A 72,089-nucleotide genomic window follows, 5' to 3' on the forward strand; every position below is an offset into this window, starting at 1 on the left:
TGATAAAAATATAAATTAATAACAAAATTAAACATCCAAAATAAATTAATACAGGAGTCCTACAAGGCTACATGCCTCCGATGTTGCTCAGTGTATTATTATATTAATCATATAATTTCAGAATGGAGTAGCATAAACGATCAAGGAATTTACATTCAAAGTAACATGACATTTAACACAAAACTGATTATATGTAGGTGACTAGAGTGTAATATCTAAATCAGAGGATGATACAAAGTGGAATACTCATATTAAATAATATTCTAAAAGAATTTTGAATGAAAATTTGTTGTAAAAGATCTAAAATTATGGCCTTCAAAGGTCAAGAATCAGTAAGGTCCAAAATTGTAACCTAAGATAAAATATAACAAACTCTTTCACTTACCTGGGTTGCGACTTGCCATAGAAGGGGAAAAGGATATTCAAGGAAAAATTACGTTAGAGCATTTTCTCACCCTTGTCATTTACTAAACAGATAACACAATGTTGACGTCATTAATGAAAGAGCCAATCAGAGTCATTCACCTCGTGTCATCTCAGTAACCAGAGTGGCTATCTCTAGGCAGATAACACTGACGTGAACGAGGTTTACCATAGGCCTAATTTGGTGTTAAAATTATAGCATCTTGTTTGAGACTTAACATTGTAGAGGATATTCATCTACTAAGGACAGCTCAAGATGGATAAATATTCAGGCTGAAGTACAAGAAGACTCGGGAAAGACTTTTTCATTGAGGACGTTGAAAGATCATTTTCACAGATCTCTTACGATTCTTTCTGAAGTTTTACAGACATGAACATACGTCACCAAATACATCACATGATGTAAACATAGCATTAACCGTTCAGCAACTGCAAAAGTGTGAAAACTATTTTCTAAGATATTAAAGGTGTTAAATCAAGTTCTGAAACCAAACTAAGTTCAAAAATAGACTAGACTAAATGTATAATACACTTAATTTTCTAGTTAAAACAAATGGTAGCGAAATTTGAACAGTTACGAAACACAATGTAAAGAACTTTGTTGCAACAGAAATGAAATTTTTTAAGGAAACTGTAGGATCTACTTTGATCGAACAAGAGGAATGAAGATATTTTAAAAGATTTACGAGAAATTATATCAATATTAGAAAAGATTCAAAATTACAGAAACAATAATTGAAAACAGCATGTTCACCATATATACCGAATATTTTGCTTCAGTACCAATCTAAAAAAAAAAAAAAAGATGAGACAGACTGCTGAAAAATTAGCAGATTGCTTTCAACTAAAGGTCAAAACAAATCATTTACTTACTTATGGCTTTTAAGGAACCCGCAGGTTCATTGCCGTCCTCACATAAGTCTGCCATTGGTCCCTATCCTGAGCAAGATTAATCCAGTCCCTACCATCATACCCCACCTCTCTCAAATCCATTGTAATATTATCCTTCCATCTAAATCGGTCTCCCCAAAGGTTTTACTCCCTTCGTGAAGGAGAGTGGTGGTGGTGGTGGTGGTGGTGGTGGTGGTGGTGGTGGTGGTGGTGATGATGATGATGATTAAATTATAAGACAAAAAGTGAAGGAGGAAGATGCATTGGGTGAGTATTGGCAAAAGGAAAATAATGAAAATTACGCCATTTTGGAAATAGTGGTTGTTAATTATATTTCCAAGGCATGGGTTACAAACAACAATGTACATCATATAATCATCAACAAATTTCACATAGTTTGCTAATATTTGCTAACTGCAATATCTAAATCAATAAAACTGCAATATTAACAGTAAAGATAAGTACATACTATTACAATATTTCAGTTATTAACTTTTTAACTGGTAACAGATATTCAACAGTAACTTGTTAATTCTCATATTATTAGAAATGATGTAGATTAGGCAAGAACTATCCTTTGTTTAAATACTATTCACCTTAAAATCAAATAAAAATAGCCATTTCATTGTTTTCAACTGTTTAAAACATTCTAAAGTCATTATTGTTCCTTTTTAAATTCAAGAGTTTGTGTTTATTGCACTTCTCTTCATGTTTTCACTTGTATGTTATTCAGTGTCCTGAAACAAAATATATTTTATATATAACGTAATAACAAGTTAATGAGAAAAATTAACATCTAAGTAAGACATTAGTGTGTATTTGCTAGGTGAGTACTGCATACAATATGATTAAAGGACATAGGCCTATACATGTTATTTTACCAATAATAGCACTTCACATACACAGAGCATTCTACTTGAGAGACTGTACAAAGCGTATAGTTCAGTTTTGGAACCTGATTTTTTAAATATGGGAAGTAAGGAAGAGTTGCGAAGTTAACTGAATGGTGTTGAGAGGTACAATGGCATAGGACTATGTGGTTAGTCAGCAGTGTCTTGTTATTATTGTTTAGCTCAGATCAATTCAGATACCAGTTCTTAGTTCAAAGTTTATTTTGTGCATTCCAAGTTACAATTTTTTTTTATAGTTTGTATGTCATTTGTTTTTGAGAAACTAATAGTAATGCAAACGCTAGGAGAAATCGATAAAACGATGATATTACTTCATTCATTTCAAGGAAAAATTGTTCCAGGGCCGGGTATCAATCCCGGGACCCTTCGCTTAGCACGCAAATGCTCTACCGACTGAGCTATCCCAGGAACTATACACGACACCGTCACAATTTTCCCTTTTATATCCACACAACTCACATGAGCTGACAAGACGCCAGAACTCAACTGAGAGTGCACACAAATACTGTGTGACTTTAAATTGTGGCTTTCTGTTAATGTACCTCCAGTAACGAATGTAATATACAAATCTGGCTTTCAGGTAGTAGCTCCCTGTAAAGCAGGTTTGAATAATTTCAAGGAAAAATTATTCCGGGGCCGGGTATCGATCCTGGGACCCTTCGCTTAGCGCATATAATACATTTGTTACTTGAGGTACGTTAACAGAAAGCCACAATTTAAAGTCACACAGTATTTGTGTGCACTCACAGTTGAGTTCTGGCGTCTTGTCAGCTCATGTGAGTTGTGTGGATATAAAAGGGAAAATTGTGATGGTGTCGTGTATAGTTCCTGGGGTAGCTCAGTCGGTAGAGCATTCGCGCGCTAAGCGAAGGGTCCCGGGATCGATACCCGGCCCCGGAACAATTTTTCCTTGAAATTATTCAAACCTGCTTTACAGGGAGCTACTACTTGAAAGCCAGATTTGTATACTTCATTCATTGTAACAGAATTTAGCTAAAAGCAATAAATCACAGCTTTTCTCACTGCCCATGCTCCTGTGAAAAAGTATCTCAATAAAATGGGCTTGTTAGAGCAATTTAGACTGTAGATTCTGTGAGGAGACCTGAACAACCCATCACATTATATGTTCCTGAGATGCTTCGGCTCGCAAAAGATATCTTAGCTTTGGGACAGCATTCCTAGAACCAGAGGACCTCGAACTGACTTCCATAACTGGACTATATTTCTACTTAGGATTCAGGTTTATTGAATCAGTATTAATATAATTTAGACAGCAGAATAAGCCTAAGGCTGAGATGCATCTGGAGAAATGAAGGGTCTAATACAGTGGTCGTCAGCACTCGCTGAAATGTGCAATGGGTATGCGATGCTGTCCCATGTGCACTGTCATGCAACAGGGAGAGATAGAGAGCATACCCACTAGCAGCTACGAGAGCACTATGGTGCACTGTGTTTTCCGCAGGTAAGAGAGGCTAGCCCCAACATGCTCTGTGCTGACGACCTCTGGTCTAATATATTAAAACAATCATCAACTGCCACACACGAAAAGTTGGTGGCGATTTCATAACCAAGGGTCTGCCAGTTCTTGGATATACTTTGAGGGGAACTCCCACAGTACGACCAAAAAAAAGGAAGCCAATGCATTGGGGTAGCACGAGAACTTGTAAATAGTCAAAGTACACTCATCAATTTATTGTTGCATAACTATTTCATGCAGGAAGAACATTATTATTAGGCACAAGACAAAGCTTGTACAAAAGAAAATTAGAGTTAATGTTTTCTTTCTTAAAGGAGGGATTGTGGGGAACCCGGGGCACACCCTCTTAAATCTGGCCCTGCATTCGAGTACTTAGAAAGAATAGTTGAGTTGCTGTTCTCAATAAATCCCTAACATGTCACGTGACACACTATCTACTATCTACAAGTGCTATTCAATTTCTCTATAATATTTTATTACAAATTTTTGTTTACAACCTTACAGTTAGTGTTGGCAACTATTTTTTGTATCTATATCTATAGGCTATCCCACGCCGTGGCGTCGTGATCTAAGGCATCCTGCCTAGGACTTGCATTAGAATGCGCGCTGGTTCAAGTCCTCATGGGTGAAGAAATTTTCTAATGAAATTTCGGTCATTGTATGGGACTGGTGCCCACCCAGCATCGTGATGCACTTGGGGAGCTACGATAGGTAGCGAAATCCAGTTGCAAAAGCCAGCTATAATGGCTGGGGGGATCATTGTGCTAATCACACGATACCTCCATTCTGGTTGGATGATCGTCCACCTCTGCTTCGGCATATGAACATGTGGCCAGCAGCCGGCTGGTCGATCTGGGCCCTTCAAGGGCTGTGGCACTACGGATTATATCCATAGGCTATATTTATTTATCTATTGGCTGTGGAGATTAACCGTGTGCACAGTTTAAGGGAAGGTTTTGACACAAGTTTATTAACATTTACCTTATTAGCCTATTAGAAATGTACTGGTAGTGATCCAGCAAAAACGATGAGTACTGTAGTAGGTATTTCATACTGTGGAATTTCGACAGTAGAATTTAATGATATTAAGTAATAAATGACAATGATATTAGTCGAAAACGATGGTAATCAAAAATTACGTCCACACCTGTGGAGTAATGGTCAGCGCGTCTGTCCGCGAAATCAGGTGGCCCGGGTTCGATTCCCGGTCGGGGCAAGTTACCTGATTGAGGTTTTTTCCGGGGTTTTCCCTCAACCCAATCATGAGCAAATGCTGGGTAACTTTCGGTGTTAGACCCCGGACTCATTTCACCGGCATTATCACCTTCATCACATTCAGACGCTAAATAACCTTAGATGTTGATAAAGCGTCGTAAAATAACCTACTAAATAAATAATAAAAAATTACACTATAAAATGAATACTTACGTTATTATCAGAAATATAATCCCTATTAGATAGTGGACTCAGCTCTATTTCATAATCATCCATTTCAAATTCGCCATACATATCACTATCAGATATGCAGTCTTTACCAGAAGTCTTTGTTAAAAATTTGATGTTTGTCATCTGTCTGGTATACTTGAGAGTACAAGAAGAGGAAAGATCTAATAAATCTGATTCAACACGTGCAACCTGCGTGTTGTAATTTTCACCAATCTCTGAGAAATTTTCCACTGAATCTTCTATACAACCATTACTATTGGTTTCATCTGAATAAATATAGTCATTATTGTTTAACATATATTTTTCCCATTTAATTGGTTTTCCAGCATTCAACGAATATAATACATTTTCTTTATCATTCTTTGTATTATTTGACTTAAATTTCTCTAGTGGTTGTAAAAAGCATTCCACAGACGAATATGAATCTTGAGAAAAGAGATTTGTTGCATAGCTTTTCTGTTCATATTCGTGGTCTGAACATGAAATGGTATTGGAACATGATGACAATGAAGGTAATGATTGATTTGGACTTTCTTTGACTCTTGTTGTATTCAAATTAGGATCTGAATAAAATAGCAGCGGACTAAGAAACTCATTTCCATTTTCGTGATTTTCTTGAGGTAATTCAGTAATGGAAGTCAGAGTGGGTTTTACTGATGCTGAAAATTCATTATTATACATGAAACTCGCGTCATTGCCTTCCTTTTTTGAATCATCTGTAAATGAATTATTCAAACTACAATCTGTGTGTAATAATCTCTCAGACTGACATGCTTCTTGTGTAAAACTTTTACTTCTCATAGAATTGTCATCACAGTTATCTTTCCTATAGAGACGAGTAAATTGAGACTTTGCATATGGAGTGGAATAACTGTCTTGTGAGAAGTTTTCTGTTACATCTACCTTAAATCTTTTTAAGGAACTTGGTCCTTCTAGGGTAGCAGATAAGACGTCTAAATTAGTTGCATCTGAATGACATTGGCACTGAATCTCAGATTCTCTTCTAGTAGTAAAAAGGTTTTCTTCAGAACTGGAAATAAAAATAATTGAAAATGAAAAAGGAAGTTTACCGAGAGTTTTTCATATCCCTTCATAGTTTTACAGTACTGTAAGACCAATTTTTGGGATTTTTTATTTCAATCTATACGAGACAGGTGGACAAATGGTGGAACTCGGAATGTGGGGTCAGCATGACGTCGAACCTTGGTCTAAGACAATATAATAATAATAATTATAATGGTTTATTTTAACTGGCAGAGTTAAGGCCATTCGGCCTTCTCTTCCACTCAACCAGTATGATAGAAAATTACTACAATGCTATGAATATAACATAATTAATACAATACATAACGGTCAGTGCGCCTGGTCGCGAAACCAGGTGGCCTGGGTTCGAATCCCGGTCGGGGTTTTCCCTCAACCCAATACAAGCAAATGCTGTGTAACTTTCGGTGCTGGACCCCGGACTCATTTCACCGGCATTATCACATTCATCTCATTCAGACGCTAAATAACCTAGATGTTGATATAGCGTCGTAAAATAACCCATAAAAAAATACAATACAATATTACAATATAAGACAATATAATACATAATTAATATAATACAATGACAATTCTTTTTATCTTCACAACACCAATAAAATAATTATGTAATAATAATAATAGTCATTATATTGACAGCAGGTCCGCCGAGTTAGCTCTGTGGTAGCGTGTCTGCCTCCAGACTTGTCAGCCCAGGTTCGATTCCCGGCAGGGTCAGAAATTTTCATGTAACATTTCTATCTCAGGACTAGGAGAGATGGCAGTGCACAACTTCTAATCACTAATGCCTGGGTTAAATCCCAAATCTCTCCATAGTGCTTATGTCACTGTTGATAGTGATTCGTCCGTCAGATGGGGACGTTAAGCCTGGCAACCCTTGGTGCTATTCGAAAAAAGTAGGCTATGTGCCAGCACCGGGTTTCCCCTTCTCTCTTCCTCACCATCATCATTCTCACCCATTCCCTACTACACTTACACATACACTCACACTAGTACACGACATAATTCTTCACAGGTACACATCATGCAATGTGACCTGTCGAAGTGGTGTGCAACTTTAAAATGGGTCACAGTCCTGTCATCTATCACGCAAGTGTAGTGGGTAGGCATTAAATACACACACATTGACGGTAGACGAACTTGCATGTCTTACACAGGACTCCAACCCACAACTCTGACTTTAACAATTAAATTATCACAGTTGTGGTTAAATATGAAAGCATGCTTGTCTTACATTAGGACGAAATAACTGAAATGTAAGTATAAATATGTGTGTATTGCCATGATATGTGCACTAACTAAGGCTAGCTTTGGTGTTGTGTAGAAATCATGACCTTGGGTTCAAATCCTGCATACCATATGTATGTTTGTCTATTGTTAAATAGGGTCTTCCATTGTCTAAAGCGTCATGCTGTCCTCAAGTCAAAAATTCCACCATGTGTTCATCTAGTGTCAGGTCTCAAACATCCAAATTTGAGCTTTGGATGAAATTCTGTCAGAGTATGAATACTCCTTCCAGTTAAAAGGCACTAAGTCAGTTTTGACAACATGGACATTTTGATGGATTTCGTAATTCTCTCTGCATTTATTATAGGATGAAACATATCAATTATACTCCATGAGTGAAGCTTAAACACAACATAAATGTAACTTAACAGTTTTTATTATTGAGTAGAACAGTTTTCTTCAGTTATCTCAGTACTGAACAAAATGACTTAGTGCCTTTTAACAATGACCGATACATATAGGCCTATACACACCAGACATACTGGGTGAGTCTCATAATCCAAATTAGTAGTTAGGCAATTGTACATTTTACGATGAAAGAGTAATGGAATGGAGAAAAATTCTCTCCAGCACCGGGATTTGAACCTGGGTTTTCAGCTCTACGTGTTGATGCTTTATCCACTAAGCCACACCGGATACCCATCCCAGTGCCGGACAGAATCATCTCAATTTAAGTTCCAACTCTTGGGTTCCCTCTAGTGGCCGCCCTCTGCACTTCATCATAGATGTCTATGAACGTAGGACTGAAGTCCACACATGTGCTGAGGTGCACTCGTTATGAGTGACTAGTTGGCCGGGATCCAACGGAATAAGCGCCGTCTTAAATCACGAAGTGATTTATGCCAAGAGTTGGAATTTAAACTGAGACGATTCTGTCCAGCACCGGGATGGGTATCTGGTGTGGCTTAGTGGATAAAGCATCAGCACGTAGAGCTGAAGACCCGGGTTCAAATCCCAGTGCCGGAGAGAATTTTTCTCCGTTCCATTACTCTTTCTTCGTATAATGACGCAGAATATCTGCATGGAAATATCATATGTAATTACTTCAGTACATTAAAATAATATATAAATTGTACATTTTACAACATGATCCCAAAATTCAGCTATATCTTATTTATGCTCTGGCACAAGGAGTGTACGTAGAGGTGTTAACAGTGGGAAGAGCTAAGCTCTAAAATGAGGACAATATTCATTCATTCAAATTAAAAAATCTGATCAAATAAAGAGAGACGTTGAAGAAAAGAGAGAAACCATAGCGAGAAGTAGTGGAAGAGAATTGTTGGGAGGATCGTGACATGGAGGATGCTATCTCATCACGACCCCACAATCAGGGACATGGGTCTAGATAAAGACGAAGAAGCAAAATAGTAGTACCAGTAAGTGTAGATTGTCGTAGTAAATAAAGAAAATAAAATGAATAGAATATTTTAGTATCTAAACAGCACAATTCAGAATAACAAAAAGTCGAGGAGAGAAACAAAGATAACAATTTTGATCTAAGTTAAGCACAGACATAGCTGGAATGGAGGGGGGAGCTAGATCAAGTAAATAAATCAATAATATTTAACTAAAAGTTAAATAAATAATGTATGTGATGTGGGGAAGGTTAAGTTTGAACATAATTGGTTTTGGAATCCCAATATGGCATCACATACCACAACAGTATGCCTTTATTAAACTCTGCTCATATTTTAAGATCAACCTATACACTGAATAAAATTTTCCAATGTGTTTATTTTAGCATTCACTAACTCAAAAATTTAATTTCTGATATAAACTGAGAGGTTTTACTTTTATCTATAATTTAAGTCCACACCTGTGGGGTAACGGTTAGCGCGTCTGGCCGCGAAACCAGGTGGCCTGGGTTCGATTCCCAGTTGGGGCAAGTTACCTGATTGAGGTTTTTTCCGGGGTTTTCCCTCAACCCAATACGAGCAAATGCTGGTTAACTATTTGTACTGGACCCCAGACTCATTTCACCGGCATTATCATCTTCATCTCATTCATATGCTAAATAACCTCAGATGTTGATAAAGGATCGTAAAATAACATACTAAAATAAAAAATAAATCTATAATTTAAAACTATTTCTTGGCTTTTTGGCAAATTTTAAAATAATAATAAATGTAAGAGTAATAAACAAGTTCCTGAAAGAAGAAGAAGAAGAAGAAGAAGAAGAAGAAGAAGAAGAAGAAGAAGAAGAAGAACTTGACCCAGAGAAATTGTAGACTACGGTTATTTTGGGTGTTTAGCTATGGCTGGCAAGGATGATAGTGTGCGAACAATTTTAAGAAAAACATGTGAGAAAGCCATGTTTTTCCATTGTGCATCACACAAAATGAATCTTGTAGCGAACGACTTGAACAGTGTTTCACAAGTACGCAACACCATCTCCACCCCCAAGGGCATAATAAGGTTATTCAAAGAGTCAGTGTGGAGAAGAAAATACGTCCCAAACATTACTCTTCTGTGTGGCACACGATTCCCCCAACAATACAAAATACAGGTAGTGCAGTTTTCAACAAGCATTTTGTGAGCATTGTTGGAGGAATTATCATTAGAAGGAAACGGCAACACGACGAAACAGGCATTCCAGCTACATTCTGCTGCCACCATTCATTGTTGCTGTCTATTTGGTGGCCAAGTGGAAAGATCGAAATATGCAAGGATCAGCAGCAATCAGAGGTCAGCTGGCATTGAGAACAAACGTTGTAAACCTAAGTCAAGGCTATATAAATCTTTAATTTGGTTATAAAACTGAACGAATGTATTTAGCTAGGTTCTATAAAACAAAGAAAGATTTTATACTTAATAGTTTTTCAAATGCTAACCCATGTGATGAATCTCTTGAGGCTGCTTCAGAAATGACCATATTTAATGGCAAGCGTTTTCTTGGTTGTGCAAGCAAAGCAGTATCATTCCTAAGAGGAGTCAGTGTGCAGGATGGTGCTGTATCTGCTGCAGTTGCATAATTCTGAAACTGAGATTTTAAGATTCGAAATACAGTATATTAGTCCCAGCAACTTATTACTAAGGAGCGGATTCCTATGTAATTAAATATTATTTTTGCATGTGATAAAACACAATTAACAAAGTTAAAAACTCCGAACATGAAGTTTCAAGTTTAAAACCCGAACTTTATTTTACATAAACACACATATTTTCACAAAAAAATTATGTAAATACATATTTTCAGGAAATCTATTATAAACATATAAATCTTGGAGTTTTTTTTTTACTTAAATAATTTTTTACAATAACTTTTAAATATTTTAAAACTAAATCAATTATGTCACTCAGAAGTACGTTATCTTTTTAAGAATTCTCGGTTGCTTCGTGTTTCTAAGTGCTGTGTGGTGTAGCCGTGATCCATTTTTGTAATAGTATCGCCTCAAGTTCTGAGAACTGCTAGACAGCATATCAATGTTATTATTAGAGAATAAATTAACATGGACAAGGAGGAGAGATCTTGCAACACATAATTAGGAATGTTTATTGTTGCTAAAGAGAATTTCATTCAACTCTTTGTTTGTGAAACACAACAGATAAGACCTCGGGTATGAACATTATTTAATTTGAACAAATCTCTCGCCTCTCGCTCATGTCCATCAAGTAAGGCAATATATCTTGTTGTGATTCCCTGTTATCGGCTTCGTCAATCGATAGCCTTAAAGATATACTGAAAGATGGTTATTTAAAAAACGATTTGGCTTTCCTATTAGCAAATCTAAGCTTTTTGTGTGACACCATAAAAAAACTCGAAACATCCAAAAACCTGTTGTCTGAAACAAGGAGGTGCATGCCGTGAAAATTAAACTAGACTCGCTACCAGGTTCAGAGAAGTACAAGTACTAAGGGACAAATTCCAGAATATGTTTGGGAAAAACAGTGGATATAAAAAAAATGTGTAAAGTTGCTCAAGTATTGGAGGGTGTGCCTGTAGGTGAAATTGATGGTGTTTGTGTTTGTGACATTCCTCTCTTTAAATATGCACGTCTGACATCCTGTGATGGAGAATTTGGAAATGACCTTTGTTGTTCACTGCAATTCTCGGCCAACTACTAGCACTCAAGTGTGGTTGGTGAGTACCTAGTAACATTTTTTTTTCCAAGCTAAGTAAGGTATTTTTGTCACATTTAAAAATATATATATATTTTTTTTATTTTTAGCAAATATTTTCGTACTTTTTAGCACATAAAAAATAAATATATTTAAATTTTTTAGCACATAAAAATCCGCTCCCTACTTATTACAAACTAGTTGAAAATGACAGTTGTGCCAAACTTTGTTTGCATACAAGGCACATACAGAACAAAATAAAATTACAACTGAGCTCTATTCAAACAGGACGATGTACATATCATGTCATCACCACCACCACCACCACCACCACCACCATCATCACTATCATTGTAAACAGTCTGAGAATTATGTCTTTAGTCTGTTCCAACAAGTGTTGGTCATGCTGTCTTCTCTGCAACTTGGGTATCCAGAGAAGACCTACTTAAAAAATTTCCTCTTCTGAAAATTCCAGTAGCTTAAGTAATAATTAAGCATAGTGAATATTTTTAGTGTGTAAATAGAATGAATATTTTTGAATGTATTTATTCACACTGCAAATGGGTATATACCCGGTGGCAGTGGTAACTAATTACACTCAATAATGACAATTAATAATAAACACAACTAATAAAAAACAATAATTAATAATAATAATAATAATAATAATAATAATAATAATAATAATAATAATAATAATAAAATAATAATAACAAGGAGCATCCTAAATTAAATGAAGCATGGTCACTTAAAATAACATTTAAAGTAAATCTAATTTGTATCTTAACCCTAAGTTCGAACTAAGACCCACGAGTGTGACAGGTTCATACCTACACAAGTACCTTTCGGCACTACACTTATTTCGCTGTCAACTCAGTCACTGCACTGATTCTACCTGATTTCACTAACACTTCTAACCATTTCACTGTTCAAATACTTTGCACAGCCACTTCACTGACACCAACACACTTCACTTACACAATAGACTTCACTGACACTACACAGTTCACTGACACAACACACTTCCTCACTGATAGAACACTTCAAATAACAAGATATCAATTACACCCTTTAAATAGCTACTACCGTCTATTAGTAAAATCCTTAAGCCTTTATTATTTAATGTATGTAAAAACAATACAAGTGAATGACAAACTAACAGAAATATACAAAATAGTTTTTTCATATGTCGATATCTGTCTCCGGAAATTGTGAAAAGAATCTGACAACCTTATGCTAGTGACGACTCAAGATTTCACACTCGAGATCACTGCTCAGAACTGAGTGAACTCCACTGTTCTTACTAAAAATAAAACTGAAAGGAATTCTGCTCAGAATACAAATGAAGCACCAAATGTAGACTGTTGTGAAGAACTAATTTCCATTTCATTTTCCGTCTTCCTGATTTCGGAAGGGGATTGATCCCTCTCGTCCCTCCTCTGCCTACGGCCATTACAAGAATATATTAAGCAAAAGAGTTTACAACGGTTCAGACATGTAATAGGATGGTACCAGAGAGGTTACCAAGAAGAGCATTGGAAATGAGAATAGAGAATAAGAGAAAATTGGGAAGACCAAGAATGAGATGGTTGGACCAGCTTAAATGCAAGAGGAATGGAATGGACAACAGTGATGACTGAAAAATCTTGGAAGGATAGAGATGTCTGGAGGAGGCTAAGTCAGATGACCTTTATAAATGGAAACGTCCAATAGAGGAAAAGAAAGAGCGGTTTGTAGTACAGTAGTAGTATTTAGTAGGCCTATATGATAATTAGTGGTATGTAGTGAGCATCGATCAGACCATCTGTCTCCAATAGAGGTCCAGATACATATACATGACTAAATATACAGTATACAATAATTAAATTTTCAATGTTTTCTTATGACTGATATTATGTTGTCACCCTCTTTACACTCTAATGAGAAAGTATGTGCTCTGGACCTCTAATATGGGAAGATGGCGGCCTGGTCGATGCTTACTACATAATTACCTAAGTAATGTAATGACCATCTGATTAATATAATTGAACAGTTATATACAGTGCTGTAGTTGAAAAAAATTTTACTGCAACTCGGCTATTTAAGAAGTCCCAAATTGCTGCATCAGTCGTTTCCTATATTATTTATACTGGAACTGTGGGACCCTATATTATTTTTACTAGAACTGCGTTCCGGCTCAACTAAACACTGGATTACGAGATTTTAAAGCTAAAATTAATCACATCAGACTTACACTTTCACCTGAATGTCTAACTGCTGTGCCTGCTATTAAACAAGGCTGTAATGTTGTGCCATCATCTCTCATTTTTTGTCTTATACTTATTTACTCTTATTTATGCAAGCAAAATATTGTCTTTAACTATAGAGCTTACATATATTAAATTTATGAAATAATGAAAAATATTATGTAATTCATATTTAGAAAACTGTCCTGTGATAATGAAATATTTATCATTATTATTCACAGTAAGTTATAACTGGAAGATAAATTATTAATACTACATTAAGAATGTCACATATCATATTAAATTAATACACACAATAATAATACACGAAGATAGTAAAATCACACATGTTTGAATAGCCCGGTCAACTGCAGTGCTTTGTGAATGAGACAGTGCTCAGAGTAAATTTCCAGTATAGCCAACGTTTCACATTCAAATGTCTCAATTATAAGTATATTTCCTTGTTGGTGGTAAGTTGTAGATTGTTACGATTGATAACATGATCTTCAAATGCTCCAAACAGTCCAAACACAAGGAAACCGATGAACAGGCACAAAAAAAAATCGCTCAGAAAGTTCCTTGGAGGTTCGGAATAAATTGTGATAATAAGATGTAAATGTGCTTACGTTTGTGAAAATGATCTTTCTTCGTAATTTGTAGTAGTGGAATGCACGGAAAATATGTGGATTTCCATAGCTGATAATTTGAGAAATTTAAAGAAGAACGAGACCAAATCATTGGTTAAGATCACCGACTGTATGAACATCTGAGCGATGTTATTCGTGACTCGCTGAACGCATCAGGAAAACTTGTTGACATCAGAAAATCGTGTATTTTGATGAATGATTTCGAGTCCTCCTCTGATGTACCTAAAATGATTAACAAACAGTAATATATTTCTTAATGATAATTAATATAAAGCATTGTCTTTAAAAACTGTGACAATATTTGAAATGTAGTGTATCATATAATACGAAGTAATGAAGCGAAGAAAATCAAGAATGATTCTGTTAATGTTAGTGTGAATAGGCTATGGCATATTCGGTGGGTTTACTTTAAAAGTAGATTGTCATGTAATAGATAGACTTGTTAGTAGAAAGTAGAATTATCCCTTACAAAATTAGAAAATGTATGGATAATACCCACATTAAGATTGGTGGATTTAAAACTAAATTTTGGAGTTTCTCAGGATTTGTTTTCTATAGCAGTAGCATGAAATTAAGTAAAATTCAGTTTTTAAATTTGACTGCTTAGCATTTAAGATTTCATATTTCACCGACTGCTGTATGTGAGAAGAACGTTAATCAAGTTGTAGTACAAGGAGTAGCCCAATGAAAAATCTTCATTTAAACTGTAATAACCGAGTCATTTCCATGTGTTTGTAGAACTGTTGGCAAGATTTTTCTTCCTATATTTTCTTGTATAGGTAAATAATAAGAATAGTCTAAGAACGTACAAAAATAAGGAAATATGCTCTCTCTCTCTGTTATGTTTTGTACATTAAAACATAATACGTACAGAAAATCATTCCATGTATCGGTAAATGTCTAGTTCACGTGCACCTGTTTGAGATGTTTCTTTTATGGTATGCATGAAGGTCCAGGAAACATTTCGCAGAAACTCAGGAACTGATTTAAGACAATAATGAGTATATGTTTGAAAAGATTGGTTGAAGGATATCAGTTAAGATTATAGTCTCAGAGGAATAGTGCGTGAAAAGTGTGACCGAATGTTTTCCAATCGTCCACCCATAGGAAACTACAGGTGTCCGCGCACCGAAACAAACTGGGAAGGGACCTCTACAAAGTGTAATAAGTGCCTATAAAAATTTGAATTATGAGTGGTGTACGTAAACTGGACAGTTACACATGTATCTAAATGTAATTAATTACCTTTAAAATGTTTGTTTGCCAAAATTTCCAAGAGTTTCATTCACTACTTACTGCATAATGCGCTTGGGTTGTTCTTTGTGTTCAGGAATATGCGGTATAATTTATCGTGGAAGAGCCTGTGTATTGTTTCACTGTTTTTCGGTAGCTTAATATAGGCCTAAACTATTCTTTTTAAGATATTTAATAGATGTAATCTTTCTCACTTTTTCGAGAAAATAATCTACATTGAAGGAAGTGATCCTTATTCGTAAATGAATTATGATTACAGAAAATGCAAAACCTTTCCAATATACCAATAGTTGTAATTTATATATTATAATAGATTTTCTATAGCACGCAGCACTGAAGGTTTCTTTGACGAAATGAGAAAATGGTCTAATTTTGAGATGAATGGTAGTTTAGAATGTGAAGAATTCATGCATGACGTCAGTTGACTTCGAAACATATATTAGAAAATAGCTAAAAATTGGAAAGAATTTATCGGTGTAGGTAACCTAAAAATTATTATTGAACATGTGAAATAAAAAGGTAGAACACTTCAAAATGAACACGGAATGCACATTTCACTTCACTTGATATGTAGGTAGGCTATGCTAGGCATACGGAGCCCTAAACTAACCTAACCTTCTCCAGATTTGCATATACAAGCCATACCAAAAGCCTAAACTAACCTAACCTGTCACATATTCGTAGATGCAAGGCATGCAGAAGCCTAAATTAACCCGTCACAGATTTCCACACCGTAGAATTTAGAAAAATGCAAGTTGAAAGTTCAGTGTCATGTGCTATAGAAAAGTTATAATGTGTTCTGGTATTAGTATTAGGCATAGTATTAATAATTATTGATTTTTCAGTTTTGAGTATTTACTGGAACTGCATACTCAAACATTCTTACGTATAATACTTTGTAAAAAGGCAAAAATTTTTGTTCTCATTATCAATCATTCATTTTTAGGTGATTAAGGAAACTCGAAGACTGTTCTTTTTTTTATAAGCATAGCACTACTTTATAGCCCACGTCTTGTCTTCTTGACCAAAGATGAAGTAAAAATGTCTTCAATGGTTGATATTTAAGTGTCCTTGCTTTTACTGGCAAGATAGGAAGGTTTATATCTTGCTGATGAAAAATCTCCAGCTTATCACACAAAATAAGGTCGAGGTTATGTTGTACAGTAATGACTCTGAGAAGATAGCAGGTAAACTGACTGAGGAGACAGTGTTAGGTAAACTGCCACCAGTGTGGTCTAGGGATTAACAAATAGGACTTATGTCCTTTTGGGTGGTAGGGTTTCTTCCGAGGTTTTTCCAGTTGTAAAGCAAATGCCAGGTAATCTCATGGTGATTTGTCTGACATCACGCTATTCCACTCAGCACTTAATAACTGCATAGTTGGTGCAGTGTCGTTAAATAGCTGATTAAAAAATCTTCACTGCTTACTGTACTTCTTGATCATAGGTCATAACACATTTTTCTGCATTGCATTCATTAAATTACGGATTCGAAAATAGTGCATCACATATTTTTAATAATTTTTTATTCTATAACAGTACTATTTGCATAATATGTTGGCACATTTCTTAGGAACGCATTTTGTTATACTACTGGCCACTCTAATTTCGTGATTATCTTCAGATAGATAGCTTTAGTCATCCAATAGATCATATAAAAAATGTAGGACACGTCAAAACAAATACGTAACATATATAATTATATACTAAACTAGACATAAAAATACATTACAAGATGCACTAAAATAAAACATAAATCACACTAAAAGACATATAAATTCATACAGTGAGCAATAGTTTTATGGTAACCTGAACAAAAAATAGTTACATTAACTAGCAGAAATAATTACTAGTCCTGGTTATAAATTACAGTATTTCATATATAGAAATATGTCAGTAACATCTAATTATATAAGAACTGATCTATAGAGTAAAAGATATGTTTCAATAGAAGTGATCTTACTTGTTTCTTGAATCTGTGTTTACTTGCCCTTGAACATTATCATAAGGCAACAGAATATCAGTCTTTTGCAGATGTGGTCATAGTCCAACAATCCCACATAAACCTCTCCATAAATAGGAATTCCTTTTGGCATAATTTCTATAAACAAATGTCCTTTTAAGTCCCACTGTATTGTCATACATTTTATTTTATTTATTTATGATATGATATATTTGGTCACAGCACTTCTTTACATGTAATGGTGTACCTCACCATTAACATATTACAGTAACACATTATTTTCAGTACACGTCTACACAAATACTCCCAATTAACTATGTACCTTTTTTATTACTTGTTCTATCTTCCCTTCAATATTTCTCCTACATTTCATTTGCTATTCTCTATTTGTTCAGTAATCCTAATATATCTAATATTATATACACCTTTCAAACGCCCTTTTTCCTCTAACTACTATTCACTAAAATCTCAATTTCACTTTTTCTCTACAAATCATCATATTGAATTATTTGTCCTAATTGTTCTTTGACTTTTTCTCCTATCTTCCTCTTATATTCATTTACTTACTGTACCAACATTCAAATGTTAGTACTAATTTCATGCTGTCACTTGTTCACTTCTCTTAACCCATTTTCACTCATTCCTATTTGCGCTCACTTTCACTTTCTCACTATTCCACTTACACCTAATCCTTTCTCACTATTCTCACTTCCTATAAATACTTATATTTATCTCTACACATCTGCTTATACACTTTCTCTCTCCCCTATACTTCTCGATCATTTACAATTTCACTTTACTTGCCCTTTTTGATCACATCCACATTTTTTTAAACATATCAAATATCTCTGCCATATCCTCAGCTGTTGCAGGTTCTGACCTTTCTTTACTGTTCGTCTCTGTCTTATTTCTATCTCTGTCTTTCTTTCTATTTTATTTATTTATTTATTTATTTTTTAATCATATGATGTCACTCTATTGATTGAAGTTGGATTGAAGATTTGGCTAATTTGAAGACAGATTTCATGAAACACAATTTGGGGACTATGACTTCCTTCTCACAGCTATGACAAAGTTCCTCAAAGAATCTCAGGTTCCAAGTTTTACCATGTTGAGGTATATATATATATATATATATATATATATATATATATATATATATATATATATATATACTTCTTCTGGAAATATGAGGTTCAATGTGAGAGAGAGAGACAGACTTTTTGCTCCTAATGGATGTACCTACATATTTTCAAATAAAAAGCTACAGAATAAAAGTTGTGGTACACTAAAAACATGCCAATGAGATTTTCCATGCTTTCTTGACTTTGGCACTTAAGAAGATGGTGTGATGAGCACCATGCTCAGACTGCCTTTTATTCCCAGGAAAGATATCTAGTTCTTAATTTTATACGAAGCTGAGTGAAGCCATTTCGAAAGCTATGACGAGATGAAAAATAATATTTTTTTGTAAAAGAAATTACGAAATACTATTTTAGTGACCCTCATATTACACAAGTTAGAGTTCAAAATAATTTCAACTATATTATATAAGGAAAGTCTCTGCTGATTGTTTCATGTTAATTAGTAACCTTTGTATATCGACATCTTCCATGGAATTCATCAAAAATAATTTGTAACTCAAGTTCTAGAATACACTGCTATAAGCATTGCCTTTCCAAACTGGAGACCTGGATTCATACAGCAGTAAGTTTAAAGTGAAAATTAATTGTGAACAAGTATGGTACAGAGACTGATTTTTGGGGTTACACCCATTTCCCTTGTCATTCTTTCATTAATTCTGTACCATATTGTTATTGTCATACATTATGAGTGGCCTGTCTTGCTGATTAATGTTTTAATATACTCTTTGGAATATAACAACAAATTTATACAGTAGGGGGCGGATGTTGATGACCTAAAAATGGCTGAAAAATTACCAATAAAATGTCCTTACATTTATATAAAAATGATCCAAATTTTTTTTAAATTGACCTTAAAAGTTAATAAATTGAAGTCTGGGACTGCATAAGGACATGTAATAAACACAAAAGAGTGGATGGTTTTTAAAAGAAATCAAAATTATTCTTTTGTTTCTGTTTTTTTTTTTTTGTATTAAAAAGATTCTCAGTTAATACAAATTCACAGATTGCCATGGTTGTGTACCATAACACAGAATAAGGTACAATTTTTAAACTAAAGTAAAACTAACATTTATTCATAGCAACGAAGATAAAACTTACATAACAGATTTTATTTCCTCTTTTAGGTTCTGGCGGTCATATCATGCATGAAGATTCAAAATATGTAAAAAAAAAAAAAAAAAAAAAAAAAAATTCCGCTTTAGGATGATCTTAAACTGCGTGTGCCATTGTTGTTTTGGTAGGTTATTTTACGACGCTGTATCAACATCTTAGATTATTTAGCGTCGGAATGAGATGGTGATAATACCAGTGAAATGAATCCAGGGTCCAGCACCAATAGCTACCCAGCATTTGTTCATATTGAGTTGAGGGAAAACCCCAGGAAAAAAACTCAACCGGGATTCGAACCCGGGCCCACCTGGTTTCGCAGCCAGATACGCTAACCGTTACTCCACAGGTGTGGGCCATTGTTTGTAGTGGGATAAAATATAACTTCATTGATGGATTCAATAATTATTTCCTTTTGAATATAAACTGTATCAGATATTGCATGTACAACATATTATTGCCAAATATTATGTAATACATTAATGTTTGTATAAATTTTTATGATGATCCATTTTCAATTAACATATTTTAGAAAATATATTTTCATTCTTATTTTGTTTCTCCCTCAACCCACCTTGTTCCTGACTCTCGATATAAAACGAAATTTTGAACAATCCATATGCTGGGTTTTTATGTGCTTTTGGGCCGTGAGATAGTAGGGTGCAGTGAACTCTATATTTCCAGGTAAAATCTACCCCGGCCAAATTGTTTGTTATTATTTTATCGGGTCAGTGTGATCACTGAATGAATGTCAGTTTCCTTAGCAAAGAAAAATATTTAGCAGTGGAAAAGCAGTAACTATGATTTGTATGTAAAATTTCTGGAAAATAAAATGAAGTTTTTAAAAATACTGTAAGAATCAATAAGATTTGGAGAAAACTATTTTTAATATGCCCAAAAATGAAAAAATATGAAGTATCAGACAAAAATTACAAAAGAATGCAATATAAAAAATTACATATTTTGTTTTGTTACACCAAGTGAATTTCTGTGTTAAATGGCATTGTTTTAAAGTTATAAGAAAAATAATGATTTCATCAACATCTGCCTCCTACTAATAGCAGATTTATATCTGAACAGTCATATGAATAGAAAGAGTTTAGATGAAAGGGAACAGTAATGCCAGTAGTTCTTTATATCTTGGCAGTTTCCTTCAAATATTGGTTTTGTGGAAGTTGTAGGGATTATTGCAATATAAAACCGATTTTCCAACATACGTGACATGTCATCTAATAATGATGCTAATAGGAGATATGACAAATTATAATTCGAAGACAGTTACTACCATTTGAATAATTTCAAGGAAAAATTGTTCCGGGGCCGGGTATCAATCCCGGGACCCTTCGCTTAGCGCGCGAACGCTCTCCGACTGAGCTACCCCAGGAAATATACACGACACTGTCACAATTTTTCCTTTTATATCCGCACAACTCACATGAGCTGACAAGATGCCAGAACTCAACTGCGAGTGCACACAAATACTGTGTGACTTTAAATTGTGGCTTTCTGTTAATGTACCTCCAGTAACGAATGTATTATACAAATCTGGCTTTTCCTTGAAATTATTCAAACCTGCTTTACAGGGAGCTACTACCTGAAAGCCAGATTTGTATAGTTACTACCATTGCTGCCACCATTCTCATAATCTTAACATCTACCAAGAATCAGGCTAATGCTTTCCTTGACTTCTCTATCTTTTTCTCTTACATATTTTTTTTTTTTTTTTTTTTTTTAACTTGGCAATTCTTCTATTAGAAAAACACATCATGGTAGTCAGATTTACTTTTGAAGTTGTTTATTAATTATTTTACATATCTGATGGAGGAGAACAAATATATCCTTAGCTCGGCATGTTTTGGAAGAGAAGTAAGACCATAGACTCAAGTCATAAATTTACCACAGACAAAGGACTTTCTATCATTCTAATAAGCCTGTAGATATCTCTGCATTCGAATCCCGGTCGGGGCAAGTTACCTGGTTGAGGTTTTTTCCGGGGTTTTCCCTCAACCCAATACGAGCAAATGCTGGGTAACTTTCGGTGCTGGACCCCCGAATCATTTCACCGGCATTATCACCTTCATTTCATTCAGATGCAAAATAACCTAGATGTTGGTACAGCGTCGTAAAATAACCCAATAAAATAAAAATATCTCTGCAGGATAACATCTCGAGACTGTATAGATCTCTGACAGACAGAGCAAGAAACAAAATTTAAGAAATGGGCCTTCAAGGCCTGCAGCATTTAAGATCTGAGTAAGGAGATTGCACTTAAAATGATTTAGAGTAAAAAATCCACCATTGAGTGTTGGTGAAGTAATTGTTAATGTGTCTCTCCCGCTAATAATTTTTGTGAAGATGCCCTTCTATAGTGCGTATGCTTGCCTGGGCATTTTGTTTACAAGGATGATTGGGCTTTGCAGCCTCCAGATTTGATCATTTAAATCTCTCTTGACCTTTGCTAGCCTGATAATTTAGCTTAGAAGTATAGTGCTTTGTTATGTGAAAAGCTACTTCAACAATTTTTAAATTCGTTTCAGTGTGTGCGAGTTACATTTGAGATTGGGCATGAAGCATCTATTCGAACCAAACGGACTCCAGAAGGTTTTACGCATGACTGGGAAGTGTATGTGCGAGGATCTGATAATACTGAAATCAATCACTTCGTAGAAAAAGTTGTATTTCATTTGCATGAGACGTTTCATAAACCAAAAAGAGGTAAGTTGATTTAATTGTAGCTTATGTAGATTCTGAAGTTCAGTATTACTATGTACAAAGTAAATTCTTTTCTGATATTTGATTAATTATCATCTACATTCCCTTTTATTAATTTCATCTCATTTTAAATGTGACCCTTATAATTCTCTATGTTGAAGAAAGTTTTTGACATACGAGGCTACTTAGAATTTTAAAGGCATGTTGGGTCCGATAAGTATAGTATCAATCAAGTAGTGTAAGTTCTTACAGTCAATTACTTAACAATATTACATACATTGAACCTTTATATTATTACATGAAGTAGTATTTAAAAGTTATGACAAACATTTTCACCAATATGAATAATTTCAAGGGAAAAATTGTTCCGGGGCCGGGTATCGATCCCGGGACCTCTGGTTGAACGTACCAGCGCTCTACCACTGAGCTACCCGGGAACTCCACCCGACACCGTCTCAACTTTTCCCTTATATCCACACAACTCGTGTGGGCTGACGAAACGCCAGAGACTCACATCGAGTGCACACAATCTCTGTGTGACTTGGAATTGTGGTTTTCTGTAGAATTGTGGTTTTCTGTAGAAAACCACAATTCCAAGTCACACAGATTGCGTGCACTCGATGTGGGTCTCTGGCGTTTCGTCAGCCCACATGAGTTGTGTGGATATAAGGGAAAAGTTGAGACGGTGTCGGGTGGAGTTCCCGGGTAGCTCAGTGGTAGAGCGCTGGTACGTTCAACCAGAGGTCCCGGGATCGATACCCGGCCCCGGAACAATTTTTCCCTTGAAATTATTCAAATCTGCTTTACAGGGAGCTTTACCTGAAAGACTAGATTTGCATAATTTTCACCAATAATTTGGCATCTTCAGGTCACATTAAAAGAACATAGAAACATAAAATGAACACTTAAGATATTCCAGTTAAACACATTCGTTAAAAATTAAAACTGGTATAATAGGCCATCTCAGCAATACGTCATTAAAATACATGTAGCAGGAAGATGATACCATGGTCAGTTAATACAATGTTATCAGCCTATCCCACGATTTCATGGTATCATCTTCGTGCTACGTGTATTTTAATGGCGTATTGCTCAGATAGCCTATTATACCAGTTTTAATTTTTAACGAATGTGTTTAACTGGAATATCTTAACCCAGATAAGCCCAAAAATTTTTTTGTGATAAAAATACAGTAGCACATTAGTTACTCTCAAAAATCGGTATATTTTCTAAAGCTAACAAATACTACCAACATTATCGCACAACTTATAAAATGTCCCTAACACCAACAATGACATAATATCCGAAGGCACTGCAACTGTCCTTAAAAAAGGGCGGTGGGAAAATCTGGGTTAAGTGTTCATTTTATGTTTCTATGTTCTTTTAATGTGACCTGAAGATGCCAAATTATTGGTGAAAACGTTTGTCATAACTCATAACTTTTAAACACTACTTCATGTAATAATATAAAGATTCAATGTATGTAATATTGTTAAGTAATTGACTGTAAGAACTTACACTACTTGATTGATACTACTTAAAGTTATTGTGACCAGTTGATTTTTCACGTCAGAGACCCAGGTTCATATCTCAACAAGTTAGAGAGGAATTTAAAGTAGCCAAATATGATGTTAGACAAAGTCCTCACAAGGTACTCCTGTTTCCTCCACCATATTTCACCATTTTTTAATGAGCCTCATCATCGCTTCATGATTTCTTGCCTTGCAAGCCAACACTATACCAGCTACTGCTCTCAAAAATTTAATTTCCGTAGTTTATATTCTTCTTTTATCCTTTTCTTTTATTGTCCAATTCTCGGAGCTAAATATCAACATTGGAGTTGCTAAGACTTTATAGAATTTCATTTGTGTACTACTTTGAGTTTTTTGTCTTAAAGATTTTCTAATAGTCCCACATATCCTTCCAAACTTGTTTAGTTTAATATCTATATCTTTACTGCAGTCTTGTGATGTATTGAAGCCTAAATAGTTAAAATTCGAAACCTGTTCAATTCATTTATCATTAATAACTAATTTTCGTCTAAGGAGTTTTCCCCTGAAAGGCCATAACCTTAGTTTTAGTATTTGAAATGTTTAAATTTTATTCAACCACATAACCACAGTCTACTATATACAGTCACGAAGCTTGAGTTTTGAGGGTGCTAGAAACAATAGACTGTGATGGTTCTATTTTGCATTGCCTGTAATGAGGCGATATTAGCGATCCTAGTGGTGAGCAACTATCTAATGTTTGCATATTTACTACGTATTGAGCTTCGCGACTGTATATACAAGACTGTGATATAACCTTTTGAAGATTGCGTGTTTATTTGTAGACTGTCTTCTAATATTCCAAATACAGGACTGCCTTATCATTGGAAAATAAAATTCTCCTTAAGATATTGTTATTATCTAAAGGTATGTCATTTGTAAAGTTATTTTCCCATTTATTTATGACTTCAATATAAATACGAAACAGAGCAGTCACATTTCTTTCCATTGTGTCACCTTGGTGTTGAGTTCTCAGTATTTTTTAACATGTATTTTAAATCCACTTTTACATTTCGTGTTCATTATGCTTCTTTTATAGTTGTGAAGGAGCCACCATATTCTGTTAAAGAATCAGGATATGCAGGTTTTAACCTGCCTATTGATATTTGCTTTCGGACGGATGAAGAACCCAAGAAAGTCAGATATAACTACGATTTAGACTTACAACCAAGTGGACCAACCATCAGTAAAGTTCAGCGAGAAAAATATATATTCCGCAATCCTGATGAAGAACTGAGACGTCGGCTGATACGTGGAGGAGGGGTATGTAAATACCTTATACTTACTTACTTACTGGCTTTTAAGGAACCTGGAGGTTCATTGCCGCCCTCACATAAGCCCGCCATCGGTCCCTATCCTGAGCAAGATTAATCCAGTCTCTACCATCATATCCCACCTCCCTCAAATCCATTTTAATATTATCTTCCCATCTATGTCTCGGCCTCCCTAAAGGTCTTTTTCCCCTCCGGCCTCCCAACTAACACTCTATATGCATTTCTGGATTCGCCCATACGTGCTACATGCCCTGCCCATCTCAAACATCTGGATTTAATGTTCCTAACTATGTCAGGTGAAGAATACAATGCGTGCAGTTCTGTGTTGTGTAACTTTCTCCATTCTCCTGTAACTTCATCCCTCTTAGCCCCAAATATTTTCCTAAGCACCTTATTCTCAAACACCCTTAACTTATGTTCCTCTCTCAAAGTGAGAGTCCAAGTTTCACAACCATACAGAATAATCGGTAATATAACTGTTTTATAAATTCTAACTTTCATATTTTTCGACAGCAGACTGGATGATAAAAGTTTCTCAACCGAATAATAACAGGCATTTCCCATATTTATTCTGTGTTTAATTTTCCCCGAGTATCATTTATATTTGTTACTGTTGCTCCAAGATATTTGAACTTCTCCATCTCTTCAAAAGATAAATTTCCAATTTTTATATTTCCATTTCGTACTATGTTCTAGTCACGAGACATAATCATATACTTTGTCTTTTCGGGATTTACTTCCAAACCTATCTCTTTACTTGGTTCCAGTAAAATTCCCGTGTTTTCCCTAATCGTTTGTGGATTTTCTCCTAACATATTCACGTCATCCGCATAGACAAGCAGCTGATGTAACCCGTTCAATTCCAAACCCTCTCTGTTATCCTGGACTTTCCTAATGGCATACTCTAGAGCAAAGTTAAAAAGTAAAAGTGATAGTGCATCTCCTTGCTTTAGCCCGCAGTGAATTGGAAAAGCATCAGATAGAAACTGACCTATGCGAACTCTGCTGTACATTTCACTGAGACACATTTTAATTAATCGAACTAGTTTCTTGGGAATACCAAATTCAATAAGAATATTATATAAAACGTCTCTCTTAACCGAGTCATATGCCTTTTTGAAATCTATAAATAACTGATGCACTGTACTCTTATACTGTAAATACCTTATAGTGAATTATTTGTTTAGTTTTTGCATAGACACTCATTATAAAGTGCTAGTAGTTACTGTACTTGTCTCAGGATCCAAAATACAAGCTTTTGAATCTAGTCAAGAGCATTGGAAATCTACGTAATAAAGACATGTGTGGTTTTCATTGAATGAAAAAGTAAAGCATATTTAGTGCATGTAGAAGATCTTTGTTTATGAATGAAGGTAACATTCTATGTTCAGGACTACATTATTTCTCTTTTAACTCTTGGTAGCAAGTGTTACCCTGATTATGAATGGGGAGACATCTGATGGAAAAGAATGGAAACATGTCACTTCATAATATCACTAAAACTAGCTAACTCCTGAGCTTCACAGTCCTCTGAGAACCTTAGCTTCCTTCATAATAGTTGCCCATGCCTCTCTATCTTCTCCTGTTTTTCTCCATCTTTTAACCTTCATTTCCCTCAGATCGTTTTCAACAGCATCTAACCATCTTGTTCTAGGCCTGCCCCTTCTTCTTATGCCCTCAATTTTTCCATTTAGGGCCTTCTTTACCAATCTATCCTCCTTCATTCTTATAACATGCCCTATCCATTGCAGTCTTTTTTTTCGTATATCGCCAACTATATCAATATCTTTGTATAACTTTTGTAACTCATAATTTGTTCTAATTCTCCATATGTCGTTTATTTTCAGAGATCCATAGATTTTTCTTAATATTTTCCATTCCCATGTATTTAACCGTAGCATGTCAGCTTGTGACATGGTCTATATCTCACTCTCATATATAACTACTGGTTTAATTACTGTTTTATAAATTTTAATTTTAACCTTTTTACTTACTGCTCTTGATTTAAACACGTTCCTTAACCCATAAAAGCATCTGTTTCCAGCCGCAATCCTATTTTTAATTTCTTCTCCAATTTCATTTTTAGATGTAATTAAGGTTCCAAGGTATTTAAAACTAGTTACTTTTCGAAACTCATATTTCTAAATTTTAATGGTTCTTGTCTTGTATTTTCTATGTTCTTATTAATCCTCATGTACATAATATCACTGGTCTAGAAATAATTGTATTATGATTCTGTCGACATACTGTTGTGAGGTGCACAGAGTGAAAATATTTTTGAATTAAGGAAAGACCAGTTGTGACGAGCAATTGTCTTGATAATGATCCACACTGGTTTAGCTTTGATAAGAGAACAGTAAAGTGATTCATAAAGGCTTACTGTAGTTTGAATGAATGCTGTTAGGAACAGTGAGTAGTGAATGAAAATTAGTATTTATTTTTTGTGAAATACATATATGTGTATACAGGGTGGCCCACAGAAAGTGTTACAAGCCATTGTCCTTTAAATGTCTCAATAAAACTAGTAAATTAATAGCTTTGCAATCATTACTTCTTCATTGTTTTTATTTAATAGTGTATCTTCGAAATTTCAAATGCCCATTACTTCTTAAGATTCTATTGTATTTTAGAAACTTTTTTTCTTTTCCTTCCACATTTTAAGTTCCTTAATTTACTTTTTAGAAAGACCAAAATATCCGACATTTGAAATTAAAATTATTCCCAGTGTTCTGTGAAGCAGGCACACTAAAAATTTTGAAAAATTCAGCTTTTAGTTTTATTGATCTGTTGAAGAGACATCGGCTTGTAATGTTGCAGCAGTTTGAGAGTCACACAGTATATATTTATATGTGGCATGTGTGTTTTTTGTGTGTGTGTTTTTTTTTAAATCATTCCGCATGCTCCATTACTGAGTAATACTACATGCGATTAATACACTTATATAAATCTTTATAATTCAACTTTCTTAAGTAAACCACACACCTTATACCAGTAAACTTTCACAGATAACATATTGTTGCTTATATCATATTTTGTTATTTCGACCAGTTAAAACCTTAGCACAGCCAGTATTAAGCTATGGTAGCGAAGCGTGGACTGTGAAGAATAAAGATGTCAGTAGAATAACAGCAAGTGAGATGAGGTTTATGAGAGGAACAGCTGGATATACTCGCTGGGATCATAAAAAAAATGAGGACCTAATGCAAGAACTTCAAATAGAACCCATTATGCATTTCATCAGCAAATATCAACTTCAGTGGAAGGGTCATCTCGAACGAATGAATCGATGCAGAATTCCAAAAGCACTGCTTCATTACCATCCATATGGCAAAAGATCTCTAGGCCGTCCAAAGAAGAGATGGACTGAAAATTCTAGTTTGAGACCGTAACAGGCCACTTGGCCTAATACTTGTTAGGAAGATGATGATGATGTTATTTCGACCACGTGTGTGTGTGTGTGCGTGTTTCCCCCCCCCACCCCCCGCATACAGCAGATAGATGCCAGGACTATGACCCATTTTCAAATTGGACACCACCTCAGCTGGCCACATTATCCATGATGTGTATCTGTGAAGAGTTATGTCGTGTACTAGGTTGATCATAGTAATTTGGAGGAAGGTTCTATTATCGTAATGGTAATGCAAGCTATTACTGTCATCAATAAAGTGGCAATCATATCCCCCCCCCCCAAAAAAAAGCAGAAATAAGAAATTGGTATTGAATATGCACAAAATGAAACAAAAGCAGAGTTACTCAGATGTGTACTTCCATATAAAAATGAAGAAAGATATAGTCCCGTCACTCTTATTTCCGGCAGCCAATCCCGTTGCAGGTCGGCTACATTTAAACGTCTGCGTCTTGTGAGTTGCTGATGATGACATTATGGATTTCCTTAGGCTCAATAAATACTTAATATAATCGCCCGCCATTTTGGCTCTTTCGTTGGCGTTCACAGAAAGCACACGAGGATGTTATTTGCCGCTCAATTATTTGCTGAATTACAGTGCATTTGATTTATTATCATAGGAGCTACGACATGATAATGTTTAACAGTGTGGCAAATAGATTCCTCCTCTGATAGCTCGGCAAGGAAAGAACAAAAATGGCGAACAGTACTACCTACCAAGACTTTATAGAGCCTTCGCTTCCTAAGACGTAAGCAAAGAGGAGGAGTCACGCCGGGAATATCAGTGTCGCGACTATAGATACTCTATTTTCGATTTATACACATTATACCTGTATATTGGCTAGTAACGCTATGCATAAAAGGTTGTAGGCCCGTGAGATTTTCAATTTTCTAACTGTATATTGGTACTGATACAGAGGGAAGGCTGTGGACTTTTACATTATGAACTCCTTTCAGAATAAAATGATTGAATTTTAAAGTAAAATAAAATGTATCTATTTCGAAATAACATTTTTTTTTTTTTTTTCGGAATATGTATGATAAGATCTTTCTTGTGTTAAATTTTAACGTACCTTGTTGACATGTTTCGACCTATTTTAGGTCAACTTCAGAACTGGTCGTTGTTGGTCTTGGCACCTCTTGTTTCCTGTGAATGCACCCTCACAGGAAACAAGAGGCGCCAAGTCCAACAACGACCCGTTCTGAAGATGACCCAAAATAGGTCGAAACATGTTAACAAGGTACGTTAAAATTTAACACAAGAAAGTTCTTATACATATTCCGAAGTGATACAGTGTTAAAAGTTGTGTAATCAAGATGTATACATTTTTTTTATTTCCGGCAAACTTCTTTGTTGTACTAGGACTCTGAGCTGGGATATGTGTTGCATAGCGAACTTAAGTCAAGTAGTTGCCATACTAACCATTAGAGCAAAGGTTCGTGGTTTCAAATTCGATGGAGAGCAATGGTTTTTATACGCAGTACAAACCCCAACATGGTTTATTTTAAAAGAGAAGTAAATTAAAGAATTTCGTGTTTAGATTTACAGCACGTAAAATAATCCCGTCCTGATTGAGAAGATTCAAGGGAAAATTCACTCACTTTTGGAATACCCAAATCAAAATTTTATTCATGTCTACAAAATCATTCTTACCCATCATGGGAGATAACAATTGTGGTTCTGTAGGTGCCCCCTGCTCAGTAATGGAATTCTTGACGTGCAGGACTGAGAGTTTTAGTTGACACTGTCTGGAGACATTGTAAAATTACCAAACGATCCTAAAAACAATCAACTAAAAAGTGTTACATTCCTTTTCTCAACAGTGTTCTATTGGAAATAAATGCAGTAATTGTATAATTTTTAGGTTGGTGTAGGCTCAGATGCTAGTATCCATTCTACCTCTGGAGAAAAGCCTAGTGCGACACCAGCCATTGCTGCTTCAACTGATGAAGTTTCGTCATCAAAATTATCAGCCCCACCACTTGTTGGAAAGCCTAAGCTGGGAGGAGATCCAGCTAAGAAGCACAAGATTAAGGTAATAAATAACTTTTAATGCTGAGTCATTAAATCTCGCTGTCACTTTTATATTTGAGACTAGCCGTACCCTTGCGCTCCGCTGCACATGTTAGAAATAAATATAAAGTAATTACATAATTAAAATAGGACGTTTGATCCAGGGAACAACTTTTACAACAGTGCAAGATAATCTGCTTCGCTCATTACCCAATTTTTTTTGCATTGCATTTATTGCATATATATTTTATGTATTTTAACACGATTCAATTGAGCATAGTTAAAATTTGAATTATAAAATAATGGATTGCTAAGCTAACGTACTATTACTGCATACTAAATCAATACACTCTCGTTATTCGTTAATTCTCTGAGATTAAAATGAGTGTACATAAATATTATTTTAAGAAATACAGAAAACGAATGTACAAAATAGCCTATCAAATTTTCTGTGCATAAGAAGCTATTTTAATCTTACCTGTCCTCGATTTACTCAGACGTTACTGTAATAACATTATAGCATTATGTCCATCTAGAGAAACTACACTTTTCAATGGTGAAATAATAATTAATTATACAAATTGGTTAATTTAGCTTCTGATATTACTTCATAAAAACACAGAAACATTCTCTGTAGGCTATGTTTAATAGCTTTCGATTGTTGATATCTAAGGCCCCTGTTTCGATTGTTGTCCAAGGCCCCTTATAGACGAAGTCATTTGTTCTTAATTCATTGCACCGTCTTAGATGGCGTTATTTTAATTTTAAAACTCATTTATCTCATTAAATATCAGTGCTATCAAAATTTTGTAAAGAATAAAACTTATCGGAAATCATTTTTAAAGAAACTTTTGTTATGTAACATTTTTCACAAGAATCAATAATAAACGAGATATTTCGATTTATTTAATTCAGTCCCCCTTATAACTCCCCTTTTAAATAAAGTATTTTGAATGCCATATAGCCTAAAATCTAAGTTACAACAAACTTAATTTATATTCCAATTTTCATATAAATCGGTTCAGCCATTATCGCGTGAAAAGGTAACAAACATACAAACAGACATAAAAACAAAAATTTCAAAAATGCGGTTTTCGGTTTCAGGATGGTTAATTATATATGTTAGGACGAATTATTTTTGGAAAATCGAAAATTACCAGAAAAATTTCGGCTACAGATTTATTATTAGTATAGATGTGTGGTGCAATTTACCTGAGAAAACGTTTATTTTAACACTATAAAAATGGATCCACCATTTTGATGTTTTGTAATGAACAAGAACAATAAGAAACAAAAAATTGAAAATAACAATTTTTTTTACATTGAATTCAAAACTTATGTGTAGATGGTAGAGAATGTTGACAATAAAATTTTTTTGGATATATTTCAAAATTTATACAGAGTGGAAGGGGACCGATGCACCAACATTTAAGAGGTGATTCTACATGTTAAATATAACAAAACTTTTATTACTCTTTTCTTTTGATGAAGTACCATTAAACAGAAAAAAAATAGTCTTTTCCGAATGTTTGGAATGGCTCAAGAGAAATGACTGATTGCTATATAGGCAGATAAGTGAAAATAATGTGAATAGTTAATGTCTTGAGTATTTTTTTTTGCAAATTAAACCGTTTATCTTTTTTTTTTTAAATTAAACTATTTAGCCATGAATTTAAATTGAATAATTGCGAAAATTATTAAAGTAAATCTTGCAATGCAGGGCACTGTTTCGTGTCACTGACTGAGTACGAGGGGAAGGTAAGGAGTGCACTCCGCGCTTGGTAGAGTAGTTGTTTGTACTGTTGGCTAATGCTTCATAGAAACATAACGATTTCCTCTAAACGGTGAATGTTACAGAAAAAACTTATTTAGATTTTTCACTACATGTTCTTGTTTCAAGGCAGACAAAAACTGTAGAAAAAGACGGAGATATTGAAAAGTGACAGATTAATTGTGAATGTTGTGGCTGTTATGCTATGTAAATTAAATTTAGTTTTCTTGTAAATTAAAAGAGAAAAAAAATGGAGGCATTACATTCTGACCAACCCGTGGGCTTAGGTATGGCAGACTGATAATTCCTGAATCGTAATTATGGTTGTATTCTGCTCTTCAAGAAACATCTTAATTCTTTATTCTTAATTGGCCCCCACACTTTTGTATTAATGACTATGTTACTACATGAATTTTTATTCTCTTGACATTTTAATTGAAAATAGTTGCATAATTTATTCACATTTGTACTAGAAGTGTAATAATATAATAGGATGAAAGAGTAATGGAACGGAGAAAAATTCTCTCTGGCGCCAGGATTTGAACCCGGGTTTTCAGCTCTACGTGCTGACGCTTTATTCACTAAGCCACACCGGATTCCACCCCGGCGTTGGACAGAATCTTCACACTTTTAAGTTCCAACTATGACGTAGTGCAGAGGGTGGCCACTAGAGGGAACCCAAGAGTTGGAACTTAAAACTGAGACGATTCTGTCCGACGCCGGGGTGGAATCCGGTGTAGCTTAGTGGATAAAGCATCAGCACATAGAGCTGAAAATCCGGGTTCAAATCCCGGCACCGGAGAGAATTTTTCTCCGTTCCATTACTCTTTCATCGTATGATGACACAGAATGTCTGCATGGAAATATCATATGTACTTCGGTACATTAAAATAATATATATATATATGATATGCGTAAATCACTTCGTGATTTAAGACGGCGCTTATTCCGTGAGATCCCGGACAACTAGTCACTCATCACGAGTGCACCTCAGCACATGTGTGGACTTCAGTCCTAGGTTCATAGATATCAATGATGTAGTGCTGAGGGCGGCCACTAGAGGGAACCCAAGAGTTGGAACTTACAACTGAGACGATTCTGTCCGACGCCGGGGTGGAATCCGGTGTGGCTTAGTGAATAAAGCGTCAGCACGTAGAGCTGAAAACCCGGGTTCAAATCCAGGCGCCGGAGAGAATTTTTCTCTGTTCCATTACTCTTTCATCGTATGATGATGCAGAATATCTGCATGGAAATATCATATGTACTTCGGTACATTAAAATAAAATAATATATATAATATAATAGGCGATAAGGATTGTAGGACTGATTATCTTTTCTGTTCTCTTTTTCATAGGAATATCGTTCTGAAGAACCACGTACAAGCAACTCTTTTCATGATTTATTTGGGCCACCAATCAAAACTACCAAAGTTTCACCAGATCCCAAAAAGCCGTCTCCATCACCCAAAGTGTCACCATTACCCAAACCTGCCAAACCCCCTGATAAGCCAAGCAATGATAAACAGGTAAGTGGCAGCATTAAACCTACGAAACACAGCGCACAAAAGGATTCGCGAGAAAGCAGCAGCTCAAAGGAAGAGAAGAAGGATCGAAATAAGGACCGTGACAAAGCTAAAGAAAAGAGTAAACACCCGTCAACACCACCAAAACGACCTGCTTCCCCGTCGAAAGCACCGGCTCCTGTTAAATCAACCAAAGAAGAACCCAAGAAAGTGCAAATTGAAGAACCTAAAGTTAAAAGTGATTCAAAATCATCAGGAGAATCTAGTAAAAGCGAGAAAAGGAAGAAAGAAAAGAAGAGCAGAGATGAGAAATCAAAAAAAGAAAGACATAAAGAGCACGATAGTAAAAGCAGTGATAAGACAGACAAGAGCGAAAAGACGTCAAAAGAAGGCAAAGATAAAGAGAAAGAGGCAGCTAGGAAAACAGAAAAGGATATAGTTAAGGAATCAGAAAAACCGAAAGAAAGAGAGAAAACTAGTAGTGATGGGGACAAAGAACGTACTAAACACAAACACAAAAAGAAAGAGAAAAGCAAGAGGGATGATAGTGGAAAGGAGAAAGACCGAGAAAAGGACAAAGGAGCAAAGAAAAGTTCATCAGATAGTAAAAAATCTAGTGAAACGAAGGATCGAGATAGAAATGGTGTAACATCTGACTCCAGCAAAAAACGTCCACGTAGTCCTTCTCGCAGCCCATCTCATCACAGTTTATCCCCCATTAAACCATCTCCTTCGCCAGAAAAAGTAGTACCTCCACCTCCAGTGAAGGATAAGCCTGTTAGACGACCTCTGACCCAACTCTTGGATGAATTGAATTCAAGCGATTCTAACCTGTCACCACTCTCAGCAGACGAAGATTCAATTGAACTTCCGACTCCCCAAATAAAACCACCGATACTTGTGGAGAACAGCAGTAAGGTAGAAAGTTCTGTTAAATCAGGTGCATCAAGTAAAAACATTGTAACTTCAAGTAGTAACAGTAAACTTGAATCTACCAAAAGTAAGCCTGACAGTGCAAATCAAGAGAGAAATAGTCTGAGCAAGGTAAGTAGTAGTAAAGAGAAGGATAAAAGTGTATCAAAGAAAAATAAAGAAAAGAAAGAATCTAGTGGTAATAGTGGAAAAGACGATAGTGGAAGCAAAGGTGACAAGGAGTCCAGTAAAAAGAGGAAACGTAAAAGTAGTGGCAAGGGAAAAGAGGAAGAAGCGAATGGAAGTGGGAGAGGAGACAATGTGACAAACCCAAAAGTACCAAAATTAGACCCTGATGTGAATAAAACAGATGAACAGGTGGGTCGGGTACCTAGTGAAGTGCCAGCACAAGTGGAGGTAAGTACAACTGCAGTTTCACCAAGTGAAGTTCAGTCTTCAGAAACTTTTGTTGTTCCTGCTGCTGCTGCTCCAGCCACTGCTGCCGCTGCTGCTGCCGCTTCTCCGACTGTTCCTGCTGCTACTGCCACAACTACTACAAGCCCTGTTGCACCACTGCAGTTCTCACCAGACTACGTTTCTCAGCTGAAAGATCTGCAGAGAAAAATAATGACATTGGAAGACAATGCAGAGTTGCAGCGTGTGGTGCAAGTAATAGCAGAAACGGGTCAATATGAAATTACAAAGAAAACATTTGACTTTGACTTGTGTGCTCTAGATCGCAGTACAGTAAAGAGATTGCAGGATTTCTTCACAACCTCATGACAAAAAAAGATCGAAATATTTTTAAAGAAACAAAAATAGAAACTGTAACATTATTACATTAGATTTGAAAACGGTGTATGTATTACCATTTTCAATCCTTGAATATCTGCTGTACATTTGGTGAAAAATTTCTCGTTAGATTTGCAGCAGAACTCATTGAACTGATTGTCACATAACCCAATCTGATAAATTAAAACTTCCATTAAAATAAACTTAATTTTACATTTTGAACCATCACCATTAGGCAGCAATTTACTGTTTTATATTTGGACCAAAATGTGAGCAGCCATAATATTACATCAGTGAAGTGACAATTATCATAATGTTAAAAGAAAATATTTTGAAATGTAAGACTTTGAGTTCTGAATTAAAAAAAAAATAAATAGAAAAGATAATCAAAGTTACATACGAATATTTATAAGAATAATGTATGAAACAGTTTTACAGTTTCTGATACTACAGAAATCATCCTACTTAAGTATGTTACTCTGTACATAATATAACCCAAAGTTTTATCTGTATAAGTCTGCCCATTGTTGCAGTGGTGTAGAAGTAAGCAGCAAATAAGTTTGTAAATTAATTTATACCTCGGATTTTTAGTAAATCATTGAATGTTGTTCAATTTTCTCGAGGTCTTCAGAAGCAATCTGTAATGTTGCTTGCTTGTTATTATTTGTAACTGTAAGTTTAGCAATGGCTTTGATTTCTGGAACATGTCTGAAGGCATTGATCGTACTTCCAAACCTTAGTGTAAAGTAAGGATATTGAAAAGCGTTGTATGATATTTGAGTAGATTCTGCACCTACTCTCTGTGAAAAGTTGCAATACTTATTTTATATTGCCATAATGTGTTATGGTACTTGAAAAGTATCATGTGATACATTCTTCTAAATAATGTTATTATTTAAATATTGAAATTGTAATGAAGTATATAATTAAGTGGTTTTTGTTATATATTGTTTTTGTTAAGTGATGTTTCTTTTATGTCAAGATCTCGTTATGAAGTCTGAGTTTGTATGGATGTTATGGGAATTTGCAACCAGACTTTATAAGAATTGCAGTGAAACTGGAGCAGTCAGAATGAATTCGTATGCAGTAATAGAAATATAATTAGATTAACTTTTGTTTTGAAAAGAAAATTATGCATGATTTATTATTATTCTTTATTTTACTTCTTTTTTTTTTTACAGTTCTTGTTCATTATATTTATTTTGATATCACTTCAATGTAAATCTTTCTTGTATATTTATATCAACACATATGAGGATAAGAAAGACATCATTTCTGAGGTCTGTAATGTATACTCACGGAAACATAAAGTGGCTGGCCATGTTTTTTGAACAGACTGCCAAACAGTACAGTCATCAGCATAAATTCAACATGTATATAAAGTACAATAATACAATAAAATTTATACTAATCTTGATGTTGTCATATACAAGAACATGCATTGTATGTCGAGAAGCTGCATTTATGTGTGTAAATGTTTGTTGATTGAAAAATAGATATTAGAGATAATATTAATATTTGCCAACCAACTTCGTTACACTCATTATATTCCATATCTTCTTCCTAGCTGAATGGTAGCGTGTTAGCCTGACGAGAAAATGTTCCATGTTCGATCCCCAGTTATGACTGATTATTATTATTATTATTATTATTATTATTATTGTAATGAATGAAGGTTAGGAATACAGACAAAATACCGGTATGTAAACGTTCGAGTTATTCTCATAAATTCAACAATAATTTACAGAGTCTGGCTAGAATTTGTTTTTCTTTAAATGAAACTATCATTCTGTTTCGTATTTTAACAACTGGAATTATTGCATAACATTATTATAAAGATGGAATATTAGATAATGGAAATTAGGATAAAATTTCTATAAAATGACTTACGTAAATTTAATTACTGAAATTTTTTTATTATTTTATGAACGAAATACAAAATATAAGTTATTAAAATTTTTTATGTTCATGGGGTTGTTGTTCAGTCATCTGTCTGAAGACAGGTTTGAACTTCGTAAGTGACACCAATAAGGTATCACTCATCAGGTAATTAAGTTGGGTGATCGTATTGTATTGTATTTATTAACATTCCATGGTATTCATGCGTTGCTTCACAGATAGAATATGGTACAAGTGAAAAAACTTAATACTACTATAAAGTCTTAATTTATAGTCACAGTCTAGTTGAAATGTATACTAATACAACACAAAGTTTTAGTATCAGTTTCATGAAGCATTGTTGAATTTCATGAATTCACCTACAGAATAGAAGGCGTGAGAAATTAGGTACTTCTTTAATTTGGCCCTAATGGGGTAAGGTGTCCAATTCCTTTCCCCTTCCATTGCGTAGATCGCTGACTAGTAATATATTACACTAATCAGATTTCAGATGCATACAAACAATTGTTCTTCCTCTGACACATATCATTAAGTGAGATGAACTGCCTGATAATAGATGTACATATTAGCCATAACCTCAATCAGAGGTAACCTCATGAGATTTGAATATCGAAAATGCACAGAGCAGACTGAGGAGTGAGTCACATTCATTGCCTTTCATCACCTTCTTATGAATTTGTCACGTTTTGTTACTTTTTCCAGTTACATTTCTACATCTTAGCAATTCATGGTTTAAAAATTTTATCTTTTTTTAACCCAATGAATCTAAGTGACTGGCTTGAAATAATGGACAGTGCAAAAGTAAAAGTGTATGTGATAAAAAATAAACTTTTGTGTGTGCGTGCGTGCGTGCGTGCGCTATAAACATTGAACAGAAAGGGTTCCAAGATATTTATAATCATTTGTAAACCACAAAGCATAAGCCAAATTTTGAGGGTAAATTTGTGAATGCGACTTGAAGCTCTTCATCTAAGGTGCAGTGATGCTGACACTGCAAACTCAAGCTCCACTGTCGCTATAGAGGTTCTCCACAGTATCACATACACTGCAACAGCTGCAGAACTGATACGGACAATGAAGGCAGTCAGCAGCAGTTATGCTACAGATTCATGCCAAAATATTGGTGATGTGTTCCATACTATGGACAGTAATGTTTTCCGGAACAGTTTTCACTCTCACGGATGCTCTATCACCTTATTTTTATGAGCGGATATTGGAAGAGGTCCAATCATAGTAACATACGAGGGATATTCATAAAGTAACTTCCGTTTATTTTTCACAAACCTGTGAATGACGTTACAGGATTGGGTTACAATACGTTTGAAAGTAAACACTCTAATTTATTTTTCCACATAGTTTCAGTCACATTGAGACACTTGTCGTAGCGTTTGACGAGCTTTGAAATTCTGCAATCGTAGAATTCGGCCGCCTGCGACTGAAGCCAACTTACGACGCTGGTTTTCAACTCTTCGTCATCGTCAAAGCACTTCGAGCCAAGCCACGTCTTCATGTGCATGAAGAGATGGTAATCGCTAGGCGCAAAATCTGGGCTACAGGGAGGATGATCCAATACTTTCCAGTTGAACTCTTGCAGTTTGGTCGCAGTACGACGCGCTGTATGCGGCCGGGCATTGTCATGCAGGAAAATCACCCCAGGGTTCAACATGTCACGACGTTTGTTTTGAATGGCCCTTTTCAAGTTTGTTAATGTGTTACAGTAACGCTCAGCATTAATTGTGGCATTCCTCTCAAAGAACTCCACTAGCAAAATTCCTTTTGTGTCCCAGAAGACAGTTGCCATGAGTTTCGTCGTGGAAAGTGTTTGGCGACACTTTGTGGGTTTCTTTTGGCGAGTATGGCCCCACTGCATTGATTGAAGCTTTGTTTCTGCATTCACATACCGCTCCCAAGTCTCATCTCCTGTCACAATCTGATCGAGAAAAGCATCACATTTTGTGCCTGGCGATGTGGCTTGGCTCGAAGCGCTTTGACGATGACGAAGAGTTGAAAACCAGCGTCGTAGGTTGGCATCAGTCGCAGGCGGCCGAATTCTATGATTGCGGAATTTCAAAGCTCGTCAAATGCTACGACAAGTGTCTCAATGTGACTGGAAACTATGTGGAAAAATAAATTAGAGTGTATACTTTCAAACGTATTGTAATCCAATTCTGTAACGTCATTCACAAGTTTGTAAAAAATAAACGGAAGTTACTTTATGAATAGCCCTCGTACCGCTATGATGAGACTACTACTGCTAAAGATGAAAAACAACCAATCACTTTTGATCAGAAAGCAAGCATGACGTGACTTCACAACCCCTTAGGTTTTTTTTCATCAGAAAAGCTTATTCAGACACATTTCACAAGAAAATAACTGAGGCAATTTCACTTGCAAACTTATCCCAAAGTAAACGTTTGATGCTTGGTTCTGATGGCCCTAATGTAAATAGATGAATCTTTAAATTTTTCAATAATGAGGTGAGAGGGATGCGGAATAAAGGATTCATCAATATTGGTACATGTAATATTCATATTATGCATAATGCCTACATGAAAGCACTGGATGGTTTGTGGAGTGATGCAGCTCACTCTTGGTCAATATCTATCATGACTTCAGTGGTTGACCTTCAAGATATGAAGAGTATGAAGAAATTCAAACAGAACTTAATCTTCCTCGTGAAAAGTTTCTAAAGTGTGTTACAACAAGGTGGCTTACATTAAGTCCAGCAGATATGAGATTACTTGAGCATTGGGATGCTGTTTGTTATTTTCTTAGTGTATCACTCTGGGAAAAAATCAAATGTCCTCCTTCAGACAAGATCATACAAAAAGATTGTGAGTTTTTTTTTAATAACCTACTGTGAAAGCAAGGCTGTATTTTCTGTTTCATCTGCTAAGCTATTTATATAATTTATTCATAAAACCATTTCAGAGTCGGGAACCATTTTTTCTTAAACTGTATAATGAAAGTGCTCGTGTACTCAGATTGTGATGGGAGAAATCCAGATGGTCTTTTCTTGTGAAAAAGGTAATTTCTCTGAACTGAACCATGAAGAAGTCTTTGTCTCAGGAAACCTTCTTTCTCAAATGAAGTAGTGGTCAGTGGAGAGGTTAAAGGGAAAATAGCAAAAGTACCAGAGGCAGACAAGATGTTCTTTTTGTGCCAGGCTCAAAAACACTGTGTAAACTGAGAAAAGCTGCCTCTCAAAAGCATCAGTGAAAGCATTTCGATTTTTGGATGCAGATGAAAGGAGAGCAGAAAGAACGTATTAACAGAGTATGTTAGAATAATGCCTTTCCATGTCCCTAAAGAAGTTCTACTTGATGCACGGAAGCTATTTCAGTTGGAAAAAGATGAAATTATCAGTGGCGTAGCGTCAATGTAAGCTAAAAAGCTCAGCTTCCCCAGTTAATAATAATTTCATAACAAACCTGCAGTTTATGAACAAAATTATTTATTAATTTGAATACAATTTATATTTAGCATTAAATATTGTGATGCGGCAGCTTAGGATGATTTGTGATGCAGCAGTAAACATGAAGCCTGCACACACCAGCTTCCAATCCCCTCATTCTTCTGTATACCCTACCCGCAGATTTTCCATCTCTTTCTAACAAAACTACCCTGGTCGCAAGGCTCGCAAGATGCTAGCTGTAACATTGAAAAGAATTTAGTTTCCGAGTTATCCCTTTCGTGAGTTGTGTTTAGTTGAAGTGTTAATGTGCATTGTGGCTGATATAATAAATAATGAGTGAAATAACTGTTGCTGACACTAATTTACTTGAATTTTTAGGACAATTCTATTATCAAGTCTGACCGAACAAAAGTGTGATCTAAAAAACAAATGACTGACTCCCTTGCTATCAATGAAGGACACAACCAAGACAGACGCATACTTACGTAATTACTAATACTGTCTTTATTGACCGTTAATATTGTGATTTCTCTTAATATGACAGAGAGTGAGCTAGTGTTAAATTATACTACTAGGTTCAAAAAGTTCCCGGAATTTGCTAGTATCATAGAAACAACGTACCTTAAACACTATTCTACAGCATTCCCTTCAAAATAGTTGCCTTCCGCAACAACACACTTTTGCCAACGCGTGTAGAGTTCCTGGAAGCAGGCCTGGAAGCCATTTGTGAAACCCGTCTTAGTGCTCTCGTCGCGTTTGCGATAACCTCCTCAGCATTGAATCTCCGTCCTTTCAGATGACTTTTGAGACGGGGAAACAGAAAGTAATCAGGTGGTGAGAGATCAGGAGAGTATGATAGGTGATCCAAAGCAGTTATGTTGTGCCTGGCAAGAAAATTCTTTACAATAATTGCGCGATGAGCAGTTGCATTGTCATGCATAAGGAACCAGTTGTTTTCTACCCACTTTTCTGGACGTTTCCTTCTCACTGCGTCCCGGAGGCGACGAAGGATTTCTACGTACAATTCTTTCGTTACAGTACGACCTTCTGGAATGAACTCATGGTGGATGAGACCCTGAGAGTCGAAGAAAACTTCCAACATAACTTTGCCTTTGGAAGTGTCCCTAGGAAATTTTTGCTTCCGAGGAGATATTTTCGATTTCCACTCAGATGACTGTCGTTTAGGGACTGGGTCGTACAAGTAGCACCAAGTTTCATCGCCAGCAATAATTTTGTTTAAGAAATCACCATCTTCATCAGCCATACTGATCATGTCCCCAGCAAGAGTCATTCTTGTTTCTTTCTGTCCTGCCGACAACATTTTCGGAACTAACTTCTGAGACACGTAATGCATGTTGAGATGCTTGTGAAGAACATTGTGTACACTTCCGACTGATATTCCGACCTCTGCTGCTATCTCTTTTATGGTTTTACGTCGGTTGTCCCTCACAACATTACTCACACGCTGAGCGATTGCTTCATTTGTTGCAGTTGTTGGTCGGCCGCTGCGTACATCATCTTTGATGCTATCGCGGCCACCAGAAAAGCATTTATGCCAGGCATACACTTCAGTTTTTTTCATTGCTGCTTCGCCATATGCTTCTTCCAATAATCTTAATGTCTCTGCAGGAGTTTTGTGTAACAAAACACAGAACTTGATGTTTGTACGTTGCTCTTGGACATAATTACAAAATGCGACGAACAAACAAAACACTATGACAAACAATTGCCTACAACTCAAAACCAACAATCGCCATTATCAACAAACTTTGAGGAAATGACATCATGAATGTTACCAACAAAACAAATGTATAATATTCTTTGTTATATATTTAATACGAAAAATGGTAGTAAAATTCCGGGAACTTTTTGAACCTAGTAATACATATAGGTGTCTATTTGTTAGAGATATGTGTAAACCATGAAATCATAATTTACTACATACTATTTGAGGTGATGCCTTATTGGTGTTACTTACGAGGTTCCAACCAATCTTCGGACTGCTGACTTGACATTGACTACTATTTACTTTAAGACTATATTTTTCCAATACATTACCTCATATGTACATGGAAGATAATTTGAGTTAGCTTCCCCTGCTCAAAATTTCATGCTACGCCACTGGAAATTATATTATTAAAAATGTGAGAATAGATGCATATTGGCATCATCGTAACTCCAGAAATGATCGTGCAGGTGACTATAAATTTCCACATATATCAGTAAAGTTATCAAATCAGCTTTAACTCTATGTCGTTAGAATGCAGATATAGAGCGGAGATTCTCTGTTTCGGAGTGAATTTTAAGTGAGGACAAGTCATCAATGACAGAAAGGTTTTAAATGCAGTTTTGACAGTTAAAGATGCTTTAAAATTATACCACAATTTCCCTCATCTTGTTCCTTTTACTGACACAGTAATTAAGTAGGCCTAAGGGTTGCTATCTCAAAAGAAATATTCAGCCTACATCGAAGAACATAAAAGGCAGAAAGTTGTGAATGAGGAAAAGGCAAAAGGACCTGTTAAAGGAATTACAGAGGATGGAAAAGACAATTGAAGTTAAAAAGTTGTTTAGAACATGTCAGTAAATTGTCATAATAAGACACAATATGATCAAAATATTATGACAATGATAAAGTAATTAATATTACGTGAAACTAAATACAAACTTACGCAAAAAAAAAAAATCAAGCAGTAAGCGGGAATCGAACATGGTAACTTTTGTTTCATAGAATATCATTGCATAAGGTGAAAATACAGTACTTGCAATCCTCAAAATTTTCGAAATTGAGTTTTTAGCATTGTTGAATTCACCTAAGTAATGTGCATCTACTTGCGAAGCCTCATAAACCACATTTTAATATTAATATCAGAAAAGTAAGCATTTCAATACCACATAAGCCTGCAAGGCAACAAAAGACAGTTTTTTTCATTCTCCTGTTTTTCTGTGGGATACAAGTATTTGTATCTTAAGCGGCAATATGGTAACTTTTGTTATGTAGATAGTGAAACATTGTACCATTGACCTACCACACACTTCGACAAAAAGCCTTTGCCAATGTCCTTTCTACGTATGCATAGTGAACATCACTGCATCCTAGAGAATTATTTGTTATTAAATTCGTGTATTTGGAAGTTTCATGAGTTATATCATTATTTAAATTAGAAACAGATAATGACAAAACAGGGTTAGGTTCATCCTAAAGATGCGTGAGGGAAAACAGTAAGTGGAATCATAAAGATAGTATGAAGCAAAATTTCGGTACAGCTGTACTGCATAGCAGCTATGAAGATGTCTTTAACACGTTGACTGCCACTTGACGCGTATATACGTCCCTGTACGTGCTGTGAGACGTATATACGCGTCAAGCGGCAGTCAACGTGTTAAGCCAGTGATTTTTTCTTTCCATGAGTGTACATAGCAGTTATATTGTACTTCAATTGAATATAATTTTTACAAGAAACTTAAGTTTTATTTGGAGAGTTGTTTCAGAATATTTACTTTTCTTAATAAGAAGTTTCTCCTGTCTTCATAAATGTGCCATATTGCTATCTTTCAATTTTATTCTCCATTATCATTATTCTATTCTTAGTGGCGCTAAATCTTTAATATTTCAGCAGCAAAATAAATTATTACTTGTACGAAATAAAAGAGAACATAAAGGCAATATTAAAGTCTAATAATTAATGATGATTATGATGATGATGGTCATCGTAATAATAATAATAGTAATGCTATAGTAAATATTTATAATTATGCAAATTCTAAATTGTAAGGCAAATGAATCAGATTTATTACCAGTAGAAGTTGGAAGTTTTAATGCATTTGGAGACTTAAAAGAGATTTGTTGGAATTTCTGTTGCAGAAAAGATTATCTCATGTCTTTCGTGGGAACATGGAAACTAAGATTGTTTATGAAAGAATCACAGATTGTATTACTTTTATGGACCTTGAATAAAAACAGGAACTTGACGCCTGGAATATAAACTATGACACTTCGATAAATCAGAATTTTTCTCATAAGTTTTCCTGGATTTACTGGGCAGATATCTATATGCACATAATGATATGATAATTCCTAATTTAGCTTAGTCAGTTGTAACAGAATTCCAGACTACAGATGCATACTTGAGTTTTGATCTCAAATGTAAAATATTCAAATTCAATTAGCCCTAGAAAAAAAAATAAATTATTATTGACCATGTAAGACCCCATTTTCTAATTTCTTGATTATGCACCATATTTTAAAATGAATGACCCATTTTAAATAATTATATTTAATAATGCAAATGGGTTACAGTTACAAAACAAATTACAGACTATTGAGTAAGTCCTTAAGTTTCATTTACCATAATTATAAATTCTCTATGTGTCGTTCACCTGCTGCACTGACAACATCAAGGTAATAGCTGAATTTTTCCCAAACACGTCTGAGAATGTCCTTTATCACAGAATTCACTGCAGCCCTGATTCGACGTCAGTGAGTAATGGTGGAACATAAACACATTCTTTTACATGTCCCCATAAGAAAAGGCAGTGTTTCAATTAGAAACCAACGAACTTCACTATGCCAATGTAGCGGTGCTCTGTCTTGCTGAAAAATGAAATCTTCAGACTCTTCAGTCATTTGTGGGATTAGCCAATTCTGCAGCATTTCAAGATAGGAATTTCCCGAAATAGTGTTTCTCTCGAAAAAAGAAAGGGCCATAAATCCTATGAATGGAAATAGTGCAAAAACTGTTAATTTTTGGCGAATCTCGCTCATGCTGTGCAATTTAATGTGGATGCTCAAGTCCCCATATGCGAACATTGTGACGCAAAACTTCATTGCTTGTAAGAGAATTTGACAAAAATGTGTATGTTTTCTTCTTTCATCTACACGAAGATCATGCACCAGTTGCAATCTGTTTGGCTTCATATCCAAACGTCGTCTTAACACATCCCAAACAGTCACATGAAGGATGATAAGTTCTCGGATAGCACGATTATTGGGCTTTTGTGGCCTTTGCTGAAAAGCCTCTTGAATTCAGTGCACATGCTTCTCTGGTCGCCCTAGACTCTTCCCCTTACATAAACACCCTGTTTCTCTAATTTGTTGTTACCAATGAAGATGTTCTTTGCCATTGATGGATTGATCCCGTAACATCGTCAAAATGCACATTGCACCATAATTACAGACTCAGTCTTGCTAAATTAGAGCACACAAAATGCTTTTTGTTGCATAGATGCCATCTTCTCAACAACTAATGGTAGCATTTGTTTGGGCATTAGTAGTGGAATCTAGCGGTAGTCATATGAAACTGTAGACCACGGTCGTTCATGTGGTATAAGTTTAATTCATTTGGGATTTGTGGTTGCGGAAATACAAGATTTTAAAATTGGGTCATTCTTTTTGAAACACTGTGTACATATGAAATCTACATGCTTGTGAAAGTAAATTTTATCGTCAAAGCACATTCTAAGATATTTAAAGCAATCTCTTCTTTTTAAAGAATATTTATTTTTTATGTAATATTTACAACTTATAAACTTATTATGAAATAAAGAATTAAAATTCTATCATTTCAACATACAAAGTGATTCCACAAATATTTTCGATCTATTATAAGATCATCTTCAGGTGGATTATCGTATGTACAGTAGAACTTGGTTATAACGACATCCAAGGAACCTTGAAAATTATGTTGTTATAAACGAGTGTCATAGTAACCTAGATTCATATTATCAATCTAGTGAGGTGGAAAATGAAAAATAATAAACATAATTAGGGTTATTTTAGATTTATGTATTCACTTTTAAGCATACCATGAACACAATAAAATACATGTACAATTATAAATACAGTATTCTGTATTAAAACAGTTTGTTCATTACTCACCAAACTTATTTACTGTGGAGTGAAGTAATCAGTCATTTTTACTCTGTTGTCTCCTACTTGCGCAATATACACTTTCTAAATTAAATTCTATGTTCATTATTTCAGTTGCAATTTCACTGCTCCTTCTCCTAGCTTCATACTCCCTCCTCTAGCTTCATAGAAATGTTCACAATTCTAATGACTTCTAAAGTGTCACTCACTTCTTTTGGTGGCCATACTGTGTTAATATGCGTGCACTTAGTGAAAACTTCCTGTTGAAACTGACCGCATGCAGGTACCATTAATACCACATGAATTCGGGCAGGTTACAATGGAATGGAGAATCTTCCTGCATTCCAGAGGTCTATGATAGAAGGGAACAGTAAAGGATTTGCCAGATTTCAGCAAAATATATCTTAAAATACTTCGGTTCTTAGAAAATTGTATTCCAAACTGAGGTTGAAAATGACATTATATGCGAGGTAGACGCATATACTTTTCTCGTATTAAGCAAGGTAGAAAAGCAAATGTCTTATGGGGAATTAGTTGGGACCACAGAATATTTGATGTTATAGGCGAGGTGTCACACAAAACGAGGTCGCTATAACCAAGGTCTACTGTATATGTAACATAAAGCATGGACACAGGTGAATACAATGGAGTAATATGAGTGCAGATGTATGTAATGTTATGTTAAAAATAATGTGGAGAGTATGTAGTGCAATAATTATATTAACTAGTGTTGCTGTGAGTAAAACATTATAAATATTATTATGTATAGTAACTTTATAATTAAGGATTTGAAGAGAGAAGAATCGTCTACACTTGAATTAAAACCAGTTGCTCTTGAAACTATAAATACATTCTACCCCGACACAGATTGGTTACATATTTATACAGACAGCTTCAAATATCAAAATGATGAACTAGCTGGGGCTGGAAGATATTCCAAGTTATTCAGTTTTTATTTGTCTACAGGGAGTCCTTCTACTCACTTTTATGGAGAAATTGCAGCAATCAACAGGGCATTAACACAACTTATTTATCAGATTAATATTTTCAAAAATGCTATTATATTTAGTGACTCAATTTCTGCAATCCAAACCACAGTTTCAATCAATACTTACTTACTTACTTACTTACTGGCTTTTAAGGAACCCGGAGGTTCACTGCCGCCCTCACATAAGCCCGCCATAGGTCCCTATCCTGAGCAAGATTAATCCAGTCTCTATCATCATATCCCACCTCCCTCAAATCCTTCAATCAATATTCCTACAAATTCCAAAATCGCAGAAATTCAATCATCCGTACACATACTGGCAAAACAAAATAAAAACCTGTATCTCCAATGGATCCCTGCCCATTGTGGTATTATGGGCAATGAGATTGCAGATTGTTTGGCAAAAAAAGGAACTAAAATATTACAAGTACTCTCGAAAAAGATATCTTTTCACAGTGCCAAATTGTTCATAAAAACACAATTTCAAATCAAAATTCTAAAGAAATTTCAAGAAAACAATAATAAATCTTGGTCGGTATTGCTTATTGAAATAGAACATATACTTGATTCTCTCGACATGATGCAGTAGCAAAATTTCGAATGTTAACTGGCCATGACTGTTTAGCAGCACACCTGTTTAAAATTGGAATTTTTGGTTCACCAAAATGCATCCTGTATAACCTACAAGATTCTTTGATGAATCAAAAATATTTACGAAAATATTCAGCTTTGGCATCAAATCTTTTGAATTCGGACTCTAATTATACTGGGAAGCTAGAAGGCAAATGGAGAACTTCCAAGTGCCTGGGCAATAGATACTACTACTATAAATAATAAATTTAGCTTCCCTTATGAAAAGGTTGCCAGATTTGACAAAGCGTATTACATATAATTTGGAAACACACCTAAAAGGTAAAAAGATATACATTTGAAACGGTTAGGGAATCGAATATACAAAATGTCAGAAAAATTTACACCTAAGTAGCGTTTGTGCTCATTTACAGTTAAGAAAGGGGGAAAAAAATATCATCAGATATACCGCGAGAAAAATAATAATACGGATTTATTGGGATTGATATCTAAACCAATTAACAGCCATCGGTTAAGATAACTTGAAATTTCCATTATCACTCCCATAGAAATGATTTCTCAATATCTGAACCGATCCTTTGACGGCACTAATGGCTATTTCCTTCACAATGCTGTGTGTTAGGCCCAGGTTTTTACATTTGTTGGCAAAGAAGGAGGGTATGGTACCTCGTGCTCCCACCATCAGATCTATTACATAAATGTGGGACAGGCTATATTTATTTTTATAGAACGGGATTGTTGGTTCATAGATCCGTTTCTTTTCACTGTCCACCTCATGCGGTTGATCTGCATGTGTCTCAAATCTGATGGTGGGATCGAGAATGTATGCCGAGTTGTTCTTAATGGCAATGATATCAATTCGCCGAACACTTCCTTGTGTGGCTAGTCCCTGCACCTCTTGATGGACTATAAACCCTACTTCCTTCAGTGCCTCGGCCAGCATAGAACGGACAGCATGGTGACGGATGTTGTGAAGGGCCTCACTATAGGGGCAGAAGCCAAGGATATGGGCAAGAGTTTCAATCTCACTGAGACAGCGCCTACAGCGGGTACCATCCTGACTTCTACTTTATGAGTTATGTTGTGAATAATGACATCAAGCCTTTCAAAATTAATAAATGTACACTTATTTCTTAAAAGTTAAAACATTTGTTATTTAAAATGTAATTATATTGCACACTAGTTATACCATGTTGTATAAATTATAATGCTAATTAAGAAAGTACTGTGTCTGTACAGTTTGTTTCAGTCACTTGCTGCGATGAGTATGTTGAAATGATAGAATTTTAATTCCTTATTTCACAATAAGTTATTAAGTTATAGGCTGAAATATTACATAATAAATAAATATTTATTAAAATCAATTCAACTTATCTGAAACTAAATATCAAATATGACAAAAAAACAATCTGTTCTGTTAATTCGATTATGATTTAGGTAACAGTTGAATTCAAGAGAAGCAATTTTCATGAGAAAGGTTACTATAGTCTTGAAAGCATTAATTTTCATGACGTTCTTTTCAGACAATTTTGCATTTGTGTCAATAAAAGTTTTTTTGCACAGATTTGTCTGAGACTTAAAACAGTTTTAAAACACGTTTATTGAACTTGCATAGAGATCATTGTTTCCCAACTTCTGAGAAAAGTTATTTTGAACTACTGAAAGCTTTGCCGAAATTGAAATATTTTCAATCAGTTTTTTCCCTACATCCCAATTATGGATACAGTTTGATTTAGGTATGAAACCAGATTGGTTACTGTGGAGTTGGATTTAGTGAATCTATACAATGCTTCAGACTGGTTAAATATGTGTGTTAACAAAGAAGTAAAAATTTCAAAGCATCCTTAAACTATAAAATTTGAAATGCAATCAGTACTGATTGTTTTGTTGGTTTTAATTTTTTAATTGCCTTCCAAACATCATTGTGCATTACAATTGGTATACATGGACAGTCTGTACTAAATGTAATATTGTTCATACAAGCAAGATTATGTTTTCTGAACAGATTTAAAATTATTAGCAGAAACATTAACAATTTATTTTTAATCTATTAAGATGTTATCACTGAGATGAAGTTCTATTGGACTATTACCTATTTTATGATATGATTGATGTATTTCCAAAAACTTTAGGTTCTGCTTTTGGATTTTCATCTGTATTTGATAGTCTTGTAATTTTATTAGATTTTATTTCTGGTTTTAAAAGTTTTTATAATAACAGTTTTTATAATATTCAGAAATTATTATTTTTTTATTTTTCCTGTGTGTAGTCTTTCTTTCTGATAAGTTATGTAAGCTGTTAGAAAACCAATGAAAAAAAAACTACCTTTTCCCTTATTGACTGGATTACTTAAGATATAGAGTTATTTATAACTAAATTGAATGAATTCATTGCACTATCAATATCTTACCCTGGTAAATACATGCTCAACCACAGTTATATAAATTATGGTATACATTGAAATAATCACTTTCAGAACATGATAATTTCGGTAAGAGTTCTCTCTGGTGATGTTGGGAACATTTGAATAGCATGACTTCAGTGAAGTTAACGAGGATGGATAGTACTTACCTTGTGAGAGTAATGAATGAAGGGCATCATCAGCACTATCTATTTTTGTTGTTTATTATTTATTGTTGTTAGTAAAATAACATGTACAAAAATACAGTCTTAATTCTTCCCTGAACAAGTAAAAACTCGTGCTCAGGGAGTTATCTAAACACAAAGATAATTATTTGACACAAAGTGGGTCAAGAAAAAAAAAATGAATAAATTAACTTTAAAAATACAATTTCAATTTTAACAATTTAAATCATACAAATACATACACATATTAAATCAACATATATTCTTTAACAATTAAATTCTTAACGCTATTTTGAAATTTCTGATACTAAAATTTTCCAAATTTGGGTATTTTTCAATTATTTTATTATATAACCTTGAACGAAAGTAGATACCATGGCTAAGAGCTGTGCTTGTGAAATACTTTGAATCCTCTAGTCGTATAAAATTGGATCTTTTAGTTCCATATTTATGATGATACAATTTAAATTTATTACGATTTTTATGTATGAAGTTTAATAAGGCAATATATAAATCTGTTTAATTTTCAAAACATTAAAATCAGTAAACAAAAGCTCGGATGAGTAATCAATTGGTTTATTAAGGCATATTTTAATTATTCTTTTCTGAATAAGTATTAGTAAAAACTACATCAAGCAGGTTTTTGTTAATGTGGCATTTTGCTTTTGAAGGTCAACAAAACAAAATAATGAAAATATGTCGTAGATCTTAATTTTAGAATAGTAACAAATGTCTTTGAATGGCATCCAGTTCAAAACAGGAGCATTAAAATCTATAATTATGTACACTAACAACAGAAAGTTTAAACTCACTCACTGTATGTTGCTTTATACTTTTTTTATAATTTTATTTGTTTCACTAAAATTATTTTTCCTATAAAATACTTTAAACTATATAACAAAGTGCATTGCAACACGTTGATTGAGCCTTCTTACTATATTTTCCTTTTACATATTTAAGTTATATCATTTTTAACCTGTGACTGTACTCTACTTTTGACCCTTATCTTGTGGTGTGGTGTTGTTTGTTTATATATCACGACTTACCCTCTTATCATGGAGAAAAATGTAGTCCAGACTCCAGAGCACTTACCAATGCATGTTGTGCAGCATAGGCGGAGAGAGAACAGTTTCCTTTGGGGGAGGGGGGAGGGAGCAAAGCAAAACCATAGAATCCCGATATAATAATGTTACGGGGGACATTATTTATCTCCTTTCTCGTTATTGCTTCACCGTGATACAGTATATCGGAATATGATCATTTAATGAAGGTATTTTCTGGCGGCATATTTCATACGGTGTCACATCCATATCCACAATGTTTCGGACCTAGTTGTATAGGGCTTGAACTATAGGTCAACTACAAATTATAATAGAGCATAACTTGAAACAATCTCCCTATTTTTCTCTCTCATACACAAACACATACGTACATCAATAACATTAACAGTGCTAACAGAAACTTTTTCATCTGAAACTTACTTTCTTGAAGATATCATATGAAATGTAAATTGTAATTATTTTATTAATCTCGTCTTTAAGTTTACACATAATACCGGGATCACTTTTCTTTTTTCTGCATTGTTGTGCAGTATGTTATTCATATTTCTGCAAGTGGCGACCTGAACACCTGCATACTTCTAACATATGAGTACAGGCTGTTACAAAAGAAACATTACAGTGCTTCCATTCCTCAAATGAGGTATAAAAATTCTTATACATTCAGAAATTTAAAATAAATATCATAGTCCAGACACATGATCTGAAGACATTAGTTCATCAATTTAAGCACAGAAACTTAATCATAAAAAAGCAAGAAAAAACTTTTGAATTCAATATTTTCTAACGTTAATAGAAGAAAAAAGTTCAGACAAGTTTGGGGGGGCAGTGCAGTCAGTCCATTTTTAACAGTAGTGTTGGTCAGTTCTGTGATAGCCTAATGTAGGAATGTTCACTATCCTTATTATTGTGCAGTAAACAGCAGCATTTCTTTACGAATGTCCCAATTATGTCTTTAAATAGCTTATAAAATAGTTTCATATTAACCGACAACTCTGGTTATCTGGCACTGGCTTTGTCTCATAGTTACCGGATACAAGGGATTCTACTGTAATTCTAACAGTCCCTTTTCTTTTTTGATGGGTAAACCATTATTAATCACTAGGGCTAGGATTTTGATGACCTATAAATCATGAAAAAAATGTCCTAAAAACAATGCATTTATGACCTAAAAATCTTTCAAAAATGCCCTTAAAAATGCCCTAAAAATTGTTCTTACATAATTGGCTTAGTAGGAAAAGAGGTTTTGTACTACTTAATATTTAGACCAGTAATTAAATTAAATTCTACAAGTAGTACCAACATTTAAGTTTATTTAATTTTACATAATTTTTTCTAAGTGGTACACTTTAAATAATTATTTTACCTGATGTAATTTCCATGTAGCTCACCACAAGGCCACTCTTACCTGGAATTAGCAGGTATAGAGGAGTCTATATTGAAGGGGTAGTTGGATTGTACTACGTTTAAATGGCAATATTTGTGTAGAAAAACGATAAAAATATTATACAAAATAATGGGTATTAGCCACCGGCGTAGCTCGGTCGGTTAAGGCACTTGCCTGCCAATCCAGAGTTGCACTCGGTCGCGGGTTCGACTCCCGCTTGGGCTGATTACCTGGTTGGGTTTTTTCCGAGATTTTCCCAACTGTAAGACAAATGTCAGGTAATCTATGGCGAATCCTCGGCCTCATCTCGCCAAATATCATATCACTATCACCAATTCCATCGACACTAAATAACCTCGTAGTTGATACAGCGTCTTTAAATAACCAAGTAAAAAAATAATGGGTATTAATGGACAAAATATGTAGACAAATATAAAAGGAAATAAACATTATTTTATATTAATAATGGGGATTTATGGCCAAAATTAAATGAAAATGCCTCAAAAATGACGGAATAAAACAAAAGATGCTCTTATGAGTTGAAACAGGCAAAAAAAAAAAAAAAAAATGCCCTAACAAATATGTCTTAAAACACTCAGTTTATCACATAACATATAAATACTAAAGCAACTATGTTTCTGGCTTACTAGAAAAAAGATGCAATTTCATCAAAATCCTAGCCCTATTAATCACCAAGAAGGGATTTTTTTTTTCCATTGCAGAAAGAATAATATTCCCTTAATTTTAATGTCAATCAATGAGGATCTTTCATACTTCCAGAGGTATTGGACGAGAGTTCATCATCATGATTATGTTGAGGATGGGAAATGAATCAAATTCTCGATTGATAATGGTGAGGCTACAAGTTTATCATTGCTTCAGTTTTATCCCGAACAGCGAACACAGTTAAAGTTGAGCCCTGAAAATTAATTAGAATTTGTTTAGTCAACTGTCTGAAGATAGGTCTGAACCCCACAAGTGATACCAACTTATGAGGCAACTAAGCCAGGAGATAATGGAGTAGGATGGCCAGTTCCTTTCCCCCAATTAGAATTTATAAAAATAAATGTATCAGATACATACATTAGATTTGCAAGCTAAGAAAAGTCTGTGTCTCAGAAGTCTGTGATAAACGAAAATTATTCCAAGAAGGTGATAAAAATCAGAGAAAGTGATAAACTTAGTTAGAATACTCAAAATTTTCTCGGGCTTCCAGCCAGGTCATAAGTTGGTGATACACCGACGTTTCGAGGATGTTCATCTTCCTCATCTTCAGGGTTAAATGATATCTAAGAGTACCCAGCTCCTTAATTTATAGTGCCAGAGGGAGGAGTCAGCCGAGGAGCTGTGCGCTGATTGGCTCTTATTAGTACGGACCGTGGTGTGAACGCGGCTGACGTGTCGTCTTGCTTTGTGCTTTTCGGCTGATTGACCGCGGGTCTCACAATGGGCTCGGCGGACGAGTTCTTATGTGTCCTCTGCTGATGACGGCCCGTCGTCTGGGCGTTGAGAAATTTAATAGCCGGTGCCCACGCAGCGCTTAGTTGGAGACCTGAGTCCTGATTCAGGTTACCGCGTTCTGCCGCTATGGCCAGGGTTTCCTTTACTCTTCTATCCCAGTAGCCCGAACACTTCGCCAGGACCTCAGTGTTATTAAAATTAGCCCTATGGCTTTTTTCAATACAATGTTCAGCCAATCCAGATTTTTCGGGCTGCATTAATCTGATGCTACTTTGATGTTCCGAAAGACGTGTAGTTATTGTGATGGGCTGTCATCAGCGGAGGACACATAAGAACTCGTCCGCCGAGCCCATCGTGTGAGACCCGCGGTCAATCAGCTGAACAGCACAAAGCAGGATGACACGTCGGCCGCGTTCACACCTCAGTCCACACTAATAAGAGCCAATCAGCGCACAGCTCCTCGGCTGACTTCTCCCTCTGGCACTATAAATTAAGGAGCTGGGTACCCTTAGATATCATTTAACCCTGAAGTTGAGGAAGATGAACATCCTCGAAACGTCAGTGGATCACCAACTTATGACCTGGCTGGAAGCCCGAGAAAATTTTGAGTTATCACGTCGCCAGGAAAGTAGTTATTAGTTAGAATACTGTTTGCAAAACACAACTTGGATCCGTGGTATAATTATAATTACAATAATTAACCTTTGGACTGAAACATGAAACAAATAATGTTTTCATCTTTTGCCTCCAAGCTACATCATCCAAAGATGTGGTTGTCTGTATCCCAGTAAGATGTTGTTTGTTTCTCTTCCTCATTAATAATAATAATAATAATAATAATAATAATTCAAATGAAACAAATAAATTAAGCTTCTTGTATTTAACCAGGTGCCTTAAAACACACTGGCATGATCAATAATTTAAAATTATATATTGTATATTCCTTTAATAATATTGGAAGATACTACTGTCCATCACTTTGCAAATGATTGTTGTCTTCTGTAGTGATGAGCTGTTTGCTTGTAAATTTGAATCTGGAAAAAAAAATTAAATCTGCATACTTGTTATTTATAGTAGACTTACAGAGTGATGACGTCTGCCTATATGCACGATGCAGAATATTTTTCTCAAAGCCAGTTCACCTTCAAGCATTTAATTATGCATCATTTTCGTCTAGCATTCCTGAATTAAGACATGCTTTCTCTTCACGGTTTTTCATTTAACACAGATGTAGTTCTCAGGAAATTTTGTTATTAATTGATCTGTTATTTTTGCAAGTTTATATTAATTTTCCTGCAATACTTTCTCCACAACTATATCATTTTCGCAACATGAGACTGTAGGCCTACTCTGATAGCATTCATTCCATCTTACAATCAATAGTAACACCTGCTTAACTGTTGAGACCACTCTCTCAAGTTGTTGATATTTGTAAAGGACTTTGGTATATATTGTTTAGTTCAGGTGAAACAGTCATTTTACACTATGTGATTTGTAGTACAATGGCAGTAAAATTTATCTGAACCACTGCCTGCTGGATCACATCCTATGGCTGCTTATACTGCCTGCTCAATCAAAGTTATTTTACCGCTAGGTGGCAGGCAGTGCCCACCGCTATTAACATTATCAGTATATGCAAATGTCATTACCTGCCACCTAGCGGCTGTTCGCGCATAATCGTTGATTGGGCAGGCAGTTTACGCAGCTATAGGATGCAATCCAGCAGGCAGTGATCTGAACAGCTGACTGTTCAGATTAAATCATAAGCAAATGTTTTTTTTTTTTTTTTTAACATGTTGGACAGTCATACATATGGTTGGATGAGATCCATTCAAAATGGAGAATTAAATTTTTATTTTGGATACTGATACTGAATGTTACACAACTAGGAGAAGGAGTTTCTGCGAAGCTCTAATGTTAGTAATAAGTGTCCTGTTTTGAACTTCAGAAATTCTGATCACATTAACTTACTCGCTTTTTTTTCCACTTTTGTTTATATACAAAATGGTGGCACAAGTGCACTACATTGGCAGAACACAGGAGGAATGTAATTTATTTAGACCTATTACAAAACTTTTAAATTAATGAGATGTTGACGAATGCTTACAACAGAAATAAACTTTAATAGTTCAGTAAAGAAAGCTACATTTCAGTAAATATAACCAAATTTTGACTTCAATATTTATTGGTTACAGGAGAATAAATTGTCCATCGGAATGTGTCATAATCAAGATTATAATAATTCTAAAAATTATGAAATTTGTGTTATTTTTTATTTAACTTACCTTTGATCCTAATGTGAATGAAGTAATTAACTAAATGCAATTTCATAACCTCTTATTATTTTTTTGTACTTTGTTTAGGTACATCATTGATGGTCTTCAGCATCTATTGACGTTCTTTCAACTATCTTGCGGTTGGTTTACAGTTTATTGCTAATTGTTATTTGATGTGTATTGTAAATAACCTCTCATTTTGTTTTTCTGACAAACTTGCTGACTTAAAATTGTTAAAGTTATAACCGGTTATTTTTTATCAGTTGCTTTGGTATGCATTGTTTAGTTCATGTCTTAAAACATTGAGTTTCTACTTCCCATAATTCCTCAAAAGAGGTAATTTTTACAAAACAATAGTTTATATATGGCAAAAAAAATGATTTTGTACATACTGAGACCTGAAAAATCCAAAAATGGGAAAGTAAGTACATGGTGCCATTTAAAAAAAAAACAGACTCAATGGCACACTCTTATAAATGAAAGCATAGTATTTGAAAACATGTTCAAAATATTCCTTTTTTGATACCCTACAACTTTTGTATAAATAGTTTCTTCATAAAATTAGAAATAAGAAAGTTACAAGCATTGTTCCATACTTTTTACTCACTCTGTAGATTATTTGAACTGAAATACAGGAAGCATAATATTATTGTGTTTGTTGACAATTTCATTACATTGTTATACAAAACCTTCATATTTTCGAGGAAAAAAATTGGACAACTATTTTGTATATTCCTACCAAAATACGAAGTACCATTATGAATTTTGGGAATACTAGTTAAAGATGGGAAGAGTGATGTACAGTTGAAGAACTGGCAGGAACATTCTCTAGCAAGGAATGTTACAAAGCTTTTAGGAAGAAAAATATTGGTTATTGTAAGTTATTGTTTGTAACTGTATGCAACTGTAAATTTGAACAACTTTTTTTCGAGTTTCCTGTCATTGTAATGTAACCTAATATTAAAGGTCATCAGTGAAAATTTTCATTTTCAGATATTAAATTGCAATAAACATTTGAACTTTAAAATTGGGTGACATCAAAATTGATCAGTAGGAAATCTTAAAAATATGCTGTCAGTAGATTTAAAAGGAAAATAACTGCTGGCATGGAAATGATGCAAAAATTGTGGCATATAATTGATTTTTAAGTAATTTATTTTAAATTTCCTTCTTCATTCTTAGAAAATAATACATTATCAGTTTACAGTGACATTTGTTTCCTAAAGACAGTTTATGTATAGTTATACGAAAATATTACCTAACGTTCGGCAGTTTACAATAAAGCCATTCATCTTCTTATCAATCAGTATTTCTTATAACTTACTTACAAATGGCTTTAAAGAACCCAGAGGTTCATTGCTGCGTTCACTTAAACCCACCATCTGTTCCTATCCTGAGCAAGATTCATCCAGTCCCTAGCATTATATCCCACCTCCCTCAAACCCATTTTAATATCATCTCCCATCTACGTCTCGGGTTGACCTGGTTGGCGAGTTAGTATAGCACTGGCCTTCTATGCCCAAGGTTGCGGGTTCGATCCCGGGCTAGGTCGATGGCATTTAAGTGTGCTTAAATGCGACAGGCTCATGTCAGCAGATTTACTGGCATGTAAAAGAACTCCTGCAGGACAAAATTCCGGCACATCCGGCGACACTGATATAACCTCTGCAGTTGCAAGCGTCGTTAAATAAAACATAACATAATACATCTATGTCTCGGCCTCCCCAAAGGTCTTCCAACTAATACTATTTGCATTTCTGGATTCACCCGTTTGTGATAAATGCCCTGTCCATCTCAGACATTTGGATTTAATGTTCCTAATTATGTTAGGTGAAGAATACAATGCGTGCAATATTTCTCATACCAGTACATGAGTTTATTATTATTATCATCATCATTTATTTCACATAGTGTATTTACTCTTGTAATGGTTGTATATATTATGTGTAATGGTTGCAATTTATTTCTTAAAAAAATTAGAAAAAAATAGTGCTTGTAAAGGCCACTCGTAATTGTATATAATGTGTGTTATTTTAATTGTTCACAATAATACCGTACATTACGTCTTCTCTATTCAGTATCTCTGACTGGTTTTGAAACAATAACTACTTTCCTCCGGAATAGCATGTTGCAGAACTTCAAGCTGTATGAGTTGGTATGTTTAGTGTTGTATTATAATTCTTTATGTATACCTATTTAATGTTGTATTATAATTTTTTATTTATGTAATGTTATATTTTTAAATCAAAATTTTGTTGATATTATTTTAAGTAAATTCATTAATCATTTCCACCACTAAATACGAAACAATATAATGGTTTATACTATAATATTGTATGTTCTGTTATCTTTATTTGTTTCATGTAGTAGTGTGTTTTTTAGTCAACTGTCCAAAGACAGGTTTGAATCTCATAAGTGGGACCAATAAGACGTCACTCATGAGGCAACTAAGCCAGGAGGTAATAGGGTAGGGTGACCAGTTCCTTTTCCCCTCCATTGCATACATTGCTGACTAGTAATGGATTACGCTAGTTAGACTTCAGATGTATAAACTCAATTGTTCTTCCTCTGTGAGATGTACTGCCTCATAACAGATGTACAAATCAGCCAGAACATCAATCAGAGATGCATGTAGTAGTCTCATTCTGAATTCCAGTTATATTTGGTCTGTGGATAAGCTTCGGGGCTTCTACCGCGTTGTCTTGGTGTTGGTGGCTGACGTTTCGATCACTGTGTTGTGGTCATCTTCAGAGCAGTTGGATAAGGAAATAGTCTGCGAGCTCATATATATATATATATAGTAGTCTCGATGGGGGGGAGTACTTTCGGTGATAGGTCGTAGGTTCTCCTTCTGGCATCTGATTGGTCCTTCATTCTCCAATCTGGTTGAGGTCTGTCATATTAAATACTGGCCCTCATAAGGTCCGAAGGAGTGACCTTGATACCGCGCCCGATGTCTGGATGAAGGGGGGGGGGGCGCCGCGTACATGTGGAGACCTGGCTTCTCGTTCCTAAGTCTATGTCGTAGGTTCTCCTTCTGGCATCTGCTTGGTCCTACGTGGTCCAATCCGGTTGGAGTCTGTGTGAAGGGGAGTATTCATATTAAATACTGGCCCTCATAAGGTCCGAAAGAGTGACCTTGATACCATGCCCGATGTCCGGATGAAGGGGAGCGCCGTGTACATGTGGAGACCTGGTTTCTCTTTCCTAAGTATGATCTTGGAATAGACTTCCCCATAAGTTGCTGAGTTGTAACGCATCATCCTTGTTGATGGTGTTGGGATGTTGTATGATGTGGAAGGCTTCTTTAACCAGTCTTCTGTATAAGTTGTCTTCTTTATCTATTATCTTGATATTGTCGAATTCGATAGCATGGCCTGAATCTGCTGAGTGTAAGGCTATTGCTGATTTTTCGTATTGTCCGTATTTGCAGTGTCGGATGTGTTCCTTCTTTCTATATTCCACCGTACGTCCAGTTTGGCCTATGTATTTTAGACCTCAAGAGCAAGGGATCATGTATACTGGTTGATTGGAGGTATGGAAGTTTATCTTTGACTTTGACTAATGAGTGTGAAATCTTGTGTGGGGCGTTGTATATCGTCTTGATATTGAATTTCCTCAGTATAATTTCCAGTTATATTTATTTGGAAACGAAAATACTGCAACAAAGGAAGATGGCTGAGTGGCAAAACAGTGCACTCCCATTTGGGAAATAATCTAACCAGGGTTTTATTGATTTCTTTTACGTATTTTAAAAGGCAAATAGGCCTACCTGATTGGTTCCCACTTCCATTACAACAAATATATTGATCTGCGAAACCTGAATCTATTAGTTGCACAGTAGCCAGTAGATAGTTGCAATAATATGACCTCTCAGCCAAAGGAAATATAAATAAAACCTAAATTAGAAAAATTTGGTCATTACATGCTTAAATGTTGTATGGGAATATTGGTAACTCGAAAATTCCATCAATGTTTGCGATAGCCTATCTGCAATCAATTTCAAAGCTGTCACAACTGATTTCCTTGGCATGTTCGGAGTTGTGTTTGATTTAACATCTTTTCCCCATTTTTTTTTAGAAAACTCTTGTTCCTTGTTATGGTCTTATATAGTAATTTAATGAATCTTGTGACTAAAAGATCGTTTTTGTATGGACAAACTTATCTTTTAGTCAGTGTGTCTGTTTTTCATTTGCAGTTATGTTGAAATGAGCATGTGTCAGTTGTTACATAAACCAATTTATTCTTTATTTAATCTCTAAAGTTGCGACTGCATTTTAGAACATTCTACATTTTGGAGATTTATTGAATGGACAATTTTATTATCTAGACTTTTAAGGACATACATTATGTTTGTAATGTATCTCCTATCCTAATTTTTGGAAATTACATTTTTGACTTCCGTAACAACCATATGTGTCCTGTGTAATAATCCAGCAGAAATGAATGAAGACCACTTGAAGACCTGTGAAGCATTAAGATCAGAAGAAACTACAGTTCAAAAGTATTGGAAAGCACGACTGCTAATGGCTTCATTGCCAAATGCAAGGCACTAGACAACAGCAACAACAACTTCCGTAACAAAGAAAATATATTGACACACATTTATTGAAAAGTACAAATAACATAACATAAAATTAAGAAATACAGTTGAACTTGGTTATAGTGACATGATTAGTGCGACATCTCACATAGAGTGACAATCATTGAGTAGTATGGTTTTATCTATATTAAACAAATGTGATTTATTATTTTCATAATGACAGACTTTTAGTAAGCAACTTGTTTATAGTGACATATACCAACAATGTAAATTCTTTAAGAATCCGTGTTCTATGTACAGTCGTAGAAACAATTAATTGGTGGCATTCGCTCTGGTGGAGCAGTCAGTAACCTGCTGGCTTGCGACATCGGGGGCCCAGGTTCAATTCCTGTTGAGATGGGGATTTTATTTTTTATTTAAATAACGTCGCTAATTTTTATACATGTTACCTGTCTGCATTCAGTTTAAAAAAAAAAAAAAAAAAAAAAAAAAAAAGGAACAACTTATACCCAAAACCTGTGAGTTAATACTTGGCTCGACTTGGAGAATAAAAACCAAATATATTTACATATTCACTGCTTGGGAGATAAATTTTCTTCCCGAAATAAAACAGAGATAAACAAACAAATTAATCCAAAAATATGTATAAAAAAACATGTGGAAATACTAACATGTCCACATGCCACCAACATTTATCAGTGCCTGCTATTTTTGGGTCATAGAGTCAATCAACTGCATGGGAAGCGGGCTATCTCTCTACTAAAACAGTTCATGATAGAAATGGTCTATATGAAGTGATGCAATACTCCACGACTTAATTAAATCATGAAACACCGTCCATTCCAACTGGCATAATATAACTCAGAATGAAGTTCCTGTAGTGTTCCCACATTTTTCAAAATTAATTATAATTCTTTTGGCATGGTGATTATATGTAAGCAAGAATCCCTGAAAATCATCTCCTCGGCTTCTCCTGCTGAAAGTAAAGATTTCAGTTTCTTCTTCCTTTTAGATATTTTGCAAAACTGAAGCAGAAAAAATTGCAGATTTCTTCAACCTATGTTCGTAATTTGTGAGTGGTATATGTATCTTAATTATATTATATAATTTACTACATATTTCACTATTTTCTACAATTCACAACTTTCTTTTAGAACCCATGTGAACCTACTCAACCTCGGTAGCGTAGTCAGTATAGCGCTGGCTTCTGTGCTCGAGGTTGCGGGTTCGATCACAGCCCAGGTCAATGGCATTTAAGTGTGCTTAAATGTGACAGGCTCAAGTCAGTAGATTTACTGGCATGTAAAAGAACTCCTGCGGGACAAAATTCCAGCACATCAATGACACTGATATAGCTAACCACTCTTCCTATTGAAGATGGGTGGAAGACTTGATAAGGTGAAAGACTGCAATCATGAAATAAATCTTCAATCTGATTGCTGTGAAAAATTTGCTTAAACACACAGTTTCCAAGTTCTAAATTAAAATTTAATTTAATAATTTTGATATGCCTTTATGCAAATTTCCCGTGACAAATTTAGAACTTTAAAATAAAAATCATGAAATCCTAGTACAATACAGAATTAAGATTTAAATTTGTTTTCTGAGTTTGAGATTTGAGTTACTACAGACGAAGTGTTTTGCGAACTCACTACTGGATTAATATTTAATTTGGATGTAGAATTATTTTCATCCTTCTGAACTGTAAAATCCTACATTATCTGAGTTTAAAGCACCAAATGATTAGGCGAAAAAAAATCAATCTAATAAGTAGGAAGCGGATTTTTATGTGCTAAGAAATTTAAATATATTTATTTTTTATGTGCTAAAAAGTACAGAAGTATTTGCTAAAAATAAAAAAAAAAGAAATTTTTTTAAATATGACAAAAATACCTTACTTAGCTTGGAAAAAAAAATGTTACTAGGTACTCACCAACCACACTTGAGTGCTAGTAGTTGGCCCAGAATTGCAGTGAACAACAAAGGTCATCTCCAAATTCTCCATCACAAATGCATGCCGATTATCTCTGAACAATGACTTATACTGTGAAAACGATCTTTCCACATCACAGGACGTCAGACGTGCATATTTAAAGAGAGAAATGTCACAAACAGATACACCGTCAATTTCACCTACAGGCACACCCTCCAATACTTGAGCAACTTTACACATTTTTTTATATCCACTGTTTTTCCCAAACACATTCTGGAATTGGCCCTTAGCCTAGTACTTGTACTTCTGAACCTGGTAGTGAGTCTAGTTTAATTTTCACGGCACGCACCTTCCTGTTTCAGACAACAGGTTTTTGGATGCTTCGAGTTTTTTTTATGGTGTCACACAAAAAGCTTAGATTTGCTAATAGGAAAGTCAAATCGTTTTTTAAACAACCATCTTTCAGTATATCTTGAAGGATATCGATTGACCAAGCCCGATAACAGGGAATCACAACAACATGTATTGCCTTACTTGATGGACATGAGCGAGAGAAGAGAGATTTGTTTAAATCAAATAATGTTCATACCCGAGCTCTTATCTGTTGTGTTTCACAAACAAAGCATGGAATGAAATCATCTTCAGCAGCAATAAACATTCCTAATTATGTGTTGCAAGATCTCTCCATCTTGTCCATGTTAATTTATTCGCTAATAATAACACTGATATGCTGCCTAGCAGTTCTCAGAACTTGAAGCGATACTATTACAAAAATGGATAACGGATACACCACACAGCGCTTAGAAACACGAAGCAACCAAGAATTCTTAAAAAGATAACATACTTCTGAGTGACATAACTGATTTAATTTTAAAATGTTTAAAAGTTCTTGTAAAAAATTATTTAAGTAAAAAAAAAACTCCAAGATTTATGTGTTTATAATAGATTTCCTGAAAATATGTATTTACATAATTTTTTTTTGTGAAAATATGTGTTTTTATGTGAAATAAAATTCGGGTTTTAAACTTGAAACTTCATGTTCGGAATTTTTAACTTTGTTAATTGTGTTTTATCACACGCAAAAATAAAATTTAATTACATAGAAATTCGCTCCTTACTAATAAGAAAGTAAAACTTCCCTTCTCATGGTATATATTTTTTGGATACGTATTGGCAGTAAGTGCAGTAAACATTGATGACATTATGTAATTATCTGTATAATCACTTATATTTAGGCTGCTAAAGAATGGTTCTGACAGCTCCTGTAGAAGTGTGGAAGAGAGGATTGTAGAAATTGACATGCATATTCCATTACAGTTTATTTATGTTACCACAATGAACCACCAAACATACCTTTCCCACTTCATTATTGTCTTCTTCCTAAAAAACGAAAGGAATTAGAACTATTTTCTCTTACGATAATTTCAACATTTAATATTTATGTAGAATGCAGCTTTGTTTAGATAAGTGTATCTTAGGCATAAGGATTGACAGTTTGGTTCCCAATAGTCACATGTGGCACTGATTGTTGGAATAATATGGAGAATTCTCCTGGCAATCCTAATATGGTGTAATGTATAGATATATAAAGTATTTTTTTAAGCATTAAAGGCAACTTCAGGCTACATTGAAAGATACACTTAATTCCATGGAAAATTCGTTTTGTTTCACATTTTATTTAATATACAGGGTAGCACACGAAATGTCATACCATTTATTTTACATGTAATACCTATTGATTTGTATTAAAGCTTTACAAAATTATACAGAATTAATTAGGATTTGGAATTTTATCTCTAATGCAGAACATGTTTCATATGAGCGCCGTTTTGCCTCACAACCTCTTGCAATCGAACCCTTACATTCATCACCACTTTTCGACACATGTCTCCAGATAGCGCATGGCACAACTCCACTAGAAGGGCTCAGAGCTGCACCACATTTTCTGGCTTCCTTTGGTACACTTTCTCTTTTAGGAATCCCCATAAAAAGAAATCGCATGGATTAATGTCCGGCCTATGAGGCGGCCACATTTTGCCTCACCCGTGTCGATGTGACATCACACGAAGATCAAACATCTCGTGCAGGTAATCCAGAACGGTGTTTGCAGTGTGTGGATGGGCTCCATCCTGCATGAACCACTGCCATGAGATAGGGGATAAAACTGCTTTCCAACATGGTTTTGTATCGAACTTGCCATGAGATGGGGGATAAAACTGCTTTCCAACATGGTTTTGTATCGAACTTGGTTGACAGTTTCATCGAAAAAAAATTGGACCGATGATTCCGTGAATCGAAATTGCGGCCCATACAGAAACTTTTGCCCCAAACATTTCTTTTTCATGCAGCATGCGAGGAGGTTCCCTAGTCCATAATCGAACGTTTTGTTTACTCACAACACAGAATAACTTTCACCTTGTGTTCAACAGTCAATCGTCCGTTGTCCGCCATTTCACAAATTGATGTTTGTGCTCGTAGCTATGGTTACATCCAAACTGTGATGATACCTATCGGATTTTCCATGAATTTTGGCATCCACTAGCACAGTTAGAAACATCGAAACAACAATATTAAAATTTTTATGTGACAATTAAATGGTATGATTTTTCATGTGCCACCCTGTATTTCTGTTGTAAAAGAAAAGTTTTTTTAAGCATTCACACTAGTTTGTATATAAATGATATGTACAATATTCTCTGCTGGAAATGCAAGTTTTTACTGCCACAAATGATTTTATAAATATACAGTGTATAAAAATTTTATAATTTAAAACCAGGATGTATTGTATATAGGCTACTAAAGTTCTATTGACATTGTAACATGATGTGACTCTTTTGTATGTGTATATGTTTGAAATTTTTTATATGTGTAATTCAGCTTGATCTCTCTCTTGTAGTTGTCTCTGTATATTGAGTTACAACATGAAATCAATCACTGTTATAATCATTACTTTTGGTTATAATTTAATTTTAAACCATAATATAATTTTATACATCATTGCAGGACGTTACCTCTGATTGAAGTTCTGGCTGATATGAGTACATCTATTATCAGGCAGATCTCGTTTGATATGTGTCAGAGGAAGAACAATTGTTTGTTTGCATCTGAAGTCTGATTAGTGTAATATGTAGCTAATCGGCGATGTATGCAGTGGAGGAGGGAAAGGAACTGGCCACCCTAACCCATTATCTCCTGGCTTAGTTGCCTCATAAGTGGTGCCATGTTGGTATCACTTGTGAGGTTCAGATCTGTCTTTGGACAGTTGAGTAAACAACAATAGCAGGATGTCTCAAATTGCAGGACATTTAGATTGGAAGGTTCTTAAATTGAGGCAAGAAAGAAGGAAGAAACATTTTGTTAGTAAAACTTTCTTGAGAAATTGTGTGCCAGCTTAGTTCATAATGTTTCTCTTCACTCAATAATAATAGGAAGATGGCATCCACTGCATTAATATATTCACCATTATACTGTTACACTAATGTGTAAAAACATATTATATGGGCATATTCTTATTGACCTCTTTCCTATTATTTACAATACCAGTAGTTTTATTTACTGTTGCATTACTTATGTTTCATGTAGTTACTTGATGAACAGCTATGTTTTGTTTTTTAATTTTTCCATGCCTGTTAATTACATTTCTTATTATTATAAACGTTTAAATTGTATTATAAAGTGGCTTGTGATTGAGGAAGTTGTAACAATCAAGTTTCTGTTATTTTACATTTAAAAAGTTGTAGACTGTGAATATGATGTGTCATCATTAGTGTTCAGAATGATAGGCTGTAAAAATTAAACAACACACAACCAAAATATACTAACATTTTTTTAGAAAATAGATGGTTAACTGGGCAGTAAACGCTAATTAGTCACTGTATAGGCATTTTTATCTTATTTATTTTATTTTTATTGTTGTTTTATTCTAAATTCATTATGTAGGTTATTTAATTTAAGAGAAGTATATAGTTTTACATGATAATTAACAATTTACTTGTGATAGTATTCATTAATAATCTAAAAAAAAATTGAGGTCCTAATAAAACTAAGTAATTTGATTATGTGCTGTTATTTCTAGTACAAATACAAAGAAAAGAATATGAAAATATAAAGAAAGCTGTGTTCACTATGTACTAAAAAAAATTGTTGTTTAAAAACAAATTGATAAAGACCCGATAAAAATACACAGTTTTGAATAATTTCAAAGAAAAATTGTTCAGGGCCGGGTATCGATCCCGGGACCCTTCGCTTAGCGCGCGAACGCTCTACCGACTGAGCTACCCCAGGAACTATACATGACACCGTCACAATTTTTCCTTCTATATCCACACAACTCACATGAGCTGACAAGACGCCAGAGCTCAACTGTGAGTGCACACAATACTGTGTGACTTTAAATTGTAACATTACTGGAGGTACGTTAACAGAAAGCCACAATTTAAAGTCGCACAGTATTTGTGTGCACTCACAGTTGAGTTCTGGCATCTTGTCAGCTCATGTGAGCTGTGTGGATATAAAAGGAAAAATTGTGACAGTGTCGTGTATAGTTCCTGGGATAGCTCAGTTGGTAGAGCGTTCACGCACTAAGCAAAGGGTCCCGGGATCGATACCCTGCCCCGGAACAATTTTTCCTTGAAATTATTCAAACCTGCTTTACAGGGAGCTACTACCTGAAAGCCAGATTTGTATAATACACAGTTTTACTTAGTGACAGCAGTTACGGGTGGCAAGAGGGGAGCAACTACCTCCCACACCCTATTTTTTAATTGATATTTTAAAATTTATTTCTTGAAAATTAAGCAATTTTTTAAATTGTCGTGTAAACTTTTCTTACACATCTTTCGTCAAATTACATGGAAAAATCCACACAATAAAACAATAATTTTATTATGTTATTGCTTAGCACAAATTCTTATTAATTTGTTTCGTAAGAATTCATGTGCAGCCACAACCGGGGTCCTGCATGGTACCTCCCTTAGGCGCATATCAGACTAGGATGTCCCTGCAGTTCTGCTGGCTTCCAGTAATAAAACAGAAAAACTATTGGTGCATCTCACACTTGGCATCACTGCCAATTCCTGTCACGGAAATAGCTGCATGCCTGGCTGTGCTGCCATCAAAATACATGAAGTTAGATCAGATATCTCACATTCTGATGCCAGCAGGGCTGCCAGTCATTTCATTTCAGCACATGTTGCCTTGCTAGCGCCCTACTCCATTGCTGTGGCTTTCTCTCTGCAACATGGGCAATTTTGATACAGAAAAGTTGATTATAGAGATATGATTATGTCTCGTGACCAAAATGTTGTACGAAATGGAAATATAAAAATTGGAGATTTATCCTTCGAAGAGGTGGAAAAATTCAAATATCTTGGAGCAACAGTAACAAATATAAATGACACTCGGGAGGAAATTAAACGCAGAATAAATATGGGAAATGCGTGTTATTATTCGGTTGAGAAGCTCTTATCATCCAGTCTGCTGTCCAAAAATCTGAAAGTTAGAATTTATAAAACAGTTATATTACCGGTTGTTCTGTATGGTTGTGAAACTTGGACTCTCACTCTGAGAGAGGAACATAGGTTCAGGGTGTTTGAGAATAAGGTGCTTAGGAAAATATTTGGGGCTAAGCGGGATGAAGTTACAGGAGAATGGAGAAAGTTACACAACACAGAACTGCACGCATTATATTCTTCACCTGACATAATTAGGAACATTAAATCCAGACGTTTGAGATGGGCAGGGCATGTAGCACGTATGGGCGAATCCAGAAATGCATATAGAGTGTTAGTTGGGAGACCAGAGGGAAAAAGACCTTTAGGGAGGCCGAGACGTAGATGGGAGGATAATATTAAAATGTATTTGAGGGAGGTGGGGTATGATGATAGAGACTGGATTAATCTTGCACAGGATAGGGACCGCTGGCGGGCTTATGTGAGGGCGGCAATGAACCTTCGGGTTCCTTAAAAGCCATTTGTAAGTAAGTAAGTAAGTATAGAGATATGAAACAGACAAGGGATATGAAATTCGTCTGATTATTGAAGACCTAACATTCTGAAGGTGCTAAATGCCAAAAATAAATAAAAGTAAGCAATGGCTCAAAACTCGCTAATTCTAAGCAGCTACTCGACTTCGTAAAAATAAAAGCCAATTTCGTGAACCTCATCACTAGCAACTTCTCAAATGGCCTTGGTCACTGAGCCGCTGCTCAAGATTATTTTGGTATAATGAAATGAAACTAATCCACTGATCATTATTATGAGCAACTGCTTACGATTTCTTAAGGTTTCCCATTTGTTTACTTAAAGGCCCACTCCAACCAAAAATCATGTGTTGAGATTATCATATGAGATTATAGTTTCGTACAAGCAATGAAAAAGCCGTGACTTTCTGCGACATCTAGGAGACGAATTATACATTATTAGCGACTGTACTGCTGACGTCACCTCTACCACACGCTTCTCACTGTGCAGGATGAGTTATAATTGCAAGAGCATATCGTAACTAGTAATGCAGTAATTATTTCTACTTTCAGCACCTCTAATTGTATATGTAGTGGTGCCAGCAAGAGGGTTCTGGTGGGCTAAAGTCCACTCTAAGATAACCCATGCCCCACCCTTCTGCCACTCACCTTAAGTATAAAAAATGTAACTGAAACTTTATCCAGAACAATTCCAACCCAATTAACTCATTAATTACTTTATTATTATTATTATTACTATTATTATTATTATATGTAAATTAAACTCTTCCCTTAATATTATTCCATGCCTTCTCTTAATACTGTGCATGAACCGAAAATGTTCATGTTATAGTTTGCAAAGTCATATTTATATTGCCTTATATTCCTTTACTTTGTTTAGCGTGTAAATGGAGAATTAAATATGATAATCAGCATTATTATTTAACATTGCCAGCATTTGCTTCGAACAATATTGGGTTACAAAGTGTTATTAGTGACAAATCGGAAATTTCATCTTTTGGGGGCCCTTGATCTACCCTTATCAGCCCACTTGTCTGTTAATTATTAAATACTAATAAAATATTACAAGGATTCCGCACTTACACTTTAGATTAAAAGGAGTTTCGTGGTGGAAAAAGTTTGAGAAACACTGCCATAGAGGAAAGAGTTTACACATAACAACTGTAGTCGTGATTAGGTCGATAATCTCAAGTAGAGATTGTAGTCTACCACTTCAAAGAAAGGCAGAAGAAAAAATAAAATTCAAACAAATTGCGTATCACTCTATAGCTGAAAATCTCAGAGTTTGGATATGACACATGTCAATTGCCTTTCATTTTTTCTCCAGTACTAACATTTTATGAAATTTATTACCCTATCCGTCTACTGACTTCCCACTTTACTCTCAACAACAAAAGAGGGATTTAAAGCACTATGGATGTGGTGTTTGTCTCCATCTGTTCTCTGCACATCTGGTGCCGCACCTGTAACCCAGCCAGGGACCACCCAAATTCGTAACAGAGGACCAAACCTTTTCATGTGTTGATGACTTTCTTAATAGTTTTGTCGACACCCAGTCTGCACATTGAAATGGTCACGTACTGTATCTCGTACACCAATAATACAACTCTGAGGTCACAATTTGAAACTTATTTTCCAAGTAAATATGACGAATTTTCATGAGTTCGTGATCACTTTCATCGCGATATTGAAACTAACCAACTTTCATTGAGTGAAAGAGGACGGTTAATTGAACTCTCGAATGAGACTGGACTTAAAATGAAATTCCAAGCGGAAGGTATGGTTAATTTCTGGACCATCACAAGTGAAAAGAGAATATAGTGAACTGTACAATGGTGTTTTAGAGATTATAATTCAGTTTGCTTCTACGTATCACTAACTCTAATAAAAACAAAGTAGGCTACAGAAATCAACTCAATGTATGTGACGATCTCCGACTTAAGCTTACCAGCATACGTCCAAATATAGAATAACTGTGCAAGAATCGGCAGACTCATCCATCTCATTAATGTGAGTACCAAAATTTATTTATTTTTTTTTAGTTAATAAGTTAAAGATTATCCAAACTCTAATACCTTGAATCAGTGATCGCCAAAAGCTGTGTCGCGACACATGCCCCTGTCTCCACTCAAGCGTAACCATGACATCATATCCCCACCCTATGTTTACAGCCTTCACTTCAATATAAGACAAGATATTTATCAGCAGCGGACGTCCACATGTAATGTTACAAGTGTGTAGGATAATATTATGTTTCGATTCTTTTCCAAAACAG

The 72,089-nt window shown here is 35.0% G+C and overlaps 2 protein-coding genes and 2 non-coding genes across 6 annotated transcripts; 3 read left to right on the top strand and 1 right to left on the bottom strand.

The window, feature by feature from the left end:
• Nucleotides 1-1,548: 1,548 nt before the first annotated feature.
• On the bottom strand, nucleotides 1,549-14,180 carry LOC138707731 (uncharacterized). 2 transcript variants are annotated; one of them, XM_069837604.1, is made up of 4 exons: nucleotides 13,769-14,180; nucleotides 10,308-10,456; nucleotides 6,052-6,178; nucleotides 1,549-2,051 (listed from the first exon to the last, which is right to left on the bottom strand). In XM_069837604.1, the coding sequence occupies exons 1-4, from the start codon at nucleotides 13,838-13,840 to the stop codon at nucleotides 2,040-2,042; spliced, it is 360 nt and encodes a 119-aa protein (XP_069693705.1). In that variant the 5' UTR covers nucleotides 13,841-14,180; the 3' UTR covers nucleotides 1,549-2,039. The 2 variants fall into 2 exon arrangements, with proteins under 2 accessions (XP_069693705.1, XP_069693700.1); XM_069837599.1 differs by having other exon boundaries at nucleotides 5,131-6,178.
• TRNAS-GCU (transfer RNA serine (anticodon GCU)) lies at nucleotides 3,052-3,125 on the top strand. Its single transcript has one exon. It is a non-coding gene; the product is annotated as a tRNA-Ser (tRNA).
• Nucleotides 14,181-14,289: 109 nt separating the features above from the next.
• On the top strand, nucleotides 14,290-37,243 carry ear (ENL/AF9-related super elongation complex transcription factor). 2 transcript variants are annotated; one of them, XM_069837590.1, is made up of 5 exons: nucleotides 14,290-14,804; nucleotides 22,413-22,590; nucleotides 25,177-25,400; nucleotides 30,683-30,853; nucleotides 33,957-37,243. In XM_069837590.1, exons 1-5 carry the CDS (start codon nucleotides 14,793-14,795, stop codon nucleotides 35,817-35,819), a joined length of 2,448 nt encoding a protein of 815 aa, XP_069693691.1. In that variant the 5' UTR covers nucleotides 14,290-14,792; the 3' UTR covers nucleotides 35,820-37,243. The 2 variants fall into 2 exon arrangements, with proteins under 2 accessions (XP_069693691.1, XP_069693688.1); XM_069837587.1 differs by having other exon boundaries at nucleotides 14,312-14,625.
• TRNAY-AUA (transfer RNA tyrosine (anticodon AUA)) lies at nucleotides 33,333-33,404 on the top strand. Its single transcript has one exon. It is a non-coding gene; the product is annotated as a tRNA-Tyr (tRNA).
• Nucleotides 37,244-72,089: the final 34,846 nt, after the last annotated feature.

This window comes from Periplaneta americana, chromosome 1, assembly GCF_040183065.1.
Source record: "Periplaneta americana isolate PAMFEO1 chromosome 1, P.americana_PAMFEO1_priV1, whole genome shotgun sequence".
Classification (NCBI taxonomy): Eukaryota; Metazoa; Arthropoda; class Insecta; order Blattodea; family Blattidae; genus Periplaneta; species Periplaneta americana.

Coding starts and splice junctions, on each gene's coding strand:
- ear (XM_069837587.1), top strand. CDS start 14,599: ATGAATGATTTCGAGTCCTCCTCTGAT. Junction 22,591..25,176: donor GTTTCATAAACCAAAAAGAG/GTAAGTTGATTT, acceptor CTTCTTTTATAG/TTGTGAAGGAGCCACCATAT. Junction 25,401..30,682: donor GGCTGATACGTGGAGGAGGG/GTATGTAAATAC, acceptor TATAATTTTTAG/GTTGGTGTAGGCTCAGATGC.
- LOC138707731 (XM_069837599.1), bottom strand. CDS start 13,840: ATGAGAGATGATGGCACAACATTACAGCCTTGTTTAATAGCAGGCACA. Junction 10,457..13,768: donor TTAGACATTCAGGTGAAAGT/GTAAGTCTGATG, acceptor TTAAAATCTCAG/TTTCAGAATTATGCAACTGC. Junction 6,179..10,307: donor TCAAGAGATTCATCACATGG/GTTAGCATTTGA, acceptor TTTTATTTCCAG/TTCTGAAGAAAACCTTTTTA.